Source organism: Barbus barbus (assembly GCF_936440315.1).
Source record: "Barbus barbus genome assembly, chromosome: 40".
Classification (NCBI taxonomy): domain Eukaryota; kingdom Metazoa; phylum Chordata; class Actinopteri; order Cypriniformes; family Cyprinidae; genus Barbus; species Barbus barbus.
The window spans coordinates 10,265,370-10,319,678 of NC_136718.1; the positions used below are offsets into that span (position 1 = coordinate 10,265,370).

A 54,309-nucleotide genomic window follows, 5' to 3' on the forward strand; every position below is an offset into this window, starting at 1 on the left:
GCTGATCTGAATTCTAGCACTTTTAAACCTTTAAAAAGAGTATTTTTCAGCCTTGTATGTTTTTAATTTTGTGTTTGATCTTGTATGTGCCATTAGTTTGATGTGTAGAGTTTATTCATCTTTATGTAATTGTTGTTTTTCTCCTTTCCCAAAAGAGTAACAGTATTTTAGATAGATTTCCACTAATATTAACAGCATTGGCCCTTTTCCCACGCTGTCTTGTCATACATTTGAGGAAGTCATTGAATCTTAAAATAGACGTTAGAGTAACATGCTCAGAATCATTCTCGGTGTCTGAATTCTGAAACTTGATCAACAAAAGAAAACCCGTTTCCAGCTCCATCTCTAACTGAGGTGTCTTCAATCAGCATTTCTAATAGCAAGCTGGAAGGTTCAACTGGTGTGAAATTATTCCCAGCTTTCTGCCCCCAGAAAAGCACTTTTGGTTCAAATGAAGTTTTATATAATAACTGCCTGGATAGTTGGAGCTCAGCATCTGATTTTAGTTTTCAAGAGGTGTTTTTTCTTCTTTTTTTTAACCAGCAATATTCTGCAACAGACAGATTACCCAAGTTAAATTGACCCTTTCCTCTCTTGTTGCAATGCACTTGTCCTTTACTCCCCAAATACTAACAAAAAAATATTAAGGGAAATTATGAGGTAACCAAGCTAGGGTAAATCAAAACAATCCGACTTTTAAGAAAAGGAAAAATTATTCAATAAAATGCTCTTTCGGCTTATAGTGAGAAATGGGTACGTCCGCAGAGGACAAAATCCACTTGTAGTTTGATATATTTTAGCTTAATGTAAGTCTTGCATTCCAAGCTTTTTATGTAACTTGTTTAGCAATATAGTCCTTCTATTTTTAGTACTTGCTTATTACCACGACTTCTGGAAAAAAGGTGAAAACAAAAAAATGGAATATTCATCCTTACACTATTTTATATAACATGGAGAAGATGATTGACAGGAAGAGTTGTACAAAAGAAATGCATAACGGAGAAAAACAGTGTGCTTTTTTTTGTTACACAGCTCACCTGCGGTCAGTTGCTGCATTGTAAAGTTGACAGATTTGTATATTGGTTGATCCAAAGAGATGACATTACAACAAACATATTTACTTATTGTACAGTACATTGTACCATTTGACTTATGTGTTATGTTAAAATGATTAAAAGACGAACCCACGGTTTCATATTTCTGGCGTCCTTTTTTTAAGCGTCTGATTTCCTGTCTGCAGCGGTGGGAGAGGGTGCGAGAAGAAACGGGCTGGTTATGGCTGAAAACTGCCATTCACATACCATCCAGCCAGAACAGGAAACCACACCACAGTGCACAAATGAAAAGACAAGAACGGCACGATTCCAAGTAATAAAAAACTGAGCTATAGCCAGGCTTAATTATAAAGTGGACCTCAAACCTATACTTTCACATTTCAAAGAGTTGTTTTAGGCCCAAAACGCCCACCAACAATACATAACGCATCATTTCTCATGTGAAAATGACTTAAATCTGGAGGAATTTGAGGTTTTACAGTCTTGTCTTGTATTCCAAGAACAGCCAAGGCTCTGACTTCCAACTCTTCTAAGAAAACGCTCCCAAAGCGGCCGAATTGGAGAAAACGCTCAATGCATAACGTGCCGAGCGAGCGATGTTCTCAACAAAACCTGCACGGTGTTTTAAATGTCAACATATTGGCACCTTTATTATTTTATACATTAGAAATGGACATTCTCAAAAGAGGAAGGGAAAGAAAAATTCATAAAGAAAAAAAACAAACAAACATGCTTTTGCCAAAAACAAAGACATGAGACAAACAGCTCCACAAATAAAACCCTAAAATGCAACAATATAAAGTACTGTATGCACACCATAAACATACACAGACCCATCGACCCAACGCAACAGACAGAATAAAATACATCTGTAGAAAATATATTCTGTAGATCTTGCATTTATTCATAAAGTCACCTGTGAGGATGACAGGAAATACAGACCGGTCCAAAAGCAGACGTAGATTTTGCTCTAGTGTTTTAAACTACTGAATCCTGCATCTGCTTCACTTTAGGGCACAAGAGAAAGAATTAGGATCCAAATATTGTATCTTGTGTTTTGAGAGAGCTAAACATGATAACCATTTTAAGTTCAAATCTAAAAAGTACCATGTAAGCAAATATACCGCTACCTGCTGGACACTGCACAGATTTGTGTTGATACCCTTGAATTTTGGGGTAAATCCACCAAGATGCATCTGATTTTGGCTACAGCAATAGTCAATAGGTGAAGTCAATACATGGCAGAAAGAGTTTTTACAGAAAAATGGCTTCTCTAATGTGGAATATCAAATGTGTGAAACAGGCCTTTCTCTTAGTGGCAAAGAACAAACAAACAAAGCGATACTGCATCATTATAAGAGTCTTTTAGGTCCACTGACCAGCAAGCACAAGGAAACAGAAGGAAATCTACTTCTTTTTTAATGTCCTTGCCTCATCATGTCTTTACATCCCATAATTTCAGACCATGCCAACATATAATGACCACAGAGTGACCACACATTCACACACACACACAAACATACATATACACACCCCTCAACAAGACAAGCATTCAAGAACTCAGTTCTGAATCAAAGGACATAGGAACAAGTTGAAATCAAATGTTATATTAAAAGGACACAAAGTTAATTTGTAAAATTATATATGCGACTAACCCTCAATGTCTTCAAAAGCATGAGACCCAGCCCAAAAATCCAACATCCCCACCCAAACATAAAGGAAAAAAAGTCAATCGACACACTTTGGCCCATGTTGTGTGTGCAAAAAGATATACAGACATTAAAAATGGAACTGTTCATGTTGTTTCTTTACATCTTTGCTGAGGCAGAGATAGCAGGACAAAGGTTTTGATAACGGTGTATAAAACACATCTCTGTTCATTCCTCCAGTCCATAGGGGGGCGTTGCTGCGCCTCACACCAGCAATTCACATGTCAGTGCTTGCTTCACAAAACAGAAAAAAAAGGAAACAAAAAGTGAAAGAATTCTTTCAGTCGATTTTGACCGCAGCATAAATTTTCCGTATGAACACGTAAGAGGCGTAGAAGCCCATCGTTCCCGTTAGCAGCCAGAAAGACAAAACCATCAGGGTTGTGTAGCCAAAATACAACAGAGAGGGAATGAACTCCACAATGTCCAGCTAGGAGGGAAAAAGAAAGAAAGAAAGATGTAAATGTTGAGTACCTCAAAACAGAGAAACATGTGTTATTGAATACAAAAATATTCTAAGCTAGTCACATAAACGTCAATCTTGGACTTAATTTAGCTAGAAAATGTATTTTAAAATGTATTTTAACTATTTCAATTGATGCTATGTCCATCTTTCCTTTTTTTGGGTCTTGCATTTTGTAAAAGCACTTAAAAAAAAAAGTATTATGCAGACAGATTCTCAACAAAATTATAAAGCTGATGTGTTATTTTTGTGCAAATAGCGGCAAACAAAAATTGTAAAGCACCTTTTTTTTTCCAAACAGATTTCCAGCAATTTGCCCATCCTAAAATCAGTAGTTTTTCAAAAATACTATTAGAAATAATATTCATATAGTGATACTTATTTAATATGAAATTAGAATTAACATCATTTTTTCCCCATGACTTGTTGGACAATTTCATGACAAACTTATCTCCCCCATTGCGATTCTAGGATATTTGTTTGTTTAGGATATTTTGAGATGAAAACAAATCTGGTTATTTTATGTGTGTCACACTAAAGGACAGAAATGACAGTTAAAAAAGTATTTCTATTTCATTTTGAACACTTCAAAGGAAAAATAAAGTAAAATTTTAATACAAACAATATAAACTTTTTTTTAAACAAAAAATAATTTATCAACAAAATTCAGTCTCTTAGTCAATCAGTATGTTACTGAAATTCTTCTAGCCCCCCCTGCATGTGCAGCACAGCTAAATATGATTGATATTCAAACTATGTTCATTAAGATGTGAATTCTTTTTAAGGCATCATTTTGATTCTATTTACTTTCTGCATCATTCTCTTAGGATCTCCTCCCTTCTGGTGGACCCCTGTTCATTTTCTGTCTATATTTCATGTCTTCTCTCTTCCACTAATTTCTCTCCCTCAATTCTTTCTCAAAAACAAAGGATCACATTTTATAGTCATTTGCATGACACTTTATAACAGTACAAGTTTTCTGCAAAAACATCAGATAATAGTTTATGTAATTATTGCATTTAAGAACACTGAAAAAAAGTGTTAAATCTTATTCAATTATTTAAAAGTGTAATAGACCTTGTCCTCTGGTGTGACCTTTTTTGTCCTATAGTGTGACAGTACAGGCGTCACACCGGAGGACATTTTCTGTCACACCAAAGCACGTTTCAGCCTTTTTCTGCTAATTAATGACCTAGCTATACCAAGCTAACCTGTCATTAGCGGTTAGCAAGACACATTTGCAGAATTTTCCATGATTATGTAGTTTAACAGTTTTTAATTCAAAAATATAATTTAGGGGTGTCACACCAAAGGACAACAAAATGTAACAGTTTTGAAGTGGTTCAAAAAAAAGTTAAATATTTGAACAATTCAGAGACAAATATTTACCATGTTCACGTGTCATGGGCTTCACGGGGGGCTTCAGTAACATGATCATGAATGGGATACTTCAACTAACTAATGTTTTCTATGGAACTGGCCGATTTAAAATCAGGATATGGTTTCACACCAGAGGACATGGTTTTCAGAGCCAAAATTAATTAAGTTCCTACGCTTTCAGAAATGGATGATACAAAAAAAAAATAATGATTGCCATTTACTAAAATAGACACTTGTGAAATCATGCCGGAGGTATTTATTAACATTTTTTATGCTTTTCTTTGTAATTGTTGTAGTTGTAATTTACTGAACCATGAGATTTGGCTCAAAAAAAAAAATACTAAAAAAAATGTAGGACAAATAAATGTTTAATGACTTACTGCATTTGAAATAAAGACAATATTAATTTTTATCTCGTGGGACAGTGAAAATGCCATGTCACGTCAACAACCCATATATATATATATATAAATAAAACTACTGTAACAAGCTGAAGTAAAGATAGTTACCTTGTTGACAAAATAGAAAACAGCATAGACTAAGACATAAAAGGCAGATCCTCCAGACACAAGAAATGTCCTCCACCACCACCGATAGTCCTGTAGGGGGAGGAGGCACAATGATTGACAGGTGTTAATTCAGTATCTACTGACTGTAGCTGTGAGCTCTGTTCAATTTCTACCAGACTGGGTGCACACCGTCGCCATTTTAGAGATAGTTTAACATGCCCACTGTTCATTCAAATGAAGTGACCTTTACTTTTATCTTAACTCTTAATATTTGCCTGTTTATCTTCTGTCAGAGTGAGTGTATTTGTGTGGACAGCGTGACAAAGATTATAGAGGTCAACAAGTAAAACAAACACTAAAATTAAAAGCAGCATTTTATCAGTCTAAATTTTGTCCAGAACAGTTTTTAAGAGTGGATTTATGGTAATTACATCTGAATTGCATTATCCCATGGTGTTATGTTTAATGTACAGCTGTAGGGCTACATGATATTACAAAATATCGAGTTACAAACATAGATAAATATAATAGAACAAAGATATAAAATAAATAAACAGTGCTTTATATTTTTCTGGTAAGTTTAACAGTATTCAGGTATAATGGTTGAATAATCAAAAGTAAAATAACACTGCATAGTCTTCACTGTATAAATCAAATCTAATAAACCTGTTAAAGCTACAAAAGTGATTTTTCTCTATGTATTTTGTTGTTTGATTAACATTCATGACACAGAAAGCCTTAGGAACATTAAACTGCTGTGAACTTATACTATCCATTTTCTTTATCTTCACCTAAGCCATAAGCAACTGTGTTTACAAGGATACTTGGAGAGACATGCATTTTGACAGTTTTGCGCATATATATAATTTCAGGCACAAATAGACGCAAAAGTGAACGGAATTTGCGTCTGTGTGTCTACACCGGACACGAACAGCATATCGTGACGCGACAAAATACAACAGAACCCATTATAATCAGCGATGCTGTCGACACAGCAAATCCCCGTGAGTAAATCCCTAGTTCTTTTTATGACGTACTGACACAAAGTTCATAGGATTTGCAACGGTCGCTTTGTCGCATCTATTGTTGAAGCACGGGGCACTGCGACGCAACAGCCGTCTCGAAAAAGATCAGTATACTAAAAAAAATCACACATCCTGCTATATGACTACTGCGGATGTGCACATCGTGATATCGATGCTGAAACGATAAATCGTGCAGCCCTATACATGTAACAGCTGGCAAATGTTTACTGCTGCAAATACTAAATGCCTCTTCCCTTCAGCTGTGTGACTGTATACCCACCTCTGCACACAGCTGGAAGTACACCATCACAATGCTGATTTGAGAGCAGGAAACCACAAGAATGATGAAGACAAGGAAGAGGAAGCCAAACAGGTAATAAAACTGGTTTTCCCAGATAGCCTATAAGAGAGTATGACACCTCAGTAAGCTTCAATATATAAGATGTACGTACGGTATACTTAAAAAATTATCCGACTTACACTAAAAATGAAGAAGAGCTCGATAAACATGGCACCGAACGGCAGGATTCCCGCCATCAGGATACTAAAGGGAGAGATAAATACAATCACATTAAGCATGCACTGATGAAGTTAAACTCCTAATTCAACTATTCACAGACTACACAGAGCGCCACATACCCGACAAACTTGTTCATGTACCAGCGTTGCTCAGGGACCTGCCGGGGAATCTGATTGGTACGAACTGGATTGTCATACGGCTGTTTCCGGAAACCGAAATAGTAACCCAGATACACGAGAGGCATAGAAATACCAAACCACATACACAACAGAGCCAGCATTGTAGTGAAAGGAACCTGAAATATAAGAGATAGCAGTCAGTGTGCATGAGCATTCAAGCTGAATATAAGGAAGTTGCTTGATGGAGCATACAACTTGACTAGTTTCTGTCTGAAACAAATGGCTGTTCTTCTAATGAATCATGAATTATCATTTGAAACAAGTGTTTAAAGTATGATTCCTTTACTGAGTGAAAAACAGTGAATACATCATTTAAATGTGATTACTGACATACCACTGTTCAAAAGTTTAGGGTCAACATGATTATTTTTGGTAAATTAATACTTTTGTTTAGCAAGAATGCATTAAACTGATCAAAAGTGATCAAAAATTAAAAATTCATTGTTAAAAAGAAATTGCCAATAAGTGCTGTACTGTTTTCTTTAACTTAAAAATAAATGTGTCGTCAGCATATTAAAATGATTTACAAATGATCATTTGACACTGAAGACTGGAGTAATGATGCTGAAATTTCAGCTTTGCCATTACAGGAATAAATTACATCTTAAACACATATTCAAATAGAAAATTGTTATTTTAAACTGTAGCAATATCATATTATTACTTTTTTCTGTATTTTTGTATTTCTTTCAAAAACATTACCCACCCCAATCTTTTGAACAGTAGCATATTTAAAAAGACCAAACTATTTTGTTTTCTTATTAAATTTAGATTATTAATAAAGTTTAACAACCTTGAACCATTATTATTAAAAAAATGCAAATAGCCTAATACAGCATTTCTGCATAAACAGCTAACTGCATCAGTCTGAAGAGATACTTACGGCACCAGAAGAGTGTTCTCCCCAGATGAAACAGTTCAAAACAAAACAGATGCCAAAGACAACAGCTGGGTACAGAGTTGCAGTCTAGAATGACACACATCCATATAAATGTCAATTTATTTCCTTATTCTTTCAGCCAGGTAATCTCATTTATTTTCATGCAACAAATGCATCAAGACTTCGTACTCACACAGAAAGCGCCTTTCTTCCATCGGTGGCCTTTAAGAGTGCGATAAAGTCTTCCTGCAAAGTATCCTCCGAACAAACTGCAGGACAAGACAAATGGACAGAGTTTGAATATGGACCTGTTTAAAAATGCAAAACCTGAAAGTACATGGTGTTTTTATTGTGTATTTACCCCATGAACATGAAGAGGAAGCAGGCTGTTGTCATCAGAGCTCCTCGACTGGATGGAGACAACATCCCCAGCATTGCCACAACTATGAAACAGTTTGATCATATGTATGATTCATATATCAAAATTGTTAAATGAATGAGCAGGCAAGGGATGTGCAGCATTGTATGAATGACAATCATTCCAATTATGTGGAAATCCTTTCTGCAGTTCTGATCGCACAGATCCCATACAGCTCTGGTCATTAGCTTCATATGCTACCTTAAAACAAAAAGATCAGCGTAATACTCACAGATAACGATGAGAATCATGCAGAAGAGCTGGATGCCAGATCCCAACAGGGAGCTAAGAATCATGGGATACTGAGGTGGGCGGAACACATCACCATGGACGTTCTTCCAACCAGATTCCTCCATTGTGTCTTCCTATTAGTGACAAAAAGAGAGAAAAATCATTGAACATCATGTAAGAGAAATGAAACAAAGGCAAGCAGCCAATCAGAATGCAGCATCTTACCATGTCATCTTCTCTATTGTAGTTGGCAATGTCCTTCCTCAGCGTCCTTATGATGATCATACTCAGAATACCTGCAGACGTAGATTTGCTTAGAAGCCATGACACCAAAACAACTAAAAGGCAAGTGAGGATGAAGATGAAAATCAGCCTCACCTGACAGAAAGAACACCACCACGACAGAGTTGACGATTGAGAACCAGTGGATCTGTACGTCGCTCATGGTGAGGTACGTGTCCCAGCGAGACGCCCATTTCACTTCACTCTCCTGCAATGAAGAACAGAGCCGTATTTATGAGACAAACAAGAACATGTAAAGCACAGACAGTATTCTTGACGGAGGCGGCAACGTGTCTTACCTCCCAGTGCACAGAGTAGGTGAAGAGAATGCTGTTCTCTTTAGTTGGGTCGATCTCCTGAGGGACGGGGGCAACTGTTTCAGGTAATGTGCATGTGTTTCGCTGGTCTGCTTTTATATCTAGAACACACGAGCGAAGGAAGAACAAACAAAATGGTAGTAAATAAAACAAACTGAAAATAGTATGCAGCAAGATATTTTCAAAATACTGTATAATATAAATACACATAAATGAATAAAGTTAAAAATGTCTGGGATTGCTGTGGTACTATTTAAATGTTTAATGACTCTTAGGCTCACCGGTGCTGCATTTATATAAAAAAATAAAAATAAAAACAGTAATACTGCAAAATATTACAATGTGTGCGTATATAATCACATTCATTTAAAATTGACATGTTTTGTTGTCAGTACCATCGATCAAGTTTTTTCATGCAATTTGACTTACATTTCTTTTCATTCCTAGTGACTTACCTTCCAATTTTACACTCTTTGGCATCACCTCGAAGCGTACAACTCTGTAATTGTGTTCGACATCCTCCTCCACCTTTTCTTTGTGGAAGTACAGGATGAATGACAGATGGTTGTGCAAATAGAACTACAAGGGCAGAGCAAAACAGCATGCGTCAACCAATCATGCAAAAGTAGAAGTGAGAGCAAACAATGACATCACCAAAGAGACTAAAACAGCCATTTGTTTCCATAAGTTAATTGGTAAAATTTTCTGTTATGGAAATCAAGGTCCATGAATAAATAATGGCTGACAACCGGCTGAGTGAGAGGTATCACAAAACTAATTGCTCACTGTCTACATCTCTAGGTTGGCATAAAATGATGCTATTGGAAAAAAATGCCCTTCAGGATTACCTTGTTGTTTTCAGTGAAGCCGAGCCTGTAGCCATGCTCAAACTGGATATCCTTCTGTGTGTCCTTCCTCTGTTCCTCTTCCGTTCCCTCCTCTTTGTTTGGGTAAAGCTCTAGCCGTGTGGCCACAGGGAGGTTATCTGCAATACTGTTCATATGCATCATATATTAATCCAAGCCTCGAACTATACAGATATTGATGATTCAAATAACTGTTTTCTATGTTAATATTATAGCCTAATTTTTTCATGTGATGAAGAAGCCATTACTCCAGTGTTCAGTGTCACAAGATCCTTCAGAAATCAAATATGCTGATTTATTATTTATCGAAATTGGTGTGCTGCTTAATATTTTTTGGGAACCTGTGATACTTTTTTGATGAATACAAATTTTGAAAGTTAAAAAAAGTGCAGCATTTATTCAAAATAGAAATGTTTTCTAACAATATAAGTCTTTACTAAAACTTTTTCCATTTAACATCCTTGCCGGTTAAAAGTATTAATTTCTTTTAAAAAAAGATAGAAAAAATTGACTGACCCCAATCTTTTGAATAGTAATGTATATTGTAACAAAATTTCTTTTTTTGAATAAACAGTTCTTTTTAAGTTTTTATCAAAGAATCCTGAAAAAAGTATCACAGATCCAAAAAAAAAAAAATAATAATAAATTTGCATATTAGAATGATTTCTGAAGGATCATGTAACACTGGAGACTGGAGTAATGAAGCTGAAAATTCAGTTTGCTTCACAATAATAAATTATATTTTAAAGCATATTAAAATAGAAAACTTATTTTAAACGGTTTCACAAAATTACATTTTTTTCTGTATTTTTGATCAAACAAATGCAGCCTTGAAGAGCAAAAAAAACCATTTAAAAACTTTTGAACAGTACTGTATATTTGTAAATGACATTTTTAATGTAAATCAGACTTGTCTAAAAAATTTATTTCCACTTTCATTAGAGCTTGCACAAGTTATGTTGTTGTGCATTTTAATTTTGACACGTTTAATTTATAATAAAATACTTTTCAGTGAGCTTCATTCATGAAACACGAGCAGAAAGAATGCGTGTAAACTCATGCATCACATTGAACGTGTAAGACAAAGAATTTAGCACATTGTTCTGCTCATGTTTCATGAATGAATCCAAAGAGTGTTGTCAGTGGAGAAGGGACTCACAGGTGGACATAGTACTCTTCTTGGATACGCTCAGCTAGCAGCTTGCTCTCAACCACGCTGAGTTTGATGGGATCATCAGGCTTTTTACACAACACCTCACACTTCTTGTCCAGGTTCATGAGAACAGTGTAGAGTGTGTTTACGATACGGTCTCCTCGCAACACCTCACCTGATCACATATCATTATTATCAAAATGAGAAGCATGTCACGGTAATAAGACAACCTTTTCACTGCAAGCTTTTGTTTTAAACAAATCTATGCTTAAATACTTCAGACGTGTGACTGCACTTAAATGACACACAATCCTTACCGAGGTTCTCTGCCTTGTATACGATGTCATCAGGCTTGCAGAAGGGAAGTGAATAGTACTCATAGGGCAACTGGGTTCTAGAGCTTGTCAATTTTACAGCCTGATAATTAAAATAGGCAAGTGTTAGAAACACCAGAATACAAATCTAGAAACCTGTGGAGAAAGAATATGTGGAATGAACGATAAAGATGTGTCAAACACAGTGGCTTGGATCTAGATCAATAAAATTGGAAAGACATGTCTGTGGAAAACAGGTGGTCAACACACAAATAAACAGCCCTAGAACCTGCTGTGTGTACAGCCAAAGTGTTTTTAGCATTTTTGAAGTGAAACGAATAATTAGGGCTGAGTAAAATTCAAATCCCTCTTTTGCATATCAAATTCTTTAAAAAACAAACAAAAAAAACTGTGCGAGGCATCACCTTTATTTCAACTGGGCTGTTCTGGTGGAAATTCATGGGCGCAACCCCTGGTACATAAAAGGGTGTTACTAAAGGCAGCGTGGACACCAGTAACAGTGCCCACATCTCCTACAAAGACAATAAAAGACACACAAAGGCAAATTTCTTTAGTTACTCATCTAGAATCTTGTTACAGAACCAAAAGGCACACCGACAGTCAATGCTTTACATAAAAATATACAATATACACAGACATTCTTCAGTTGAACACTGAACAATGGCCAGCTGATGGTAATTTTAATTAACGGTAATGTTGTGAATGGGAGTGAATAACACAACCACATGATAAATGATCCATAAACTATACCAACAGGTAAAACAAGGTGAATGTGAAACAATTACACATGCAGGAAAACAATATTCATACAGCTCAAAAATCTGTACCACCATCACCCAAATAAGCAGTTTGATGTTATCTATTTTACAATTAAAGTCCTCAGAAGATGATGAAAATCAGTGTTTGTACAGTCCAGAGTGAGTGAGTGGTGTAGAGTGGATACATAGAAGAGTTTGCTTAGAAAGCCGTGTAATAATTGCATAATTGCAGATGCGATGAGATGAAAGCAGTGACCGATCTTTTCTTCTGTAGTGTGGTGTAGGTCTGAGTGAAACAGACTACCAAAACAAAACAAAACAAGATTATTTCTGTGCATGGATTTTTGAGATGTGGATGTCGCTCTCAAATGTAAAAAGGGGGCAGGTTTAAGCAGATTAAATAATTGGAGAAGACCTGTATAGGTCACTAGAGATGTCTACAGTTGAACAAAATGAAACATACATGGATGAGTCCTTCACATTAACATCTACAACATACATAAAGTGTGATTTTACTCAATGTCTAAAACTAAACTCATTTAACTTACTCCTAAATCAATACATGATTGTCATTTATTTACTAGTTTCTCGTTAAGTCAGGGTATAATAAGCAGAAAAATATACAGTCAGCTTCAAGTCCTGGTCCTGTCACCCAGACAGGATATCTTGCGATAATTACCTATTATTTTATACAAAATTACATAAAGGTATCCAAACTATTCATATTAAACCGGAACTCTATTCAACGGTCAATGAACATAATCGCAAACACTGCCAACTCGTAGAAGCAACACATATTAGTAAACTACTAAAGGAATTCAGTGAACAATCGTGATTTCATGACTTTACCTTTAACGTTATCATCTTTGCTTTGATTTCGAGAGGCAGTGAATGCTAAAGCAGCGCAAACGCATTAACAGTTAGCTACTCCGAGAGCAGATACAGACTCCATCATGTGATGCTGTTTACTAGGAAACACAGTCGTTTTTGTTCAAGTGAAGAGAGCTGTCTGCTTCATATGGCTTGGGTTTTAGATTAGAATATGATTTTAACTCGGTCTCACTCTTAGCAAACACTCGATAATTAGCTGCCTGCTAAGGGTTCATGCTAGCCGGCTGTTTTTTAATTGGCATCCACTGCGCGGAAAAAGCAAATCACATCAGATGGCACACTTACAGCGAGAACGACAAAACAAAATGGTTTAAATTAGGCCATGTCTGCCAGTGTGAAATCAAATCTTTTGTGAAATAGGCAAACAGAAGAGACTTTAGCGTCCGTACTCACCATCGCCGCCGCCATCTTGACTACACGTGTCATTGCAGACGTCACAGGAAGGATGTCACGTGCTGCTGTCATTTCACTCACAAAAGATCACGAGGAAGTCAAACCCTGCGTCCCAATGTGCATACTGTCCACCCTATCTGCCCGAAATACAATCGAAAATTACTAATATCACAGAATTTAGGATGGATAGTATGCACATAGGGACGCAGGCAAAGACTTACTTAACATTGACAAAAGAGGGTGACGACAGCTGTGGAAGAGACCTTTAAAATATAATTTACCATTAGTGTGAGGGTTTATGGATTAATTTTCCTCATTATTTTATATATACCTTGTTTTATAAGTTTAATAATACACTGTGGCCTTGAATTCTTAATAATTAGTAATATCAGCCTCCAGTAATAGCACTGAATGGATCAAAGTCAAACTATTTCATGCCTCATGAATTAAATTCTCATTAACATTAATAATGTGTCATTGAAAAGTTTCCAGTTGGACATCATAATGTGTAGGAAAACACACGTTGCAGTAAAAGGCAAAACAAATATTTGCAGAAATGTATGTCTTTTGTGAGTCAACAACATTTATGAATAAATATGATCATACACTGGACTACATATATAAAAAAACTAAATTATAAAAAATATATGTGACCCTGGACCACAAAACCAGTCTTAAGTGTCAATTTTTCAAAATTGAGATTTATACATCATCTGACAGCTGAATAAATACGCTTTGTTATGATAGGGCAATATTTGGCCGAAATACAACTATTTAAAAATCTGGAATCGGAAGATGCAAAAAAATCAAAATATTGAGAAAATCGCTTTTAAAGTTGTCCAAATGAAGTTCTTAGCAATGCATATTACTGATCAAAAAAGTTTTGTATATGTTTACAGTAGGAAATTAGTTACATATCTTCATGGAACATGATCTCTACTTAATTTCCTAATGATTTTTGACATAAAAGAAACATGGATAATTTTGACCCATACAATGTATTTTTTGGCTATTGCTACAAATATACCTCAGCGACTTAAGACTGGTTTTGTGATCCAGGGTCACATATTGTTATATTGCTATCATTATAGTGTTAGTTATGACTTAACGATGTGGTAATTTTCCATGATTTAATAAATGCATCAATAAAATAATTTAACAAGTTTGTAGCGCTATTACGAGAATGATAGTGAATGAGATTTTTTTTCCTTCACACTACTCAAAATGAAAATTCATTTATTTGTTTTATGGACTAATTGTAACAACATACATGCACACTACATTTATTTATAGGTAACTCTTTGGAAAAGACTTTACATCATAGAAAAGTGTACTGAAAATCAGCATCATGTTTTACTTTTTTGTTTTTTAAATGAAAGGTCCCTCAATATGATTGCAGGAAATCAGAAAAAAAGAATGTCACATAAATCATTTACTATTATTGCACAAAATTTCAAACGAATATCAACAAAACAGAAGATGTACAAGTAAGATACATATCAAATGAGAAATCGTTTCAGGCTTGTAAAAGTACTAAACCAGAAAATATGAAAAAATTAAGCATAAACTTACAACTTCATAAAATATCAATACACAGAGACTCAATGAAATATTCATAGCTACCTTTTAGGTACAGATGCTTTTTTCCCTGAAATGTTTGGAGCAATGATTTAAAAATTATTATTTTTTTGTTGTTGTTGTAAATACATGTATATACATTTTCGAATCCACAATAAAGTCTTTGAAACCTAATGTAGGTTGAAGTTTTAGAAATGATCTTTTCTTAAGCAATCAAAGCTACAATTTATTTTTTTGCTCTATGTGTACTGTCAGTTACAATACACACACATATGATTAGCTCTAAAATACATCTGTCATCAGGTTTTTACAAATAAATCAGAAAAATTATAACATGAAAAAAGAATATTATTTCTCACGTTTTATATTAAAATTCAAATTTCATATAGTTTCTGTTGTGCAACACTCAGTGTAAGGCAAAGGGCTCTGCATGATAGAAATAAAACTGCTATTACTGAGATTTTGAAATTGTATTCATTTACATATTAAATAACACACTATAACTTTTCACATTCAATTTCACTACATATGTATAAAGTCGACAAGTTGGCATGGATAAGTTACATATGTGTACATTTCTTCCTGATAAATGGGATTTATGCAAGATCAAGGTCATGTCAAAGTGTGTGTGTGTGTGTGTGTGTGTGTCAAGGCTGTTGCTGATACTGGCTCTCTGTGGCAGTGTAAAAGTCCTCCAGTACACTCTGCAGGTACTCAAAGGTGGGCCTGTCCTCTGGCTTGTTCTTCCAGCATTCCAGCATGATGTCATAGAGCTCTTGAGGACAGGAGTCCAGACGCTGCATACGGTAACCTCTCTCCAGAGCACGGATCACCTCTGGATTTGTCATACCTAAACACACCGTAAACACAGAGTTTCTAGCATCAGCTGTTACCACACATTAGTTTTGGGTCATTCTCCGGAAACTGTGCAAATTGAGCTTAACAATTCATCATTTTTCAAAATTGTTTTTGTATAAAAAAATTCAAGAAATGAAAATTCAAGAAATCATATTTTCTCACTTCAGACTCCAAGATCATAGCATTACTGCACCAGATATGATAAAGCCTGAAATCTACTTCTGTTTGCACCAGGTGGTGAAAAATCATTTTATTCCCTCAAATATTATGACAGAAAAAACTAACTATTATTTTTTTTTAAAAAAAGGAAATGTCACAGTACAACAGGGTTGAAGAGAGATTTTCTTAATAATGATGATGAATAGATATATGCAGATTAGCTGCAATTCAATTGAAAAACAAAGATTTAAAAAATGCACTCTAAGACTAAAAAGTGAAATGCATACCACCGTTAAATATATTACCGTTACCGTAGTTTTTGGAAAGAAATTAATACTTTAAATCAACAAGGATGTATTAAATTTTCTGTTCATTAAAAAATACTGACAAAACGTACCATGGTTTCCATAAAAGTTGCAGTACAACTGTTTTCAACGTTGATATTAATAAGAAATGTTTCTTGAGCAGCAAATCAGCATATTAGAATGATTTGTGAAGGATCATGTGACATTGACACTGATGCTGAAAATTCACTGATGCTGTCATCACAGGAATGAATTACATTTGAAATATATTAAGATAAATTATTAAAAAAACAATTACTTTACATTGTAATGATATTTCACAATATTACTGTTTATAATATATTTGATCAAATAAATGAAGCCTTGGTGAGCATAAGAGATGTCTTTCAAAAAAAAATCTTATCAACCCCAAACTTTTTAACAATATCATAAAGTGAGTTTGTTTCACTCAGTTATTACTGAAAGTTTAATGCATTAAGTTATGTGAACTCAACTAAGAAGAAATGAAACAGTTACTAGAATTTGTTATTGCTAGTAGTTAATTCTAAGAAATGTTTTAGGTTTATTTGATGTGTCTAATTTTTTTAATGGGTCATGATGGGCCTTTGTTTTTTATTTTGCTCTGTTCTCTCAGATCCAATTTAGAAGTAATAGGCTATTTTCTGTCCTGTTTTTGACCCCCCTCATCAGAACGCTCTGCTTGAAAAGGTGTGGTCGATTGTAGACTCGAAAGTACACGCCCACTGCTGTGATTGGCTAACATTTTTGCATATTTGACAGCCGACATCCTTCACAGATGGATGCTGCTGTGATCTAGGTTAAATACTCAGTACATATCAAACGATCTGTAATAACAGACAAAGCAATAATACCCACTTGATGAAAACAGTTATTCACACTTGTGTGGTGCGAAATTAATGTCAGATCCAATACAGGCGGCAAAGCATCGTCTTTTAGTTTCAATCTTTCTGAAAATCCTGTGTCCAATTGTGCCGTGTTTCTAAAAGAATCCACGGTAAAATTAAGTGAACAAAAGACCAGGTTCTTGCTCACATGGTCTAGAATTTCATTAAAAACAAAGTTCATTAAATAAAGTGTATCGTTTGGTTTCCGTGTAGACCTGCATTTGCCGTTTTTGTCATTTACCCTCTACAAGCACGAATCGGTGGGCGGGGCTAAACAGGCAGTGATGTCGAAGCAGGTGTTGCTTTTCTTCTGCCGAGGCGGTGCTTATCCACACTATTACATCATAGAGTCGTACATTCCACAAGCTGTAATTTTGACAGACTACCTTCAATATAAGCTGTATTTAGACTTATGAGAAAGTTTTAAAACTTTCAGGATTTATAGTACCATGACCTCTTATGTCAAAAGATCAAGGGAATTTTGGTTTCTCAGTTCATGACCCCTTTACTGATTTTCAGAACAGTTTTTTATCAGCACTTATAGTTAAGTAAAGCTTATAGTTTAATTTAATGTCAAGAAATGTACTTTTTCAGAGTTTTAGTAGAAATTAAATAAATTAAAACATTTAATTTAAAAGTTTGATAATGCAGTGACAAGGAGCTTGATTTAAATCGAATTTTAAAAATACAAATTTTTAATTAACTTAGTTTTGAAAACAAAGGTAAATCAATTAAATAATAGTTCAGAATCCTAGAATTCATAGAGATACAAAAACAAATAGGCACAAATGGCACAGATTAGACCTTTTCACAGTGCACTGTGGTGAACACTAACCTGGATACGGTGTGCGACCATAGCTAATGATTTCTGTGAGCAGAATGCCAAACGACCACACATCTGATTTAATGGTGAAGGAACCATAGTTTATGGCCTCTGGAGCGGTCCATTTTATGGGGAACTTGGCACCTTAGATCACAAAAAAATTTTTAACATGACTTCCTCTGACAATAACCTATAAAGAAACATGCATGTTTCCACAGTTTACCTACTTAAATTAACTTGGTTTCTTAACATGTTTGGCTGTGTATCCCACTAACCTTCTCTGGCAGTGTATTCATTGTCCTCTATGATACGGGCCAGTCCGAAATCAGCAATCTTACACACTAAACTCTTGTTGACCAGGATGTTGGCAGCACGAAGGTCTCTGTGGATGTAGTTTTTCTGCTCAATGTAAGCCATACCTTCTGCTATCTGAAGTCAGAGAAAAAATAATGTTTTAGTTACTTTAATGGTGTGCTTACACTGGGTTTGTGTCACTGAGAGCAAGAGGTGCGATAAGCTATAATGGTGTGTGTGTGTGTGTGTGTGACTCCTCTTATCGGCCATGGCAGATTCACATCTGTCTTGTTAAGTGCTTGCAATTCTCTTCCTCTTTCCAACTCAGTGTCACACCCTATTTTTTGCAACCGTCATGCACACTTGCATTCAAAATTCTCACTTGAATGAAGCATCATATTTACCTAATATTTCCTGGTATATCTAATATATCTTGTATATCTTTATAATATAAATTGAAAACAGTTTCATAGTTTCATTTAATTATTTACTTTTCACCGCAAGTGTCTGTTTCACTATTTTAAAGAATCACTTGCACAATAGAGAGAACAAATTGATATTATCCTGGATTAACAGTGACAGAAAGTTAAAGGAATTGATTGTCATGTTAATGGTGGACTCAACCCTCTCTCACACACTCACACACACACACACCTCTGTACACAAATATTACTGTTTGTCGGTTATCACATTTGAATATTAAAATCTTCAAAAGCAAGTCTGTCTTCCACATCAAGGGAACGTGACTCTGTATGTGGGAGGAAAGAACATGAACTGAACAAGTTTTATCTTTAAATCACCTCACCTGTGCTGAGAAGTCAATCAGTTTGGGCAACTGGACACGATTCCCTTCATCACTTTTAATGAAGTCCAGTAAACTGCCTGTAAAACACAGGCAACACAAACAGATAAATACAGATATATAAAGCCATGCTCTGCACAGTGGAGTCTGGAGTCACAGTCACCTTTCTCCATGTACTCTGTAATGATGAATATGGGCTCCTCTTTGGTGACCACAGCATTGAGACGGACCAGTTTGTCGTGCTGGAGGGATTTCATTAAGTGGGCCTCCATGAGGAAAGCTTCCTTAGACATAGTGCCAGGCTTCATAGTCTTCACTGCCACTTTTGTGTGCTTGTTGTATGTTGCTGAAAAGCAAAAAGAGACGAGTTACACTGGAATTCTTCATTTTCATTATACCATTATTAGTATCTGCTCCCTGCCCAAAGCGTGACAGGATCTGAGAAACTGTTGGGTATCAGATCAGGTTCAAGATCTGTTCAGTTTTTAGGTACAGCTTTAGGTTTGTGTTTTTACAGGTTTATAATTACTGAAAAGTAAAAAAGGGCATGCGGATCCCATAAACATGAAGGCTCAGGTGCAGGACAAAAACAAAAGTCCTATATTACCATCAGGTCTTCATTAGGCACCTTTATAATTAATGAAAAAAATATTTATTACTGTAATTATAAGTTGTGATTTAATAACAGTGTCATTGTGATTCATATATCAATAATGTACATTTTGTGTAATGTATTTTCGGTCGCACTTTTTAGGTGGCCTTAACTACTATGTACTTACATTAAAATGAATACTTTTTGTGTTCATTGAATTGCAAAACACTTTTTCTGTTATTGAGGAGGGATACAGGTGAGGTTAGGGACAGGTTTGGTGGTATGGGTAGGTTTAAGGGTGGGTTAAGGTGTAAGGGATGGGTCAACAGTGTAATTATAAATCTAATTACAGATGTAATTATATCTGTATAATTATATAAACATGTATGTACACAATAAATGCATTGTATCAAATGATTAATTGAAATTTATATATATATATATATATATATATATATATATATATATATATATATATATATATATATATATATATACAGTTGTATATATATATATATATATATACGTATATATATATGCAGAGTGTGAAAAATTTTAAGAATTGAGACAAAACAAGAGGGATCATGAAAATTGCATGCTATATTTTATTTAGTACTGTCCTTAATAAGCTATTTCACATAACAGATGTTTATATATTCTCCACAAGACAAAATAATAACTGAATTTTAAAAAAAAGATCCCATTCAAAAGTTTACATACCCTTGAATCTTAATATTATGTGTAATTTCCTGGATGATCCACGGCTGTTTTTATAATTTGTGATAGTTGTTCATGTTGTTCATGTTGGTTTTGAGCCATTCAACTATCTGCTGTTCTTCAGAAAAATCCTCCAGCTTCTGCACATTCTTTGGTTTTGAACCCTTTCCAACAGTGACTGTATGATTTTGAGATCCATATTTTCACAATGAGGACAACTGACGGACTCGTACACAACTATTACAAAAGGTGAAAACATTTACTGATGCTCAAAAAGGCAACAATACATCAAGAGCCGGGGGATGTAAACTTTTGAACAGGATGATGATGTGTAAATTCTTCTCATTTTGTTTGACAATCATATTTTTTCATTTATTACTGAACTTCAGAAGCTCTATAAATAATTACATGTTGCCCAGAAGACAAAAATTAGTACAGTTTACCCTGATCATCCAATTAAAAAAGTTTACACCCCCTGGCCTTCTTCAGCATCAGTACATGTTTTATCTTATATAATAGTTATGCATGAGTCCCTCAATTGTCCTCAGCGTTAAAAGATGGATTTCAAAAATTCTAATATGCCGAAGATGCTGGAAAACCAAAGAATGTGCAGGAGTTGTTGGATTTTTCAGAAGAACAGAAGGCAGCTGAACTGCTCAGGACAAACAAGGGATTCATGAACAACATGTTATATACTTGGCATATTAATTAATGTTAGTTCACTGGCATTTTGCTGCCAATGCTTGCACACTTCAAATCCGACTTTTTAGAGTCATAACCAACCATTTTAGTTCTGTATTTTACCCTGGACAAATCTTTCAGATCCTACTAAACAAACCATGCTGCACAACAACAGTTTTTGGAGTAAGTAGACACATAAGGAATACATATTAAAGCAAGCAGTATGTGTCTTACCCATCCAGACCTCTCCAAACTGGCCTGCTCCCAGACGTTTATCCAGTTTGAGGGACTCACGTGGGATCTCCCAAGCATCTTTCTCCCAAGGTTTCTGAGGTTTGGGACTCAGACAGGGAACAGTGAGAGATTGGCACAACCCATCGCTTTGCTCTGCAGATGCAAATTGATACAGTTTGTTAATTGTAAACCAGCTGAGTAAACAATCCTTCATGAAAAGGGTTGGTAAAGATTAAATATGTATATTATCCAGTGAAATGTGTCCAGATATTTGCATTTTTGTACTTTACTTACTCTTGTAGTGGCTGATCAGATCCTGCAGGGTGTTGAAGGTGATACGTGGAGAAATATAGAAACCGCCATTATCCAGTGTGCGGATCTTATAATGCTTCACAGTGTCTCCTGTTCGATCGCAGTCTCTGACAGACAGTGAGTAGCTTCCTGAGGGGGGAGACAGAGATGTTTTTAAGGGCAGATAAGGATCTGGTAGATGTGTAGCTGAGTAAAAATGTTACCGCTATAAGAAAATAACACTGGTAATGCCAATGGTCCCATAAAGAACCTTTAACGTCTGAGGAACCTTTCTGTTTCACAAAAGGTTCTTTGTGGTGAAAGAAGGTTCTTCAGATTATAAAAAGGTAAGAAAGAGATGGTTCTTTAAAGTACCTTTGACTGAATGGTTCTTTGTGGAACCAAAAATGGTTCTTCTATGGCGTCAGAACCTTTTAAGCACCTTTATTTTTAAGAGTGCTGTCTAAAACCCTTCAGCAATAACACTGTGCTGAACGTACCCTGGGTGGTTTCACTGTCTCTGATCATAAAAGATCCGATTTTGTTTCCAGAAGCCAGCAGCTGTCTCTCTGCATCCTTTCTGCTGACACCTTTAAAAAACCACCTGTAGATATATACGTAAATAGATGAAAAATGATATTAAAAAACCACAACCGTTCAAAAATACTATTGTGAAATATTATTAGAATTTAAACGAACTGTTTTCTATTTGAATATATTTTAAAATGCTAATTATTTCTGTGTTGCACAGCTGAACCATTACTTCAGTCTTCAGTGTCAAATCATTCTAACTTGTCAATTTGGTGAAACATTTCTTAATATTATCAATGTTGAAAACAGCTGAGCTCTTTAATATTTTTGTGGAAACTGTAAAACTTTTCTTTTTTTCAGAATTCTTTGAAGTTCAAAAGAAAAGCATTTATTCGAAATATTTTGTAACATTTTATCTCTTTACTGTCATTTTAACGTGCTCACACACACACACACACACACATGTTGGTTTTTGTGGTTTATGGGGACTCTCCATAGGCGTAATGGTTTTTATACTGAACAAACTGTGTGTGCTATTGCCCTACACCAACCCTACACCTAAACTTAGCCCTCACAGGAGACTTTGTGCATTTTTAGATTTTCAAAAATACACCATTTAGTATGTTTTTTAAGCCTTTTGAATTACGGGGACATAGGCAGTGTCCTCATAAACCACCTTCATATTGTAATACCTCTGTCATACCCGTGTCATTATACAAATTTGTGTCCTCATAAACCACATACACACACACACACAAACACACACACACACACACACACACACACACTATTATTATATTATATTATATTATATTATATTAAACATCCTTATTATTATATGTGACCCTGAACCCAAAAAACAGTCATAAGGGTCAAATGTTTTTTATTGATATTTGTACATCACCTGAAAGCTGAATAAATAAACTTTCCACTGGTGTATGGTTTGTTAGGATAGGCTATTCACCTTTAAATTTGTCCAAAATTTGCGGGGAAGTCGTGGCCTAATGGCTAGAGAGTCGGACTCGTAATCGAAAGGTTGCGGGTTCGAGTCCCCGGCCGGCAGGAATTGTAGGTGGGGGGGAGTGAATGTCCAGCGCTCTCTCCACCCTCAATACCACGACTGAGGTGCCCTTGAGCAAGGCACCGAACCCCCAACTGCTCCCCGGGCGCCGCAGCATGGCTGCCCACTGCTCCGGGTGTGTGTGTGTGTGTGTGTGTGTGTGTGTGTGTGTGTGCATTTGTTCACTACTCACTGCTGTGTGTGTGCACTTGGATGGGTTAAACGCAGAGCACCAATTTCGAGTATGGGTCACCATACTTGACAATACGTCACGACTTTCACTTTCTTTTCAAATGAAGTTCTTAGCAATTCATATTAGTAATCAAAAGTTAGGTTTTGATATATTTATGGTAGGACATTTTCAAAATATCTTCATGGAACATGATCTTTACTTAATATCCTAATGATTTTTGGCATAAAAAATCTATAATTTTGACCCATACAATGATGTATTGTTGGCTATTACTACCTGTGCTACTTATGACTGGTTTTGTGGTCCAGGGTCACATATTATAAACAACCTTTACTGTGAGATCAATGCCACCACTACAAATGTACACAAACTTTATTTACTCACTCTTCAGTTTCCAGAGTATCCTTGGCAACATAATTACTGGGAATGAAGCCCTCCTGACCAGTGCTGAGTAATGCTGCTTTCCACCATTCACCTGACCTAAACACATCAATCATTCAATCAGTCAAAGAAGTGAGGTACTGCATGTTAAAGCCTCATTCAGAATGACAGGTCTACTTACTCCTGAAGTATTTTGAGTCTGTCTCCTTTCTTGAAGCCCAGGTCACCTTCATGCATAGCTTCATAGTCAAACAGAGCTATGGCAATGCTCTCTGAAGCTAAAGGCAAATGGAATATTTAGTGTGAAAGAGCTGTGATCACACATTCAGTATGGTTCCGAGCAAGAAACAGACTGGTGTCACACGACAGTGTTTTTAACAACCCTTGTTGTGAGTTTTTAAAGTGAGAATATACTTTTTATACATAGATTAAGGTTGAAAATTAATAGCAGGCTTATGCACTGCGTGTGCTACAGCACACACTGAGGTTGAATGAAATGCATGTGGAAAACAGCTAACTATCTGCGTCGCCACTAAACCTCAAAACAAGCTACTTTTACATGTTTACAACACATTTAATTCCACATCACTGTATGTTTTGACTCTTGCTCACAAGGTCAGCCATATGAGTTGAAATGTGTATTTCAATATTTTACAAAACTCTAACATTCAGAATGAGAAATCCTACCTATTTGCTAGAAATCAAAGACAATTTCACTTACTATCTGGCCCAGGAGCTGGGTTGGAGGCGGTTCTGTTCTATAGATGGAAGAAGAGGAGAAGTATTTAAAACAGCATATTAGACATTTCAGTTCTCTTTTCTGAGCACAAAAACAGAACTGTCTGAGGCAGTCTTTCAAATAGAAGATATCTGTTTAAATAAACATTTCATGCACTTTTTAAGGTCATTATGTAAATCAGGTAGCAGCAGCTAGAAACCAAGCACAGAGCGGTGTTGTTACTGTTAACTAAAACTATTAAAAATGATGTTTTCAGTAATTGGAATAAAAAAGAAAAGAAATAAAATATTGTATTAGATGAAAAACTTGAGAAATGAGAAATGTTAAATTCATGTTAATTTAAGTAAATCTAAACTGAAGTATTTAAAACATAATAATATTTAAAAAGAACTAAAACCTGGACTTAAATAACATGTCAAAATAAAAGTGAATTCAAAATATTATATATAATATTTTATTAATATATGCAAAGTCAAGATGATCGTACAGCTGAGACTAATCTGTCTCTCAGACTCGAAGAAAGTGGAAGTACAGTATTTGAAATCACAAAATGTGCTGAAGCAGCCAATTCTGATGGCTTAGCGCAACTCAGCCCTTTTCAGTAGAAATCATGCTCAGGAATAACCCTGAAAATATGTCTTCTCAATTTAATCGGAAATTCCGAAATGCTTCCACTTACAGCTTTGGAGCCTGCCGTTGGGTCTTTGGTGTAATGTGCTGTCTGGTTGCGGTTGTCATCGCTGCCCATCGATTTGCCAATAGGATCCTGCTCAGGTTTGGTCCCCACACAGCCCATGTTGAGGCCTGAAGAGTTAACAACAGAAGGCACTAACGTATGTTTAAAAACCTGTCCAGAATAGAAAATATGCAAAACCTGGGTTGTTCTGAGTTCCCACTAAACAACGGTTATTTTTAATGCTCGAAAAGCATGAATGGAACAGATTATGATGGAAAAATGTCTGTAATGTACCATATATGACTCAAATTGTATTAAATGCCTCGTTTTTGGCCTAGTGTACAACAAGATGCACCTAAGTGGTAAGATAATACTTCAGATTAGTATTTCCAATATTATGAGTCAGACATAAATAAACGTGATTTCCCAAAATCATTGGAAGCCTGTGTAGATCGTAGAGACCCTTGGTTGCTACAATTGGTGTATGACTCTTTTGGGAAACGTAAGCCTGACCGATAAATACAGTGAAAGTCAAAATAACCGGGTTTCTCATACTGACGTTGTAGGCTGCAGTTCTCTCTCGCCTGTGGTTTTGCCATTAACTCGCTCACACATGCTCATGCGGAAGCTGCTCAGTGGAAACTGTGGTTGGTTAAGGCCTAATGTTCAAAGCTGATTCAAATCAGCTAGCCTTAACACCCTAACGCTTTTCTGAGAATGTAGCTGAAATTAATCAACCAAAACGTAAAGAACTGCCTCCCATCAAAAATAGATTCCAACTCTGTCGATTGTTGGAAGAAAAAAGCTACTTTTCCCTCACTTTTGAACGAGAGGTGAGCGGAAACCGCATGTCTCTTCGGCCTCTCTGTGGCTATCGCCTAAGAATAAAGGACCTTTAACTTGCATCTCTTGTCATGAGAGTGCAGTGTGCTCTTATAGTGGAGGTTCATGTTCCATTTCATGTTTGATAATTAACTAATTCACTCTTAATCTGGACGTGCATGAAACCCTACTGAAAACCACAACCAAAACACCAAATTTAATATCAATGGTCAGTCTGTTTGTTCTGAAGATAACCAGGATAAAGAAGTAAATTGTAGAAATGTCACTGGAGAGTCTAATCTGCTGAACACTGAATTGTAATTTAAGAACTGCTAAAGTTGCGTCCTTCAGTAGATGCAATGAGTTTGAGAAATATGTGGCGCATTAAAAACTTGTTTCCCGTAGCTTGTTCATCCATGTTCTGCTTTCTCTTTATTTGAAGTTGTTTCTTGTGTTGCTTTTGATTTCGAATGCTTTTTTAGTCTCACTGGCTGACTCTAATGGGATCAGGTCCATTGTGAAAAACAAATGCATTCATTTAAATAAATACACTTGTAGTATACTTCAAATCTTCAAAGTGCAAAATGTGCTTGAAAATAATATTGCTGAAATAAAGGCCACTGAAGAGAGAGTACACTTTTATGACAATGCTTCCTTTAAAAAGTGCACTCTATGCTATATTTTTTATATTATTAATGTTAAATGTTAATGTTTTACTTTAAAGTCTGAATAAGTACACTAACTTACTAAAGCACTTAATTCAGTTTTTTTCATAACTGCTTGACTGTTCTTCAGCCATAATTCAAAGACAACAGAATTATGAAAGTACATACAGTATAAAGATCCTATTTATGTGGTTCAAAAAAAGTTAAACTAATAGCATTTAACACAAAAATTCAAACTATAATTACATTTTCATTCGATTGCAAATAACATGCTGATGTCCGAAAACATAATTTGCACTTTTGTCCTATATTTTTTTATTTACGTAATAAGTAGCTACTCTAATGAAATTGTTCCAGTTTTCAACTTTCCGCTGACTTAAAATTTTTAGTTTAGTCAACTTGAAATTTTAAGTTACTCAATGTTAATTTAAGGGACAACTGGAATATTTTAGTTGACTAAACTAAAGATTTTAAGTCAGCGGGGGTAACAAATTATTTTAAGTTGAAACCTATTTTTTTTACATTGTATACTAAAATAGTTCTTTTCACAGGGGAGTTGATGTTCAGGTATAGTCTCCTCTCAACCTGCTTAATTGCTGGCTTGATCACAGGTACATTTCCTTCTTCCGACTCTGAATCCGATAACTGATCACACCCGGAGGACATTTTCAGATTTGCCTTTCGACAGTGTCACCCGTCCCATCCAAAGATTATTTTGTCCCTCAAAGCCCCAGAGCTCAGAGGAACCACCTCCACCTTTCCCACGGGAGCGCAGGGAGCTCTTTTCATTTAACCACACATGCAAATGTGGGATCTGTCAGTTCCACCTTCCTTGTCAGGACTCTCTCATTGTCATTTGTTTTCTCTCCCTGAAACATACTGTATGTGCAAACTGTCAGAAAACACCACAGCTGACTGACTTCAGCAGGCCAACAGCCAACAGAGAAACGTGAAACATTACTGTAAAGAGTGTTTTTGAGTGTCCTTTTTCACGAGGAGATCAATCCTCTGAGGAGGAAGAGAAATATTTAAATGTGCCCTCTGATATTGTCATGTTCTGTAAAACTATAGTGAACTATGGAAGTACCAGTATAACTAAAGCTAAAGCATGATATTATTTCAAAGAAACATGCAGGTTCCTCAAACGCATGACTGCGTTTAAAAAAAAAAAAAAAAGTAACCTATTGGATTTGACACAGTAACTGTCATGCTTTAGAAATTAATCCAAATTAACAATTCAGCAAAAGAATAATCAGCTAGGCCGAAATCGTGTGATGAAATTAGGGTCTGAAGAAGTAGATTTTCCCCCTATTATTATTAGGCTATTAATATAGAAGTTTCTAGTTTACAGAGACACGACAAAAAAAATAATAATAATAAAATAAAAATTGTAGACATATTAATTTTAAATGTTAATATCAGGGCTACTACTTAAGTTAGGTGAATATGAATCCTCGTTTAAAAAAAAAAAACGAACATCAATCAGCTTTTTAAAGAGTAGGGTCTGAATCGACTTAAAGTCCTAATCGTTTAATTACCAAAAAATATATATATATATTAGAAATTATGAAACAATATAAAACCCTAACTAAATAATAACTCGTAAGAAGACATGTAAAAATAAATAAATACAAAATATGTAGCTATTTTAAGCGAACTTACCACTTAAGTTGCAATCCAGAAGAAAAGTATATTTCTTTATTCACAAAATCTCGCTAGTTAACCGAGATGTAGAAATGTTGAAGCCGCTTCACACCGGCTCCTCCATCACACTGATGCGCTTCTGAGTCTCAGTAAGCGAGACTCGCGCTGAAGCATACTGTCCAAGAGGAAGTGAAGGGACGTGTCTCAAAAACTACTGAGATCCCTTCATAGACAACAGTTTAGAACACCAGGCGAGCTCCGAGTCAGCTCAGCTCATACATACACACTGAACCCATCCGATTCATAGCAAGCTGATAATGGCAACAAAAATAAATCAAGCTCTTATGACGCTTGTAAAGCTGTCTAGGTAGGGAGCTCAGTGAGTATTGAGACACTCCGTAGTCAGAGGAAATCTGTCATAAATATTCCGCTTCGATATCCGCATGCCCTATTCACGCAATAGTCTTCATACAACACTGTGAAACCAGGGTATTTTGTGTGAAGGTTGCAAAAAAAAAAAGCTGTTTAAAACCCTTTTACAATGTCACTTCACTTCTGAGGGGGAATAAAAAACGTTCAGTAAAAGTATCATTCAAATTTTGACCAACGATTTCAAATACAAGTGATGATAAAAGAAAATGTAACAAAAAAAATCAACAACAAAGGCAGATTTAGAAAAGATTTGCTTGAGAACAGATTAGATGGGCGAGCCGAGGGTAGCCTATAGTCCCCAACCACAGACAGAAGCACACAGATGTATTATTGGATTGGAAATAGACAAATAAACAGTTGGTCTGGCCTCATGGTTACATAAAGACAGAATAATCCCCTATCAGATGGTGAGATTAAACAACCTCTTCTTTGGAAAGAGGAGAGAAAGAGAAACATGATAACCAAGCAAATACATCATTCTAACTCTTCTTTAATAAATACTAAGCCAAAACAACTTCATTCTTAATATGCAAATACTTATAAGAGAGAAATGAAATTGGTCACCTGGGAATATTAAACAAAACATTTATGTGCATAGATCAAATAAAACATTCCTGTTAGAAAATTAGAAAACAGAAAGTCAGGTGTGATATGTTGATGCAAGGTTTTTATTGGGATTTCTACCTTTGTACTTTAAATTCATACATCTTTGTTCAGTATACAAAAGTAAGCAAGTTAAGTGTTCAAGCATATTCAAGTGAAAACTCTGAATTGTTCCAACGACTCGAAGCACTCGTGTTCTTCACAGTGAAAATGATTTATATAATGCAGGTAATTCCCACATCCTAAACCAATTACAGGTGATAGTTCACAAAGTATGACCACAGCCATCGGTTTATGCAATGTACTTGTATTTAATTTGATAGACGTTAGTTGAGGAACTAACGTAGCGGAGGAATTTTAGTATCAGATAATCTCCAAATTATCTCTTAAAACTATCTAAAATAGTGCAAAGGAAAGGTTTACAGCTAGTTTGAAACAATGGTACAGAAAGTTAAAAAAAGTAGACTTTTTTCTTCACAGTTTTACCCTTCCTCCTTTTGCAGCTTTTACAGCTCAAAGTGGAAAATTCTCTATTACAAAACATATGCTTGACATCTCAAAAAAACAAAAGGGGAAGCCGAGGGTTTTTCATTTTGTCACATCTACAAGAAGCAGGCTTTAGTGCTCAGACAGAGACAAAAATAGACGATGCGCGACACTTTTTACACGGAAGAGAGAATGAAAATAAACAGAGCTGACATGATAATGTTTACAACACAAGACAGCAGGCAATTATATATATGCTCATGTTATATGTGCTTATTAATTACTTGTGATATGTTAGAAAATAGGAAGAACGTGAAACTGAGGAATTAAAAACATATCTAGCTGATAGGTTTATTAACAGCCCCCTTGTCAGTAAAAACAGCTGGCTTCCTGTTTTGGTACAGCTGAAGATTGCTGGGAAATTGACTCAATGAAGTATCAAATTCATCCAGCACAAATTTACCCATGTACAGTATGAACGATATCGCTGCACATGCTACTAATAGATCTTATTTGATTCCAGTTTGGATTGCAGTATGTATTCTGTTTGATACATGAGAATTATGTTGACAGAGGTGTAGATGAAGTCTAGCGTTGTTGTTGATTTTTTTTTTTTGTGGAAAACTAAAGCGAACACCAGAGATTCAAACTTGGAAACTGGCGGGCGAAAGGTGAAAGCAACCACAGCAACTAGATCATAGCTGAATCCATTGCCTGTATATAAAAAATAAATATGAAGAAAAACATTTGTGAAAATATCAAACAAAGCCAATTAACATAAAACAGAGAAAAATAAAAGGAGACCTTCATCCTTGCTCTGAGTCTGCATGGTTTCCTTGAGGTCCCCTGTTCAGCCGAATTTTCTTCTTTAGTGAGCGCTGGGAAAAAGCTAAGACAAAATAATAAAAGTAACATTTTAGATGCTAAATGTATTAAAAAATGATTAAAAGATGACCTCTTACCATCAGTATCCTGCCCAAGTCTTTTTCTGCTTGTTTCGAGGTTATTGTTCTCTTTCTCCTCTTGCTCCATTGGTCTGCTTCCATGATCAGACAACTTCACCATCAGCCACAACAAAGCAGAAGTTAGAACTGATCTCATAAAGCTGTTTGAGATTTAATGACATAACATAAGTTCAGTGCTAAGATTACCTGTACTCCTGATTTAAGCGTCTCCATAACCACAACTGCAAGGCAAAACAGTCCAATTCAACTTAACACAATGCAAATAAACCTAAACCAAGCAACAAGAGTGAAGCTTTACCTGGTTGCAGGGAAATGGTTAGCGGTGGGATTTTCTTCTTCTCTGGGCTGACAGACATCTCAGCTGTTGGAGATGTTTCACCTTCCTTTACCTCTTCCTTTTCTTTACATGTTTCCTGTGCTTCCTCCTGCTGTGTAATGTGAATCAAACATCACATGCAATTTTAATTGCACTCTCGTAAATACAAATATGTGCAGAATTTGTTGCTAAAATGAATTCATTAAGTCATTTTAGGTCAGTCGTAGCCATGTTGTGATTATTTGTTCCTTTGTTTTATTTAAATTGTGGCCACAACTTAAATGAAGGAATGAAATCAATGTGGCCTTGATTTAACAAAACCGCAATATAATTTTTTTTCTATATGCCCAGGTCTTCGTAAACAGGAACAATGCAAACACAAAGAAACATTAGTCTGAGTGTGCAACAGTTAGTATACAGTATACAGTAGGTTAAATGCAAAGAGCTTCATAAACAAGAAGTTAATATTGAGAAGGTGGCATTTTAAAAACAATATAATCAGTAATTTAGTGTTTTTGTTGCTCTTCTTGCAAAAATCGTTTTAAGCAAAGACAAAGCAGAACGTTTTCCATGTCAAAGAGCAAGGACTGCTATTCGTGCAATATCCTGAATGCTTGATCAAAACGGCATTATCTTCTAATAGCTAATAAAAAAAAGCTTTTCTTTTTTTTGCTACACTGGTAGGTTGCTTTACTGAAAGCAAACTAAAGAAAGGGAAGAATTTAATTTGTTGTGTTATTGTAGTCTAGCCGAGTATTTCTTAACCAAGCTAGCAATACACTAAGCTAGCAGCTAGCTAAGCAGTTAGCTCACAAAGTGTAGACTAACTGAAACTGTTAAGAAAAAAGAAATGTTTAACTTGACTATTTTTAGCTTTAGTAATATACTATGATTTGCTGTTTATAAGTATAATTAACATATTTTCATGATAGTAATTTTAACATGATTTTATAGATTTTCTATTCAGGCTGGATACACTCATTAAATATTGTCTCGACCAAAGGAATGTATTTAATGAGGAGGCATTTCTGCATCATTTGAAGTCTACCTGCGTATTATTGTCTGCTGTCTGCTGGTCACTTTGAGGGCTTGATGGACACTGAGATAACGATGAAAGTATATCAGGTGGTGATGAAGATGAAGACGAAGATGAGTCGCTCTGTGAGTGTGTCTTCTCTTTCTCTTTGCTTTTTGAACGTCCTGACTCAGACAGGTCTAACGGTGCTTCCTCTTCATCCACTCTCAGATTCTGTCCAAAAATCCTCTCTGGCTGCATTGCTGAGACTTTCCACTGGGGTGGCACTGTAACGGCTTCTGTCACTCTTTTTTCTCTACTTTCTGCATGCTCCGACAGGTTTCTGCGCGAGCAGGGCCGCAGACCGCTAGGTGTTGGGCCATGTGTGCGAGACTGGTGGCCGCTGCTCGGTGGTACCAGTTTAGGGAAACGCAGTATGTTTGAGCTGGGAATTGGGGTCTGGCTTGGGTGAACTGCTATCGCAGTCCCAACACCAGAGCCGCCCGCTGCTACCGTTACCCAGTCAGTAGATTCTGAGAGCTGCCATGGGATAGACAGGGGACCGGTCTTGATCGGAAGTGGCCGGAAGGGGACGGGGGCATGGATTTGTTGCCGGCTGCTACGTTCCTCGGAGGCAACAGAAGAAAAAATAGGATTGTTCTTCAATAGACTAAGAGGAGATGGAAGAGAAGGAGACAAAGGGGAATGTCTGTGCTCAACCGAGTCCACGCTGGAAGATCTGTTGACGCATAAGGAGAAGAATTAAGAAGCATCACCTTAAAGGAGACTTATAATGCCCCTTTTTACAACATGTAATATAAGTCTCAGGTGTCCCCAGAGTGTGTCTGTGATGTTCAAGCTCAAAATACCCCACAGATCATTTATTATATCATTTCCACTCAAATGTCTATTTTGAGTAGAAGCAGAAACACGTTGTTGTCTCTTTAAACACAAATGAGCTGCTGCTCTCCGCCCCCTTTTCCAGAATAGGGCAGTGGCTTAACTCAAATACTCTGCTAAAAACATCTGTTTGGTTTTGATTATCACGTATTGCATTGAAACCATGGGTTTTTAACCATATTAGTTTAAACTTTTGACATATGGTTTTCTGAGCGCACACATCTGAAGCACAGAAAGTGGCTGTCACACAGCATGTAAGTACTAAACTAAGTTCTCTTTCATGTCTTATTGTGCTTAAACTGTCAAATACACACAAGTTTATGTTAAAACACACGAGTTACAAAAACAGTCGGTTATGTCTGTGAAGGTAAACAGCTGGGAAAGAAATTGCATGTTTATACTGGATCTATGTGGCAGCAGCATGATATACAGGAAATAGATCAATAAATCCAATGCTCTCTTGTCTCCTTTGAGGCTGGGACTCTAAATAGTGTTCTGGGCTCGTCAGTGCAGCCAAAGACACAACAGTTTGCTCAAACTTTCATGGCGTTAGATCTGGTATACTGCTGTCACTTGGCGAAAACAGAATGGCGGCGCCGTGGGTGGAAACATGCAGATTAAGGGGCGGTAATATTATAAAAAGATTCTATGTCACAGGGGAGCGAAATCTGAGCAGCTAATTTTTTCACAAGCTTGCAGAGAAAGGCTTACCAAAAATTACTGGGTTTTGCTTTTTTACATTTTCTGAGTTTGTAGATGCACCGGGGACCAGATTATAGCACTTAAACAAGTAAAAAGTCAGATTTTCATGATATATTGCCTTTAATTCACTTATAATTTGAATGCATCTTGTTTTGTCTGTTCATCTCACCTTCTTTCAGCACTGTGGTCTGTGCCCCATCTTGAGATGGGCAACATGGGCTTATTCGACTCCTGAAAGAGAGAAACACAAATTACAGCAAACAATAAAACACAAAAGAATAGAAAGAACACGATTTACTATAAAACAACCAATTTTAAAAGAGCAAAAACAAATGATTGCTTACAAATGAAAACAGCCTGCCCCAGCTTTGCATAAGTTTGTGTTCAGAAGCTTTTTCTGTTCAGGATAAAGAACATTAATAATCTTTTCATCAGATGTGAAGAAACTTAGATACATTCAGTAGATTCAGTAGTAGTAATCTAAAGTATTATCAGAATAAAACAGCACTAGTTCTCATTTATGTCAGAAATGTCTGCAATAACTTACCCAGGTTGTCATTTGGGCTGTTTTCCGTCTCATGTTTGACAGTAGCTGCAGGTGCGGTGGCGTCCCCTGGTGGAGGCTGGCTGGACTTCAGCCCCGAGGCCAGTAAAGTCACAGCAGCCACTGCTGTGTCAGGTGATACCTTGACCTCTGGGGTGATAGCTTCCTCTGAATGACCATTCTGCCGGCTGAAAGGTGAAGCAAGGAGTTATTATTATATACAATACATAGTACTAGTCTGTTAACTGGCCCTGACCACAAGTGACCAACATTGGGCGAAAGGTATTTTACCAAAATGTTGTGCAGAGTGCTGCATGGTACAGTAAATAAGATCGTACCACTATGTGACAGGATCAGAACTGGCAGATAAGAAACAACAGGAAATACTTGCACAAATATGCAAGTTGAGCATGTTGAGCAAATGGGCCACTCACTTTGATATATCCCTCAAGCCCTTCAGCTCCTCTCTCAGTCTGTTGTTTTCTTTCTTTAGTGCATTCATCTCACTCACTGCAGCAGTAAACAAGATTATCACTAATATTCATATATTCCTCTGTGATTGTTTTGAAAGAAATTAATACTTTTGATCAATTTAATTGATCCTTGCTAAATAAAAGTAAATAAAAAACAAAATTTTAAAATAGATAACAGTTATTTAAAACAGTACCATTTTACTGTATTTTTTATAATTTTTTTAACATATTTTTTCTTATTATTTTATTCCAAATAATATCACTAGTATAAACAGCAGATACACAGCATTTGTGTAAAACCTGATTAACGATATCTCAAAATAAATCTTTTTGTGACTTTTTGCATAAAACAAATCAATATTTTATAGCTCACCCAGTAAAGAGATGTGCTGCAGACTCTGGAGCTGGGAGTTTTCATACTCCTGCTGTCTTTTTTTAGCCACATCCTGAGTGACTGTACACCTGTCACACAACCCGGCCCGCAACCTGAGGATCGGCAGACACATCCAGTGTGGGCAGTGGTGTGTGAGATTACATTTAAGACTGACTCTCTCTCTCTCTCACACACACACACACACACACACACACACACACACACACACACACACACACCTGTTCTCCAGTTGTTTGATGTTCTCAGTAAGAATCCGCTGCTGTTCTTTCATCTGCTGGTTCCTGTTGTAAAGCTCTTCTATGCGCTTTGCATCACTACAACAGAATGCACATAAAACATCATTGAGGTAGATTTCAAATATGATGTAAATTTTAGCTTGAAAAATATGGTATTCACACTCACATATTCTTTTTATTTGTCAGCTCCAATACTTTCTCTTGCCACCCTGTAGAGAGAGAGAAAAACACATGAATCTAGACAACTGGAGTGTGAAGCACTGACTGTTGTGAGTCCACCCAAAAATTAAAATTTGCGGTTGTATTCAGCTGATAAAAACATCACAATAAAAGTAATTCATACAACTCCAGTCCACCAATTAACCTCTTTTGAAGCGGAAAGCTGCATGTTTGTAATAAACAAATCCATGATTAACTTTAAACTGTCGCTTTACAAAATACAAGTTAGTTTAGAAGTGTTTTCTTAATGATATATTTGTTTATTACAAACATGGAGCTTTTTACTTTACAAGTTTGATGGACTGGAGTCGTGTGGATTACTTGTTGATTACTGTGATGTTTTTATCAGCTGTTTGGTCTCTCATTCTGACGGCACCCATTCACTACAGAGAATTCTTTGGTGAGCAAGTGATGTAATGCTACATTTCTCCAAATCTGTTCTAACGAAGAAACAAACTCAGCTACATCTTGGAATGTGTCATTTTTTAGTCAACTATTCCTTCAAATATCATGTTCAGGCTTATTTTTGCTAACATTTTTGGGTGCTTTATGAAGCATTAATGTGAGTCACGATGTAATGCCATTGTGTTGAATACACCCTACCTTTATTCATTAAACTATCGCCTTTTGTGCTCAGAAAGTAAGACATAAAAGAAAAATAAGGAAGTCAAAAAGGCTTGGAATGACATGGTGGTGAATAAACAATGTCAGATTTATACTCAAAATGTTGCTAATTTAAGAGTTTGTGAGCTCATAGCATTGTTTTATTGTTTTGCTGATTTTATTTATGCAGTTGTTGTTGTTAAGGTGCATTCACATTAGCGAGATTTCACAGGCAAAAAAGGTCCAATGTCCACAGTCAACACTGTAGTGATTTATGAAGCAAAACTCACACGGAAGTCACTTTCAAACCAAGCAGCTTTCTGTTTGTCAATGCAGTAAATTCATGTGGCAGACTTAACCAAGAGAAAAATCTGCATGGGGAATTTTTTTGCCCTTGAGCAAAACTCCTGATCACGCAGATTCCTAATTGAAACGACTGGATTTCATCTGAGAAATTCTGCTGACCAACAGTAAATATGACCAATAGTTATCTTTTTTTTTTTTTTGGTTATGTAAAGATGTTTTTACTGTTCATAGTCATTGGTTTGTGAAGTTGCCTATTGGCGAAATCTCAAAAAAAAAAAAAAAAAGATGTCTGGTCTTACCCGCTAACTCATGTTCATGCACTTCCCGCAGTTTCTGCAGGAGTTCAGGAAAGCTTTCCACAGCCATGCTGGTGTTCCTGCACACCTGTCTCTTCACTCGTCTTCCTACAAATAAGGATAGGAAGGAAAATATGAAAAAATTAAGATTTGTTAAATCAATGCATGATTAGTTTACAACTGCTGCCAGTTCATGTTTTGCTGTTGCCCTGGCTTAACCTGCTAAAATATGAGCTTAAATGTCTTCACTCATATATACCAAGGCTATTAAAACCTGGTCTTGCCAAACTGGTTCTACAAGATGTGCACCGCAGGCCTAACTTTATTTGTGTATGCATATATGGCTGTGTATAGAAGAGAGAGTGGGAGAGTAAGAAATAAGGAGAGTCGGATTTACCACAGCATGTGTGATTGTGCTAGCATCTAAACAATCAGGATCAGGAAGTTTATTTATAACCCTTGTTATGCGCAGACAACTTATAAATGGGTTTCAATTTGACACATATACGACACTAACATCTAAACATGACAACGTTCAGCTTATCTTCCCTGACCTGTGCTATCTTCAAATATCATTTGCCTCATAAATGACTGCCTCAAAAATCTTTAAAAACTAAATTCTCAATTCTGATGATCTTCATGGTTGATGTAAAGGCCTAATCACAATGACCAATGTTTAAATGACTGAAATGTGAATATATATTTCATATATACATTACTGTTCAAAAGTTAGGGTGAGTATAACTATATATTTTTAAGAAATTTATACTTTTATTCAGCAAAAACCTATTAAATTGATCAAAAGTGACAGCAAATCAGTTCATGAATGATTTATAAAGAATAATGTGACACTGAAGAGTGGAGTTATGATGCTGAAAATTCAGCTTTGTGTCACAGAAATAAATTACATTTTAAAATGGATTAAAATAGAAAACAGTTTTTTAAACTGCAATAATATTTCACAATATTACTGTTTTTACTTTATTTATGACCAAATAAATGTAGCCTTGGTGAGCATAAGAGACGACCCCAAATCTCACGACCCCAAACTTTTGTACAGTAGAGAGCATAACTTCTCTTAAAACTGATGGGATGCAAACACACTTTCTAGTAAAACAGCGTTTTTAATTTCAATGCAAAGTGGGAACTGTGCATAGAAACATCTGAATACATTATAATGACTCATTCTATTTTTTAACCCCATCTGCATGACTTCTGCCTGCAAAGATACAGCATGTCGTTGAGAGCTCTTGGGAGGGTGTGGTTACCCCCCCCCCCCCCTCCCCCATACAATCTTTTTTGCATTTTGATCTGAGTGAATTTCGCCTGCTCCTTCACTCTCTCTGCATGTCGGGATACGTTAGATAACAGTTTTGAACGTTACAGCAGCGGGAGCAAGAGGGAACCTGTCTCTCAGAACTGCAAACTTCACTTTTCACACACATCTACACACAAACACACACACACACACACAAACTAAAGTTTTAAACCCACTCCTTTGAGCTGACTTTGCAAAAATGATTTCTAACAATTTATAATATACCTGTATAGATTTACCATACAAACAAGTGTTATCATATCTGACTCTCAGTGCCCTTGACATTTGGGGTCAGAGGTCATTCACGGTGTCTCTAAATAAGTGGGAGATTATATATAATGCATACTGTAATTGATATAAAACATACTAAATCAGTCAGTTAAGTCTACAGTATGGACAGGTGGAGTCTTTGAACAGGCTTGGGGCATAATATTACTATTAGAATACATGAGAACGTATGCTTCCGAGATGGATTGGTGGATCAGGTCTGACATTACGCAATCTCTGCCTATGATATTGCTAGGTTTTGTTTTTTGGCAGTTGATAGTTGTTTGTGTTTTACATGTTTCAGTTTAATACCTGTTACATTACCAAGGGCAGGACAATCAAAATATGAGAGAAATGAGAGCCAGAGATGTGAGCGAGAGAGGGAGAGAGAGAGAGAGAGAGAGAGAGAGAGAGAGGGGAAGCTGCAAACAAATGTTAAACTTTGCGAAACTGTAATGAGTTTATGATACAATATCAATGGACTCAATCTTATCAGTGTTCAATTATTACTTTTAAATAGTTATTTTGAATGATTCTCATACTTTTGATTATTAAATTAATATTCTCAATATTTCAAGTAATATAAAGAGAAAAGCTTAGTAAACAATAATTTTAATAATAAAAATAGACATGTGAACGGAAAATGAAATACTAAGACTAGATGAATTCATATCAGTGATCAAATAGAAAAAAATACGCCGTCACCCCACCCAACTGAAATAGCTTAAATAATGAGTGATTGTGTTTTTGTAAATATGATGTGTTGCGTTATTGATGACTGACCACATCATGCAATCGCTCAATAAACAAACAACAAAACACATAACATCTGGTCAATACAGTGTGTTCAGGAGAACCGAGCAGTCCACTCACCCCGTGCCACTTTGCGGACGTCAATCACGTTACCTGCCAATCACGCGATGCTATCGGCCTCCTCGTCAAGCCAGTGTCATCCGGAGCCCCCCGGAGAGCCACATCCGATTGAAAACTAATGGGAATGAGAATGAAATAGAGAGGAAAGGTTAAAAAGAAAAGTCACATACGCCCTGTGCTCCTCTCCTCCTCCTGCTCTCCAAGCAGCCCCTCCTTCTTCTCTCCACTGACGAGGAGAACAGGTTTGAGCAGTTCCTTAGCGTGGCACACAAACACCAGTTCTCCCCTGGATAAACCGGTCCTGCTGAAATCCCACTAAACCTGCCCGGCCACAAAGAAAAAAAAAATCCTCAGAAGGATATAGAGAACCTTTAGACACACAAAGCCGCTTCATTCTGCTTTGATTTGCTCTTTTAATCTCAAGGAACTAAAGATGCATTTGTTCAACTTTGTTGCTTAATTTCCTGTAGAGCTGCTTTGCAATGATTTGTATCGTAAAAAGCGCTATACAAATAAACTTGAACTTGCAGTGACATGGGAAAGTATTTATTAGCATTTATTTACTACATACATAGCCTGGTGAGGGAAATTTGTCTTTTTAAACCCTCATATTTCATGATAATAATCATTAAACTGAATGATCTGTATCAAGTCATAAGTAACTTTACAAAAACCAAGCTATCAAAATGAGAGTCTTGAAGCAGCATTGGAGGTTCCTCTGATCACCACACCTGCAGAACACCTGAGAACCTCCTAACAAGATGACTCCTGTCCTACTGTGCACCCATTGGAAAATGATCCATGGTTTTACTATAGTAAAAACAATATTTGGTGTAAAAGCAAAACAACCACACATTTAACTATGGTTTTACAGCAGTAATCTTGGTAAATATATAGTATTTGCAGCAAAACCATATTAACCAGATATTTTTCATGCTTTTACTGCAGTAACCGTAATTTAATTATGGTATTTGTACTAAAAACAAGGTGAAACTGAAAACCTTCGCTAATTTGTGGAATGTGAGCCATACTGTCAAAAACCCGTTTTACTACATTAAAACCATTATTGTGTTTTGTAAAGGTACTCAAGGATATATATGTATAGCATGACATGATTAATCGGTAGAAAATTGTCAACCAGTAGAAATTTTTGACTATCGTCTCTATCGCGGTTACGTTTCAATTAGGAATCTGCGTGATCAGGAGTTTTGCTCAAGAGCAAAAAAATTCCCCATGCAGATTTTTCTCTTGGTTAAGTCTGCCACATGAATTTGCTGCATTGACAAACAGAAAGCTGCTTGGTTTGAAAGTGACTTCCGTGTGAGTTTTGCTTCATAAATCACTACTGTGGACTGTGGACATTGGACCTTTTTTGCCTGTAAAATCTCACTAATGTGAATGCACCTTAACAACAACTGCATAAATAAAATCAGCAAAACAATAAAACTGCTCGTCTTTGCAAGTATCCTCGTAAACAGTAATTTGAAAGGCCCAATATTCCAAAGGATATTGGATCTGGGCAGCTCCTAAAGTGACAGCAGTCTAATATTCCTGCTGTCTGTCATTCGTGTTAATAAAGCAACAAAAGAGAGAAAATCTGTCATTACTCTGAACTAAATCAATTTTGTATCTTTAATAACATTTACACAGTGAAAATGTGCATTGTTTTTATACATTTGATTCCTTTATACAATGTATGTAGGATTGCTTGTAATTAGTTTCTTATTCTTATATAGTCACTGACTGTTTACTTGTCTTCAGTGAGCTTAAGTTTTTTTGTTTGTTTGTGAATCAATCATCCATGAGTAAATTTCTTTTTTTTTTTAATCTCAGAATTTTACTTTTGACGTATGCTGGACTTCTCCAATCATTCAGTTTGCTCAAACTCTGCCCCTTTATTACAATTGACTGGAAGCTCACATTCAGATCTGCCTCCATCCAATCGACAACCAATAGACATAATGCATCTTATAATCTTGTGCTGCAGTTATATCTGATCAAATGTACATTATTATTATTCTTTAGCTTGGGTTGAACAAATCATTTTTGCTTAGATGGAACAGCAGCTACTCTAATTATGTCTCTTTAGGGGAAGTCGTGGCCTAATGGTTAGAGAGTCGGACTCGTAATCCAAAGGTTGCGGGTTCGAGTCTCGGGCCGGCAGGAATTGTAGGTGGGGGGAGTGAATGTCCAGCGCTCTCTCCACCCTCAATACCACGACTGAGGTGCCCTTGAGCAAGGCACCGAACCCCCAACTGCTCCCCGGGCGCCGCAGCATAAATGGCTGCCCACTGCTCCGGGTGTGTGTTCACTGCTGTGTGTGTGCACGTTGGATGGGTTAAATGCAGAGCACGAATTCCAAGTATGGGTCACCATACTTGGCAGTATGTCACTTCACTCACTTTTTATTTGTTTCTCTGTTTCTGCATCCCGTGGTAACTAGGAATTACAGAAGCTTCAGTCTGGATCCAACCCTTAAATGATCTGAGATGACCGAACACATGAGAAAAGATAATGCCAACCCCTCAGAGGATGCCAATGCTCAGACAACATACAGAATTACCAAATTTTGCCATAAGTTAAATATATTAAGGTTCTGCAATATATAAATATATTGTGGAAACTTAATTTCCTGTAGAGCTGCTTTGCAACGATTTGTATCGTAAAAAACACTATACAAATAAACTTACGTGGTTGCGGGAAACTTTAATCACGTGAAACCGACGGACACTCTGTCCAGTTTTTACCAGCATGTTACCATTCCCACAAGGGGAGATAACACTCTGGACTGTGTGTACACTAACATCCACAGTGCATACAGGGCTCTTCCTCACCCCCATCTTGGCCTCTCCGACCATATCTCCATCCTGTTAGCACCAGCTTACCGCCCTTTGCTGAGACGGATCAGGCCAACAAAAAAGATTGTCACTGTGTGGCCTAGTGATGCAGCCTCTTTGCTCCAGGACTGCTTTCAGTGTACAGACTGGCAGGTCTTTAGAGATGCAGCTACATGTGAGGGAGAGGTGGACCTGGAGGAATATACTTCCTCCGTCCTCGGTTTCATTCCCAAGTGTGCTGATGATGTCGCCATCACCAGGACAGTAACATGCTTTCCGAATCAGAAACCCTGGCTGAATGCTGAGGTGAGAGCTCTGCTGAAAGCTAGGGATGCTGCGTTCAGAGCAGGTGAGGCATCAGCGCTGAATGTGGCGAGGAAAGAACTGACGGCAGGCATCGCGAGGGCTAAAGCCACATATGCTCAGAAGATTCAGTGCGCATCAGCTGAGGTGTTTACAGACATCTTTAACACTTCACTGTCACTGGCATCCATCCCCACCTGCTTAAAGACTGCCACCATTGTCCCCGTCCCAAAGTGCTCCACAGTGACAGGCCTCAATGACTGTCGACCCATAGCCCTAACCCCAGTAGTCATGAAGTGCTTCGAGAGGTTAGTCATGGCCCACATTAAAGATTCCATCGATGTCACTGTGGACTCCCACCAGTATGCCTACAAGAAAAACCGCTCCACAGATGACACCATTTCATCAATGGTTCACACAGCCCTCACCCACCTTGAGAGCAGAAACTCCTATGTTCGTCTGCTCTTCCTGGATATCTCCTTGGCTTTTAATACCATCATCCCACAGACCCTGGTACAGAAGCTCTCCTCCCTTGGTCTGAGTCCTACACTGGGGAACTGGTCCTGGACTTCCTGACCAATAGACCTCAGACTGTCAGGATCCACAACACCATCTCCTCCTCCATCACTCTCAGCACTGGCTCGCCACAGGTGTGTGCTGAGCCCCCCCCCCCCCCCCCCCCCCCCCCCCCCCCCTGTTCACTCCGCGGACGACACAGCAGTAGTGGGACGCATCATTGACAATGATGAGTCGAAATACAGAGAGGAGGTGGAACACCTGATGCAGTGGTGCAGAGGAAACAACTTCTGCATCAACGTGAAGAAGACAAAGGAGATGGTGGTGGACTTCAGAAGAGACAGGCGCCCTCCTCCTCCCTTGTACATGAACCATGTTCTGTAGGCACTCCCTCTCCCCTTCCGAACACGTGCATGCGCACACACACATACGCACTGACCTGCACTACAAACACTTTTTCCACCTTAAATGCAATACTTCACTTATTATAGGTGCAATATTATGGATTACCTCCCTTGGACTACTTCCTCTTGTTTTTAAACCGGGACCTGAGTCCTAATTTCGTATCATAACATGAAAATGTGAGCTGGTATACCAATAAAAGTTCCTTGAATCCTTGAAACTTGAACTTGAGACAGAACCAAGTCACTGCTCTACATTTCTTTTTTTTTTTGATAACCCATTTAACGGTGTCATTACACCTTTAAACTGCCCGTTACTGATAGAACCACTGACAGGAAGTAGAGATCTAGTAGAAACCTATGGGCTCTAGAAATCTATTATAGGGCAGTTGTGGCCTAGTGGTTAGAGAGTTGGATTTGTATCAGACAGGATTCATATATCCTGTCTGATACGTTTAAAGTTAGGGCTCACAGCCCTCAATACCACACAACAAAGAATCTGGAGGGTTGAGGCTGACATAAACTTGGGTCTGTATGAGAATGAATAGGCCAGGTCACCATTATGCATATTAAATATGATGAACAAGCAGGGCTCTGGTCCAGCGTGAGATATTCAAACCTATGCAATGCAGCTCTGAGAGAATGACACCAGAAGTCAGCAAGACAGATGCTGGTAATGTCAGATTCTGCAGTACCAGACAGACCAGGTCAGTGAGCTGTGCATCTCCACCCCTATAAGACTGTTAGTCATGTGCAGCTTATGAGCACACTATTCCACTGTAGACTAAACTAGATTTATGTCAGCTTTATAACGCACCTATTTTTTATATAAAACCATTTTGAAGAATAACAAAACTTGTAACAAATGAGGTCTGTTTATCTTGTAATAGGCAAATGGCTATGGATGGCATATGGATTTAAAGGCCAAAGAGATCCAATCTCCAAATGGTGACAGATGCAAACTGGTTTCTCAGGTTCATGAAGCAAAGTGTAAAATCTGCAAAATAACTCTAGTGCTCTGAGATGTGATCTGCTTTTTGCCCACTGGGCGGAGTAACGGCACAGGTTTAAACAGTGTGTACAGGCCTATGGGATTAACACAGGTACCATTCATCAATATTCACATATTATAATTAACAAAGACAGGGATTGCTGTCAAATATTGCAAATGCAGTTTTAATTATTAACGGATTTCTAATTTATCTAAAAAAAAAACGTAGGAAGTCTGCTCAGAAGCAGCATAGATTACTGGGTGTGTCATTACTTGACATAAACTGAAGTTGAACTGACTTGTGCGGTTAGTCTAAAATACACTGGCTTTATAAATAAATAAATAGTTATTTACCCTCTCTAATAACAATAGTTTGTTTCAAATGCATTGGTAATAAATACATAGCCTATACATATCAAAGCAAAACAATGCAATCCAAAATTGCCAAAGACTATCTGATATTAATGCACAACTTCAAATTACTACCTAAAAAAGTGTTTTATCTTTTACATTGTATTAATTGCATGGCTTGATCATTCAACAGTAAAATATGCACCAGGGTTTTCTGGGGTGCAGGAACACACACAAGAACACACGCGAGGGACTGGGATTCCATCGGATCAGAGCAGCACTACAATCCATGTCTTGAGCCAGATAAGACTTCAAAGCATGAGACAGATTTACAAGACACGGTGAATCCCCCTTTAAAAAATACTGCTGCATAAATGTTTATGTAACTCAAAAGACGTCTAACACTGCAGAAACAAGCTCAGTCATCGTAAAATGGCAACTCACATGAAAGAACAATGGGCTACCTGTGTTTTGCGAACAAAGCAATGTTACTTTGGCTATAAAAACAGATGAAAATAATTCAAAACTGATACAATGGGATCCAAACTTGTAATATCACTACTAAAAGTGCTTACATTGCAGGATTAACAATTTGGGTGAAAAGTTGAATATTTATCTAAAAAAGTATACATGAATCTCCTAATGTCTTGAGATTTGGTTCATTTTTTATTTGTTTTCATGAGAGCAGTCAAACTGTGTAAAAGCTGATCATGTTCTCCAGTATGATCTGAGATGATCCAAAGAACACCTTAAGGTTCAATGGAAAAGCATCTGACTGTTTGTACAAAGAGTCACAAGATCAATGTCACTATTTTATACACTAATTTTACATTGCGATGTTTCTTTGATTCTCAATCCTAGTTTTATTTGATCCTATAAATCACAATTTTTCAATGCAGACTTTTGGGCCGTACTGTAACCGCATGATGTAGCCTACTCACTGGTGTACAGAGGTAAATACTGTATTCATATGGCTTTTATGAAAAGTTTTAAATATTCATGAGCAGTCAAATGCCAATAAATATTCATCACCATACAGTAACTCTTTTGATTGCACCGCTTGAATGTTTTGAAAGGCCCGTCAAAACATTTATCCACATAGAGGGAATTTTTTATAAATGAATAAAATATGTATTTTCTAAAACCTATTCAATTTTTTTTTTTCTTTCGGCAGGTTTTGGTAGTAGTCTCAATTTACAGGTCCAGGTGAGACCTCTGCAGTCGGCCACTAGAAGGCGCTGTACAGTGGTTCACCTGTGAGACTTCATTACAGCAACTGAACAGATGGTCAATCTAAACTCAAAATGAATGCTTAACATTTTTATCACACACTGTAGAGATGCTGCATATAAACAAACACGTTTACACACACATTCATAATTGGCGGCAATATGATTTCCCATTGGAAGTTGTGATGTCGTTTCTGCTCTCAAACTACTTTTGATAAACTCAACAGAATGTCTTTAAACCTGCCGGTACGGGAAGGATGGAAACCAGGTCCATTGCTGTTTAACAGCACAAGGCATGGCCAGATCGCTCCGTTCCGCTACGGAGCAAAGGAATGGATGTGTCTTGATCATTTGTCTGTAGTGTTGCCAGAAAACAACATGATGGAGCAGTCAGTCAGTCCAAGACCCGATACCGTCCAAGCCCACCCAGAGACTCCACTTATAGTGACATCAAACAAGAACGAGAGAGGAAAGAAAGATACAGGACCGGGGTCGGGAACAGTGGAGCTTTGGTTTCCAATCCCCAAAGAATACTGTAATCTTAACATAGAGATTCAAAAGTCACCATTTCTTCGTTTCTAATGATGGAAAATTACTGTAGCATAAATAGATATATTTCACTTTATGTGTATTTCAAATGTAAGCCCATATCCTAAATCATTAGAACACTTGTTTGGACATGCCAAATATTTAAAATCTTTTAATCTGTCACATGCTTCGGCAAAATTCAGTGTGTTTTCCAGGTGACCCTCACCGATCCAGACGGTCTCCGTTTGCCCTTCAGTCGAAGTGACAGAGGCTGCACTTGAGTATTTTGTGCTGGTGACTGTATGAAAATGTAGGCCAATGATGTAAAAGAGTGCACCAAAACAAATCTGGTGCAAAACATGCTAAGTTCTTAGAAAATGTCATCTTTGTATTCCTGTTGGTTTCATATGGTTTAAAAAAAAAAAACGTTTTGAGCATTTTTAGGAAAGGTTTCCATTTAATGGCTCTAAAAATGTCATGTGGTAAAACCAAACAAAAAGTAGTAACATTTTTCTCACAACTTGAATACATGTGAGTGTACACATCTTAATTATTAATTATACAAATGTTTTTAAATATATATTTCAAGATTCTTTTTTAACCAAATTATTAACATAAATATCACTAAGTTTCTATGGAGTCACGCCACATGACATTCCTCAATATAGAATGTAATGTAAGCGTGAAGATCTTAATTTGTTATTTCCAAAAAAAAAAAAAAATTTTAAAGAAGAACTTTTTTTAAATATCCCAAAACTTAATTCTTAAATATCAGGTTCTATAAAGTTGCACCACATGACATTTTATATACTGATTACATGTGAGTGTACAGATCTTAATTATTATTTCCAAAAATGTTTTAAATATATTGTTCAAGATAAGTTTATTTCTTTATTTTACAAATATTACACATTATTAATTCACAAATACCACTATGTTTCTGTGTAGTTGACAAACTGAACTAACTTTCCATGACATAAAAGGTCAAATTAGTTGATATTCATAATAATGAGGGGTCCCTCATTATGATACCGGTATCACCCTGGCTGAATTAATGAACTAATTAATTACATTAATGAAAATATCATACTTTCATACTAAATTACATTTGAATGTATTTTTAAATAAATACCAGGTTGGAGTATCAAAAATATTTCTATCACATCATTGACCCATAATTGTTTCCCCAATTTTCAATCCATTGGTACCAAACCCCCACTGAACACACTAAAGTAGCCTCATTTATAACAGTTACACCCTTTAGACAAATACTGAAGCAGTCTAATTGACAATACAGAGCAGAAAGAGAATATTGAGTGTGGTAGGTGGCAATGACTTACAACATGTAAGACTGGCACCCATGTGCACAAGCACGCACTCATTCCGCTGAGGGGAAGCTGGTGGGTCTCCTTTCGCGGAACCAACACAGGAAGTTCTGTGGCACCGAGAGGAAGTTGACTAAAACAGCCCAAAAAAGCCCCCTCCTAATTCCTGTGTCCCAGGACATTTGTCTACCCGCACGACAGATCACCACGTCCATCTCACAGACCACTAGACACGTCGTCTCTCAGTATGCATGCGTGTGCGTCTGAAACAGAATCTCACAGAACATTAAGGCGTCTGAATATTTGTATGCTTACTTTAAAGGAATAATTCACCATATATCACTCAAATGTAATTTTTTTGCTTCCACAGAAAAAAAAAACTATTTTGCTGAGATATGTCTAAGCTGCTCTTTTCTACAAAACACAAGTTGTAAGTAGCCAGTGGCTGTGAAACCAAATAAAAAATAAAAATAAAAAAGGCACAAATGTTGAGCAAATATGTGAACCTGGATCACAAAACCAGTCTTAAGTCGCTGGGATATATTTGTAGCAATAGCCAAAGATACATTGTATGGGTCAAAATGATTGATTTTTCTTTTATGCAAAAAATCATTAGGATATTAATTAAAGATCATGTTCCATGAAGATATTTAGTAAATTTCTTACCGTAAATATATGAAAACTTAATTATTGATTAGTAATATGCTTTGCTAAGAACTTCATTTGGACAACTTTAAAGGCAATTTTCTTAGTATTTTGATTTTTTTGCACCCTCAGATTCAGATTTCCAAATAGTTGTATCTCTCAGCCAAATATTGTCCTATACATCAACGGAAAGCTGATTTATTCAGATGATGTATAAATCTCAACTTTGATAAATTGACACTTAAGACTGTTTTTGTGGTCCAGGGTCACATATATAACAAATTTTCACAAATTAAATGTCTTTACTGTCACTTTTGATATGTGTAATTAATCCTTGCTGAATACAACTATTAATTTTGTTTTAAAAAAAAGTTATAAAAAAATACAAATTCATAAAATTAACTGACCTCCATTTTGAACAGTAGTGCATATATAAAAGAAATACATCATAAATGAAAAGTTAAAGGACCTGTAGAAAAATTAATGGTAATGTGAAACATACCAAGACCTTTTCAGGACATTAAAGACTGTCCATATCCATCTTCATCTGGACTAATAGAGATGACGAGAGATGGTCTGATGAGCAGAGAAAGGTAGACTAAGAAAGGGGGAGGGAATGAGGGAAATGTTCAGATTTGCATCCATCACAGGCTATTTTCAGCACTCCTGTTGGAGCGCTAGATGGAGTGTTGAGGGGAGGCTGAGCAGAGGGCAGCGGGTGACCTTTGACCCCAGAACCTCTTCAATATAAACTTTATTAGCTTGCTGCAAAACGTGTTTGAATCTGTTGAGGCGAGTCTTGGTTCCTCCTGCATATGAACTCTTGATACAAACTGATTCTTTCACTGGCTAAAACCCCCTTAGACATTGAGGATTTATACAGACGTCTATCAACATGATTCATCGCATGCACAAAAATGCATAAGAACATGGACACGTTGTAAAGACTAATGAAGGCAAATCAACAAACATAACACATACCCATCAGTGAAAGCTCATAAGATTTGATTAGTGCTCAAGAATGCGGCGTCCCATATCTCACCCGGCTCACCCTCATCTGGCCCCATTGGTTGTCAGCATGGCCATTCATCCTCAGCCCGGCCAATCAGCTGCGGTGACAGTGCAGCCCTCAGCCAATCACAGCTCAGGAAGCCTTGACAGTGAGGGAGATGCTCATATGTGTTTATGGCCTCCTGCCTCTATGACAGAACACAGAACCCTTCAGAGAAAAATAAAGCAATTAGCCAATTACACCACACAGGCCTATTAGAAACCAAACATCCCAGTGTTTTCTTACCCTTTATACACAGCGATAAGACTTGAGCTGACGGAGCGAGCGTATCATGTCCCATGGAAAGAAGGAAAAGTGATGGTTATGAAAGAGAGGTAAGGAAGATTAGACGTATTTGCAGGGAGTCTCTCTTTATTTGAGAGAAGACGGATGAACTGAACTCTCAGTAACTCTTTGACTCCTGAGAAAGAGCTGTGAAAAATTAAGTGAAAAACTAGTGCAGGTGAAAGTGCTACATATGGATTATTAATCTAAAACCAATATAAAGCACTGTTTATCTAGGAGCAGACTGATGCATCATATTAGCTCACTGAATTCCCTTGAAACACTGTTCAATAGAGCTTAAAATGAAACAAAATACTGTCCAAAAATCTTCTGTAAAAAAAACCCCCTACTTCAGTGAGTACACGCAGACGTAACAGTCGCAAAAATTAAATGCAGACTTGTAAACTGACAAAGTTTAAGGTAATTTTTTGAATCATTCTTACATTTATGTATTGTAGCTCTGATGTCATATGTGACTTCATGTTTTGATAGATTTATGCATGACTGCAATAATGCTGATTTTTTTTAGATGTACGTGTCGACTAACATTTAACATTCAAAGTCTACATTGGTCATTTGTCCAGGCCTTCCTTTGAACTGAGGTTTAAAAACCTCAAGGATAATTCTTGGCAAACTATAGATCACATAACATAACATATTGATATGAACCAATTCTAATTGTTATAACATGTTCACAAGTAAATGTACGTGTTTTATGACAGTCACTGAGGAAGCAGCTGCAATGCAGACGTGCACTGATTTCCTGATTTTAGAAGAACAGAGACAAAAAAAGCACTAACAGTAATAGAAACTTCAAGTGACTTGTTGATTAATAATAGCATTGTACTGTTCTTTTTAACATAAGGACTATATTAGTCATGCGGATTGTAGTGTATGTAAAATATATATAGAAAAAAACAACAACAACGAAAACACATAAATATGGCAAATAATCTCCCTCTAGTCACTTTCAGGTTACACAAAAACACACCATTGTGTGAACAAAATATTACATCATGCAGAGAAAAACACAACCAAACAATTTATTAGATCTGTCTGATTTCTAGTTAAAATATCCAAAAATCAAGTTTCATTGAGACACAAGAATGTATGAGCTATTTGATGTTTAATATATGATGTTTTTTTCAGAGATACCTTTAAATGCTTAAGACATTTTTTATTAGTTTAAAGTTTGAGCATAAATAAATTTAAATATAATTATATAATAAATGCAAAGATTTTTAGATATTTCTCTCTGTAAAAAAAATAAAAATAAAATAAAAAAATCATCATGTCCCACTAAAAAGTTCTCAACACCTGCGCAAAAATCCAGCTATTGACCCATTTAGGCCAACTGGAAACCAGCAAAAACAAAAACAGCTACCAGCTTAAAATGGATTATTCAGATTTTTGGGCAAAGTTTACACTATTCTCAAGACACTCTTACAAAGATTTGTCCAGTTTTCTACTTTATCATGCTGTCCCTTCCCATAAATGACAGTTTCCTAATGCTCTTGAGGTGATTATACAGCACTCTCTTAGCACTTCCACAGGACTCTCAAAGACCTCTCACAACGAGTAACCATTGCTATAAATCTCTCACACAATGAGCTCTTAAACACCAGGGTGGTCTTCTCTCTTGTCTCTTTCCTCTCCTACACTTTCTTCTGTGACCATCTCAAACTTTCTCTCACTCGAAATGAAACATTCATCCTACCTATTCCTCCATCCTTCAGACTCCCTACCCCAGCAGACCCAAGTCTCCCTTTACCCTTCAAAGGTCTCTGTGACTCACTGTCCTGGGTCCTGCTCTTGGGGAGGAGGGGTCGGCTGAGTTGTGAGTCGTCCTCTCCACAAACGCGCCATCTCAGAGAGCCTGATGTCCACTAAAGCTGTTTCAAAACTAATAAACAATTGTCAAGCAAGAGGTAAAGCAGAGAGCTGTATGGCCATTCTAAAAGCACATCAAAGGGTCTTTCTAAGAGCCGTATAGAAGAGAGATGTGGATGACCTCTCCAATGCACACACGCACACATACACAAATCACATATGCACCTCACAAATATCACATGCATACATAGCAGACACTGGGATGAAAGTATTTCAAAATTATAGACAGAACAATGACATGTAAATGGAGCTGGGTCCACTGTGAGTTACTGTGTGAGTCACTGGCTGGAGGAAATAACATATTTGGTGCTTGATGATTTTGGTCACAGTTTCTAGTAAGTCAAGAAGCAAAGATTCAGACTCAAAGATTGGAATAAAGAAAAGAATACAGCTTTCTTCGCATGGCATTAGATAGTTTAAGTTAGAACAAGTAAGGGTAAGACAGGATAGGATAGCCCAGGACAGCAACGGGATAGGATAAGTCAAGTCAAGATAAGGATAGACCAGGGAAGGACAGGGAGAATAAGAAATTGTAGGACAGCTTAGGATAAATCTGGGCAAGCTAGGTTATGATGAAAAAGAACTGGAACAGGACAGGATAGGATAAGTCAGAGCAGGAAGGTGTAGGATAGGACAGGATAGGATAGGATAAGTCAAGATAAGATAGGATAGACCAGGATAGGACAGGGAGAATAAAAAAATGTAGGACAGCTTAGGATAAATCAGGGGAAGGTAGGATATGATGAAAATGAATTGGAACAGGACAGGACAGGATAGGATAAGTCGGAGCAGGAACAAGTACGGTACAATAGGACAGGATAGGATAAATAAGAACACTGGGATAGGATAGGATAGGATAGACCAGGATAGGATAAGTCAGGACTGGGTAAGATGGGATAGGATGAGATAAATCAGGGCGAGACAGGATTGATAAAGGATAGGATAGGGAAGGAAATTATATGCCAGGATAGGATGGGAAAGGACAGACCAGGACAGGATAGGCTAGGCCAGGATATGATGGGATACACCGGTATAGGACAGGACTGGATAGGATAGGATCAGGGAGAAAATCTATTGCTTCATGAGTGACATCACTATCTCTGACTGTCCACTAAACACCCTACATTTAATTTCAGACCCTCATACTCTTCACTGATTCGAGCATTCTCACACACGCAACACACCCTGCTCATTCTGGCCGGGTCTGAGTGCTGGGCGGCAGAGGAGCCAGGATGGCTGAGCCCTAGAAAGTGGGAGCCAGCTCCTCAGTGTGTGTGTGTGTGTGTGTAGGGGGAGGAGATAAGTACACTTCACAACCCATGACATAAATCACATCAAGACATGACAGTAGGACACTGAGCAGGACCACTGATAAAACCAGCAGGAGGGAGGGAGAGAGACAGAGAGAGAATGGAGAGAAAGTAAGTGGGAAGAACAAGGGTCATGGTAATGGGCGAGGGGTTAGAGCGAATGGAAAGAGCGATATAAAGAAAGTCTGAATGTGTTTGTGTCAGTGTGTGTATGAAACGAAGAATCAGAGGGAGAGCGAGAGATGGACATAATGGGGGGAGTGAGAGAAGGATATGAGTGTGTTTTTAGATTCCCAGTCCTCCCGAAGGTGTAGATTATCCAAAGAGCACAAGCTGATTTCCAGGTTCATGAATGCATTCTCCCATTTCAAACAGCTGTCCACCTAAATCTTCACTGGCTGAGAAAGGATGCACCCCCACTATATGCATTATGATTCACATTGATCCAAGAAGACTTTTAAACTAAATTTACTGATTTTCGCTGGTGCTAGCTCTTCATAACTAAGATGGCAAGTGATAAATCATTTGATATACTGATCTGTCATTGACACGCTAACAAGGCCATTAAAACAGCTGAACTAATGTTACTGCTATTTAGCAGCTCGCACAAATCAAGGACTGTGTATCATTAAGAGAGCCGCTCTGGACGTCTCTGACAATTTGACGCGATGTTCGTCGTACTTATTAGCTTTTGGCTGAATCAGACTTGACCATACATGAATGAATTCTCCATAAACTATCTGACATCCATGCTCCACAACCTAACCTCCATGTTTATTCTACAGCCCAATTATGGAGAAAAACAAAACGTCTAACTGTGTATGGAGAGCGTTCACCGTTTGTGTATGGCGAGAACACATCAATGGCAGCACTTCATTGTGTAGTTGACGTCTGTGGTTTAATTTATGATCTCCTGTTTGTGTAAAATGTAGGCCATAATTTTAATATGTGTGAAAGTAAGAAGTAAACGGAAAGTGGGTAGTTTATGTATTTTTTAGGGCTCGTTTATCTTTATTGAAACTGGTTGAATGAGCCAGTGCAGGGTTGACTCTTAAAAAAGTACTGTGGTACCACGGTACAATCTGCTTGATATCAGCTGGCAACACCATGAAATGTTCTTATATATATCATGCCACTGAATGATTACGACATTAGTGTACCATGGTATTTAGATGGTACTTCAAGCCATTTCAAAGATAAACAGGGTATTACCATGGTGCGTGTTAAAGAATCATTTTATTTCCATAGTACAGATCTAAAAATGAGTGTACAATGCCCTAGAAAACACTGTAATGGCAAGTGACAAGGCTTTTTTGTATTTGTAGGCCCACCTTCAGTTCACAAGCTGTCATTAATAGACATAAAATGACACTAAATGTGTTGCT

The 54,309-nt window shown here is 36.9% G+C and overlaps 3 protein-coding genes across 7 annotated transcripts; all 3 read right to left on the reverse strand.

Annotated features, from left to right (window-relative positions):
* Window positions 1-919: 919 nt before the first annotated feature.
* LOC306860011 (transmembrane 9 superfamily member 4-like) lies at window positions 920-13,407 on the reverse strand. Of its 2 annotated transcripts, none has more exons than XM_079401528.1 (18): window positions 13,365-13,407; window positions 11,727-11,834; window positions 11,305-11,404; window positions 10,994-11,162; window positions 9,817-9,961; window positions 9,424-9,547; window positions 8,951-9,069; window positions 8,748-8,859; window positions 8,595-8,665; window positions 8,371-8,503; window positions 8,082-8,163; window positions 7,914-7,989; window positions 7,724-7,807; window positions 6,781-6,956; window positions 6,622-6,685; window positions 6,422-6,541; window positions 5,117-5,206; window positions 920-3,194 (listed from the first exon to the last, which is right to left on the reverse strand). In XM_079401528.1, exons 1-18 carry the CDS (start codon window positions 13,395-13,397, stop codon window positions 3,045-3,047), a joined length of 1,956 nt encoding a protein of 651 aa, XP_079257654.1. In that variant the 5' UTR covers window positions 13,398-13,407; the 3' UTR covers window positions 920-3,044. The 2 variants fall into 2 exon arrangements, with proteins under 2 accessions (XP_079257654.1, XP_079257655.1); XM_079401529.1 differs by having other exon boundaries at window positions 11,727-12,380.
* A 1,080-nt stretch (window positions 13,408-14,487) lies between these two features.
* Window positions 14,488-28,476, reverse strand: LOC306859143 (tyrosine-protein kinase HCK-like). 2 transcript variants are annotated; one of them, XM_079400012.1, is made up of 13 exons: window positions 28,333-28,476; window positions 25,187-25,311; window positions 24,490-24,526; window positions 23,950-24,046; window positions 23,772-23,867; window positions 22,104-22,207; window positions 21,607-21,753; window positions 21,313-21,465; window positions 19,252-19,434; window positions 19,092-19,168; window positions 18,268-18,421; window positions 18,005-18,136; window positions 14,488-15,792 (listed from the first exon to the last, which is right to left on the reverse strand). In XM_079400012.1, exons 2-13 carry the CDS (start codon window positions 25,301-25,303, stop codon window positions 15,590-15,592), a joined length of 1,500 nt encoding a protein of 499 aa, XP_079256138.1. In that variant the 5' UTR covers window positions 25,304-25,311; window positions 28,333-28,476; the 3' UTR covers window positions 14,488-15,589. The 2 variants fall into 2 exon arrangements, with proteins under 2 accessions (XP_079256138.1, XP_079256139.1); XM_079400013.1 differs by having other exon boundaries at window positions 14,572-15,792; window positions 25,187-25,335; window positions 28,333-28,462.
* A 918-nt stretch (window positions 28,477-29,394) lies between these two features.
* On the reverse strand, window positions 29,395-48,986 carry LOC306859137 (uncharacterized protein). 3 transcript variants are annotated; one of them, XM_079400001.1, is made up of 16 exons: window positions 47,759-48,986; window positions 39,263-39,377; window positions 36,808-36,912; window positions 35,547-35,589; window positions 35,363-35,458; window positions 35,124-35,236; window positions 34,712-34,787; window positions 34,281-34,465; window positions 34,078-34,130; window positions 33,903-33,964; window positions 32,165-32,870; window positions 31,099-31,228; window positions 30,987-31,021; window positions 30,798-30,891; window positions 30,640-30,724; window positions 29,395-30,549 (listed from the first exon to the last, which is right to left on the reverse strand). In XM_079400001.1, the coding sequence occupies exons 3-15, from the start codon at window positions 36,872-36,874 to the stop codon at window positions 30,642-30,644; spliced, it is 1,743 nt and encodes a 580-aa protein (XP_079256127.1). In that variant the 5' UTR covers window positions 36,875-36,912; window positions 39,263-39,377; window positions 47,759-48,986; the 3' UTR covers window positions 29,395-30,549; window positions 30,640-30,641. The 3 variants fall into 3 exon arrangements, with proteins under 3 accessions (XP_079256127.1, XP_079256126.1, XP_079256125.1); XM_079400000.1 differs by lacking the exon at window positions 47,759-48,986 and having other exon boundaries at window positions 39,296-39,484; XM_079399999.1 differs by lacking the exon at window positions 47,759-48,986 and having other exon boundaries at window positions 39,263-39,394.
* Between the last annotated feature and the right edge of the window lie 5,323 nt (window positions 48,987-54,309).

Coding starts and splice junctions, on each gene's coding strand:
- LOC306860011 (XM_079401528.1), bottom strand. CDS start 13,397: ATGACACGTGTAGTCAAGATGGCGGCGGCGATG. Junction 11,405..11,726: donor ACAGCCCAGTTGAAATAAAG/GTGATGCCTCGC, acceptor TTTAATTATCAG/GCTGTAAAATTGACAAGCTC. Junction 6,686..6,780: donor TACATGAACAAGTTTGTCGG/GTATGTGGCGCT, acceptor CTCTCCCTTTAG/TATCCTGATGGCGGGAATCC.
- LOC306859143 (XM_079400012.1), bottom strand. CDS start 25,303: ATGGGCTGTGTGGGGACCAAACCTGAGCAGGATCCTATTGGCAAATCG. Junction 24,527..25,186: donor CAACGGCAGGCTCCAAAGCT/GTAAGTGGAAGC, acceptor TTCCATCTATAG/AACAGAACCGCCTCCAACCC. Junction 22,208..23,771: donor GATACTCTGGAAACTGAAGA/GTGAGTAAATAA, acceptor ATATATCTACAG/GTGGTTTTTTAAAGGTGTCA.
- LOC306859137 (XM_079400001.1), bottom strand. CDS start 36,874: ATGGCTGTGGAAAGCTTTCCTGAACTCCTGCAGAAACTGCGGGAAGTG. Junction 35,237..35,362: donor ATCAAACAACTGGAGAACAG/GTGTGTGTGTGT, acceptor GCCGATCCTCAG/GTTGCGGGCCGGGTTGTGTG. Junction 31,229..32,164: donor CAGCAGACAATAATACGCAG/GTAGACTTCAAA, acceptor CACATTACACAG/CAGGAGGAAGCACAGGAAAC.